The sequence below is a fragment of the Cenococcum geophilum genome (assembly GCF_001692895.1).
Source record: "Cenococcum geophilum 1.58 unplaced genomic scaffold K441scaffold_48, whole genome shotgun sequence".
Taxonomy (NCBI): Eukaryota; Fungi; Ascomycota; class Dothideomycetes; order Gloniales; family Gloniaceae; genus Cenococcum; species Cenococcum geophilum.
In genome coordinates, this window is record NW_027137606.1 from 68231 (window position 1) to 138864 (window position 70634).

The 70634-nt window shown below is 41.3% G+C and overlaps 11 protein-coding genes across 11 annotated transcripts; 6 read left to right on the forward strand and 5 right to left on the reverse strand.

Annotated features, from left to right (window-relative positions):
• Positions 1–8477: 8477 nt before the first annotated feature.
• Positions 8478–11067, reverse strand: K441DRAFT_617994 (P-loop containing nucleoside triphosphate hydrolase protein; the record flags this gene model as incomplete). Its single annotated transcript, XM_067645822.1, has 3 exons — positions 8478–9679; positions 9731–10318; positions 10365–11067. 3 exons carry the CDS (start codon positions 11065–11067, stop codon positions 8877–8879), a joined length of 2094 nt encoding a protein of 697 aa, XP_067499734.1. The 3' UTR covers positions 8478–8876.
• Positions 11068–11280: 213 nt separating this feature from the next.
• Positions 11281–11753, forward strand: K441DRAFT_580025 (uncharacterized protein; the record flags this gene model as incomplete). Its single annotated transcript, XM_067644355.1, has 2 exons — positions 11281–11313; positions 11373–11753. 2 exons carry the CDS (start codon positions 11281–11283, stop codon positions 11751–11753), a joined length of 414 nt encoding a protein of 137 aa, XP_067499735.1.
• Positions 11754–12194: 441 nt separating this feature from the next.
• K441DRAFT_707784 (uncharacterized protein) lies at positions 12195–19753 on the reverse strand (the record flags this gene model as incomplete). Its single annotated transcript, XM_067653741.1, has 14 exons — positions 12195–12323; positions 12420–13464; positions 13513–13785; positions 13838–13971; positions 14022–14119; positions 14171–14357; positions 14408–14508; positions 14558–15581; positions 17622–18171; positions 18224–18291; positions 18390–18954; positions 19095–19215; positions 19333–19512; positions 19594–19753. The coding sequence occupies 14 exons, from the start codon at positions 19751–19753 to the stop codon at positions 12195–12197; spliced, it is 4635 nt and encodes a 1544-aa protein (XP_067499736.1).
• A 556-nt stretch (positions 19754–20309) lies between these two features.
• Positions 20310–20597, forward strand: K441DRAFT_579936 (uncharacterized protein; the record flags this gene model as incomplete). Its single annotated transcript, XM_067644353.1, has 1 exon — positions 20310–20597. The coding sequence occupies one exon, from the start codon at positions 20310–20312 to the stop codon at positions 20595–20597; it is 288 nt and encodes a 95-aa protein (XP_067499737.1).
• Positions 20598–21440: 843 nt separating this feature from the next.
• Positions 21441–27164, reverse strand: K441DRAFT_680416 (putative sister chromatid cohesion protein Mis4; the record flags this gene model as incomplete). The annotated part of the gene is made up of 5 exons (XM_067651370.1): positions 21441–24339; positions 24390–26505; positions 26555–26703; positions 26764–26959; positions 27044–27164. The coding sequence occupies 5 exons, from the start codon at positions 27162–27164 to the stop codon at positions 21441–21443; spliced, it is 5481 nt and encodes a 1826-aa protein (XP_067499738.1).
• A 334-nt stretch (positions 27165–27498) lies between these two features.
• Positions 27499–28329, forward strand: K441DRAFT_243423 (DNA-directed RNA polymerase-like protein I subunit). Its single transcript, XM_067640728.1, has 3 exons — positions 27499–27619; positions 27704–27935; positions 27986–28329. The coding sequence occupies exons 1-3, from the start codon at positions 27505–27507 to the stop codon at positions 28002–28004; spliced, it is 366 nt and encodes a 121-aa protein (XP_067499739.1). The 5' UTR covers positions 27499–27504; the 3' UTR covers positions 28005–28329.
• Positions 27811–29260, reverse strand: K441DRAFT_666272 (deoxyhypusine hydroxylase). The gene is made up of 3 exons (XM_067649637.1): positions 28733–29260; positions 27986–28656; positions 27811–27935 (listed from the first exon to the last, which is right to left on the reverse strand). The coding sequence occupies exons 1-2, from the start codon at positions 29231–29233 to the stop codon at positions 28141–28143; spliced, it is 1017 nt and encodes a 338-aa protein (XP_067499740.1). The 5' UTR covers positions 29234–29260; the 3' UTR covers positions 27811–27935; positions 27986–28140.
• A 408-nt stretch (positions 29261–29668) lies between these two features.
• K441DRAFT_580088 (uncharacterized protein) lies at positions 29669–30950 on the forward strand (the record flags this gene model as incomplete). Its single annotated transcript, XM_067644360.1, has 2 exons — positions 29669–30263; positions 30346–30950. 2 exons carry the CDS (start codon positions 29669–29671, stop codon positions 30948–30950), a joined length of 1200 nt encoding a protein of 399 aa, XP_067499741.1.
• A 664-nt stretch (positions 30951–31614) lies between these two features.
• Positions 31615–32204, forward strand: K441DRAFT_699190 (uncharacterized protein; the record flags this gene model as incomplete). The annotated part of the gene is made up of 4 exons (XM_067653136.1): positions 31615–31819; positions 31872–31913; positions 31970–32050; positions 32101–32204. The coding sequence occupies 4 exons, from the start codon at positions 31615–31617 to the stop codon at positions 32202–32204; spliced, it is 432 nt and encodes a 143-aa protein (XP_067499742.1).
• A 394-nt stretch (positions 32205–32598) lies between these two features.
• On the reverse strand, positions 32599–33451 carry K441DRAFT_243459 (uncharacterized protein). Its single transcript, XM_067640729.1, has 2 exons — positions 33132–33451; positions 32599–33074 (listed from the first exon to the last, which is right to left on the reverse strand). Exons 1-2 carry the CDS (start codon positions 33313–33315, stop codon positions 32734–32736), a joined length of 525 nt encoding a protein of 174 aa, XP_067499743.1. The 5' UTR covers positions 33316–33451; the 3' UTR covers positions 32599–32733.
• A 736-nt stretch (positions 33452–34187) lies between these two features.
• On the forward strand, positions 34188–34962 carry K441DRAFT_666275 (uncharacterized protein). The gene is made up of 2 exons (XM_067649638.1): positions 34188–34713; positions 34770–34962. The coding sequence occupies exon 1, from the start codon at positions 34309–34311 to the stop codon at positions 34651–34653; it is 345 nt and encodes a 114-aa protein (XP_067499744.1). The 5' UTR covers positions 34188–34308; the 3' UTR covers positions 34654–34713; positions 34770–34962.
• Positions 34963–70634: the final 35672 nt, after the last annotated feature.

Here is a 70634-nt window from a genome sequence, read left to right on the forward strand (position 1 = left end):
ATAAAGTCTTGGTATAGTATTTTGCGCAGCAGTTACCTGAAATTACTTAATGCCCGCCTATAAATAAGGCCTTTTGTTTAACCCTTCCGCCTATATAAGGATCTCGCGATATATAACATTACTGGCGTAGTAGAAGCGGTAGAGGAGGCTTTAGTAGAGGCTCTGGTAGAGGCTTAGGTAATAGTAAGGAGGATTAAGTCGTCGTTCCTATACAAATATTAGCACTCTATATACTTTTAGAACACCTCTATATTAACTTACCGGCTTCAGCGGCTTATATTAATAACCTTATTTATATCCCAATGCTTTAAGCTAATTGCAGCGCTAATAACATTAGCTTTAAGCTTTGCTCTATTAGGCCGCACCATATTACCAGTAAGGTTAAATACTCGTTCTGGCTTATTGCTTATTGCTAGCGTACTAAACATATTAATTGCGAAGCGTAAGAGGCGTGGATAGTTAAATTAAAGCTCCTATTAATACTTAATTGGATTATTAACCTTCCTATTCCATTTTGGATACTTCCTTATCTATGCTTTATACTTATCCTCCTCCTTATTATCTTCCGAGTTGTTGCTAAGGCCTTTATCTAGGAAGGCTCTTAGACCCTCTACCTCGCATCGCCGGCGCTTAGATGGTGGTGTACTAACTCTCCTACCTAAATTAAGGCCTTTGTATGTCTCCCATTCTATTTAAACACGCTCTTTTATATCTCTAATCCATCTCTTCTTATTCTTCCACTTATTCTTAATCCACTTTTATTTATATTACGGGTGTAGAGCAATAGAGGCGATGTATGCGGCGGATTTATTAGTAAGCTTATAGTACTTATTAAGTTTCTGCCATTTAAGTTAAAGGCCCGTGTAAAAGTAAGACTCTAGGTTATACTTATATTAAAACGTAAGAAGGTCAATCTGCTTAATAAGGTATTTTAGGGACGAAAGGACCTCCTATAGAGCTCCGTTTCTACCTAATTTATTATAAATTAGTAGATATTTTTAAACCCTAATTAAGGTTAACTTACCGTTATAAGCCTTGCCTTCTAGAGTCTTAGTAACCTCCTTAAGCGGCGCTAATATCTATATATACTCCTTTAGAATCTGCTATTCCTCCTTACCTAAGGCGTCGTTGATAATTAAAGGCTTCTTCTTGCCCTTTTTTAGGTAAGGCTTTATGCCGTTTTTAGTGGCCTAATTATAGTAAGCCTCTCAATCCCGTTGCTCCTTTTCAATAAAGGCGTTAATTACAGCCATAAGGTGTAGCGCGCGCTTAATTATATCAAAAGTAGAGTTTTACCGCGTATTAACATTAAGGATAAGCTTCCAGGTAGTTTAAGTCGTAGAGCCGTCTAAAAACGATGGCATAGTAGTTAAATAGATATATTAAAACTCCTTAAATTGCTACTCGCGTTGGGATGACGTAGATAATATATAAATGATAATATTATAAAGCTTTTTAATTAGGCCCTGCTTCCTCCAAAGCTCTAGGTGCTTAATCTTATCTTTAGCCTCTTTAAGCTTATCCTCTAAAGCCTTCATATCCTTACTATAGAGGATTAAGTAAGCCACTAGGTTAATTATATAGCCAGCGCACTAAAGTTAACGCTCCTTCTAATTAAATCTAAGCTTCTTACCTAGAGCCTCCATATAGGTATTATTATTTAACACATTATCCAGTATAAAATACCCGATTTTATCACCAATATTAAACTCCGTAAGAATCGCGGCTACGCCGTTAGCAATATTAACGCCTATATGTCGCCCAGCGAGTTTTGGTATACTAAGTAGGAAGGTTCTATAGTTACCCTTATTGTTAATAAAGTAAACAACAATTCTGTAGAGGCTTAGGAGGTTTTAAGAGGTCCATATATCCATAGAGACGTATATTCGACTATACACGCGCTTAAAAAGCTCCGTTACTATACCTTTATATTATTTAAAGTCCTTAATAATCCAATCGCGTATTATCATTCGGTGAGGGAGAATCTCTTTAGAGTTCTTATTTAGGTAGATAATTAGCTTACGAAAATACTTACTGTCGACTTAATTAAATGCGATTCCGTCCTAAATAACCCACTATATCAGAAGCTTCTGAAATTGGCGTTCGTTAAAGCTCCTACAACGTTAATTAAGCTCGGCTTACTTAGTAGGTGTTTTGTTTCATATACTGGCGACTAATTAAAATTAATCTAAAAGCTTAATTGGCCCATTCTTACCAATATTATGCTTTTTTAGGAGGTATTCAGCAGCTCTACCAGTTAAGGCGTCAAGCCAGCGGTAATTAGTGGCATATTTTATTTTGTGTTTTATATAGCAAATCTAACATACTATATAGAGATTTCCTGTTTCTGTTTGGTAGATCTTATAGCAATACTTCCAGATATGCAATCGGCGGTCTCGTTTTAATGGAGGAGGAATCTAAAAGCCGGGAAACTTCAGCCAATTAAGGTCTTTGTATTTATCATCGCTAGAAAAAGATAAGTCTCTCGCAGTATTCTAGGCGCGAGAATCAAAATCAGAGGTCTTCTGAAGCTCAATAGGTACCTCAATTATACTAGGAGGCGCAGAAAGTGGTTTAGAATCGGATTTAATATCCATTATAATAATATAGAGTGGTGGTGTTAAAAGGTTAATAAGGTAGCAATTTTAGAAGGACCTTTGTAGGTGCGAATATCTTCATATAGGTTATATGCCTAGCCGATGACTCGGATCTAGCTTAACGATGACGGCAATTGCTAGGTTATATAGGTTTACCTAATAAAGTTTAAAGAATCGGCATTTTATACGCCAACTAAGAGCATCTATTAAACATCAACACCAAAGGTAAAAATATTTCTATATTCTATATATTTATCAATTCAATTCAGCCTTTAATTTGATTTGAATTAGCTTAGCAGAGGACCTCAAACTGATTTAATTTGATTTAATTTATAATTAATTTAAGTCAATTCGGACTTAATGGGAAGATTTACCGGCACCCCTAGGTAAGTATAGGCAGGAAGCTAGGAACAGGCCCCAGATTAAGCCCATTACTTTTACTAAATAGGGGGGGGAGGGTTAGATCCTTAAGACTATCGGCGTCCTTAATATAGGCTTTACATACACCTATATTATTACCCTCTGTAGCTAGGCCTATTTGGAACTACTACTCCTTGCAACAACTACACGTCTCTATATATTTAGCCTATAGTATACTCCTAAACTTCTTAATCCGCTCCTAATTAATAGCTAAAACAGGTAGTAGTGTAGCCGTAGTTAGAGCTTGCCAAGAGGGAGCTTGCCGCTAAGAGGGAGCTTGCCGTAAGGAAGGTGGTATTGGCGGTAGAGTAGGTGTTGGCGGTAGAGTAGGTATTAGCGGTAGTATAGGTATTGGCGGTAGTGTAGGTATTAGCGGTAGAGTAGGCATAGGAGCTAGTTACGGCAAGGACGCATTTAGGTTATTTAGAGTGCCTCTCCCACTATACGGAGCTTTATCTGTAGTATATAGCGGAGGAGTAGGCAAGTGAGCTTTACTCCGCCGATTAAGAATGCGGTGCTCTCGTTATATTACCCTAATTGTCTTCCGCCGTTAAGCTATTTTAGGGGTATCTTAACTGTTCTAGCCGCGAGGTAAGAAGACGTCCTTAGTATCGGTTTTAGGTAAAGCATTTCACTAGCGCTTTGTAGGACGAGTCTTAGTAGAACCAAGCTCTGCTTTCCGCCTATTTAAACTATATTTAGAGCCCTAGGAAAGTAAGTAAAAGTAGAAGTAATATATAGGAAAAACACGCCTTTAACCGACACAATTAACATTGCTTTAAAAGCTTAGTAGATGGGCCGTTTTTAATAAAATTAATATAGGGTTATATTAAATAGCACTTGCTGCACTTAATTAAAGCAGGTTCTACTATAGATAAGACGCATATAGTAGTATTAATAGAGATATTAACAAAGAGGTTAATTGATAATGAAGTTTATTCCGCCCGGAGGCACTAAGCCTAAAGGGCACTAGTACTATATTATATAATTACGCTTCCTTTAGTCTCGCCATATTCTTGTATAAGCCCGTATATATGCCTTATTTAGTATTCCCTAGTGTTACTTATGCCTTATTTTATGAGATCTTATAGGTGGTTAGTAGTAGGTGGTCTTGGGGGGCTATTCCTTTAAGTATTTAGTGTTCTATCTTTAGTAATTAAAGCGAGATCTACTGGTGGCACGAGGGTGTATAGTATAGGTTAGTTAAAGCGTAGAGAAGGGGGGGGAGTTTCTGACTATGGTAGACGGGTTATTAATTTAATTCTGCCTTAAGTTATCTAGTAGCTATTGCGTATTTTACTATTGCTCGGACCGCGTCTACGTTTGGTATCTACTATTTAGAGTTACTTAACGCCTTCCCCCTAAGATAGAAGGATAAGCTGCCTCTTTTTATATCTATTTGCTGCAGCATTTGCTCTTAATATAATATCCATTTTATACACCTAAAGAGAAAGTGTTTAACTATTTCTCTTACTTATCCGTAATTATATTAATCTAATTCTGCCGCTCTAATGCGGTGTAGATACCCATTAAGTTATATTATTTCTATCCGTAACTAGGCTAATATATTTACCTCTTTTCGCTTAAGGGAGTTATATAGCCTACGGGTATATTTACCTAGTAGTACTGTGTCCATTTTTCTTAAATACCTTCCTACTCCTTCCAGTAGTGTTTTCCTACCCTACTGTTTTGTTCTTGCGGTGTTTATTATTATAGCCTTAGCCTAGTATTGTTGTCCTTACAGTAGGCGTCCTTATATAGTAGCTCGCCGTACTACTACTTTTACCTTCTTGCCTAGTTTAAACTCCCCTTAAGGGACCCATATAATAAGAAAACGGTTACTTCTTTGCCTTAATATGCGGGCTATGTTATAGATCTATGCAATACTTATTTAGCCAGATTGTTGCTTAGGTTAGCTAATCGCTAGTAGTGCTGCTTAATTACTAGTGAATATAGTAATCTATCTCTTCTATAGATCTAGCAGTAAGCACCTTATTACCATTAATATTGCCGCTAGTTTAGCTATGTATAGGTTCTGTTCTACTCTTAGTTTTAGTATAATTGAGTATATAATAGCTTCCCTATTTGGCGTATTACTAAGGGTGTTATAGACAATACCTCCCATCCCTACTATGCCTCTCCTCCTAGACGAGCTTGTTGCGATCTATATGCCTTAGGTGGAGTTAGCGGCTTTAGTTGCCCTATCTTTATCTAGGTTAATGCTTATAGGCAGTTAGTCCTCCTATAGTAGTACTATATAGGGCTAAATGACCTCTATCTTATCTATTAGTATATATTAATATATATAGGCTATCTTCTGTAGTAGGGACGTGAACCTCTGGAGCACCTTTATGCGGAGCCTTAAGAGCGGGTTCGTCTTATATAGCGTGTTAAGGTTAACCTATAACTTAGTGGCCCTCTTTAAATGCCGCTCGCGTACTAACCGTATGCTTACTTTGGCCTCCCTAATAACCGTAGCTACTATACGGAAAGTTCCTATAATTGCCTACGCTCCAATTTTTTGTACCCTATTTATTGCGGCTATAGTGGAACCCCTATAGGCGTATATCTAGATGTTTAAGGCGTAGTCCACCACTAGCGCTACCGTTGCCCTAAATAGTTGTCTTGTGGTTAAAGGGGATACTATCTGGAGTCTCTTTAGTGCTATAGCTGTGATAAGGCCCTTGGTGGCTGCTTTTGCGATATATTGCTTATACCAAAGCTCCGCATCTATAACTACCCCTAGGATCTTAGCTGTATGCCCTAGTATAACTGTTTTTCCTTTAATTATAAATGGGGTAGTATTGGTCCGGTCCGCGTTTCTTATAAAGTACACTAGTATAGTCTTTTTACCTTTAAACGTTGCGCCGCTTTGTTTCTCCTAGTTTATTGCTCTATTAATAATAGCCTAAATGCCTTCGCAGTTTGCTGCTACTGATGGTTCTATAATTTATGCATTATAATCGTCCACGAACGCTATTAAGCCTCTATTTATATTAAGCCGGTGCTAGACTAGATCGGCGTTAAAAAAGAGGAATAGTATTAGCGAGAGCGGCAATCCTTGTAGTAGTCCTGCTTGTAGTAACTATTACTAGTTAGAGGTATGGCCGTTAACTAAGATAGTCGCCGTACGATTAGAGTAGAATGTATTAATCCACCGCACTAGCACTGGCGGTATACCTCTTGCTATGAGCCTTTGTAGTAGCCTCTCTTTATATACTCCGTTGTATGCACCCTTTATATTAAAGCTAATAAGGCTGAGTACCTTCTTAGACCTCCACGCGTTATAGATATGTTCTTGCAGTAGTAGCAGCGCCTGTTTAGTGGAGCGCTTCTTCCTTGCCCTAAAGTAATTTGTAGGTAGTAGTCCAAAGGTCTCTGCTGCGTGCGATATTCTCTCGGCGACTATAGACTTTAGCACCTTGCCTAACGTAGACAGCAGAGAGATAGGCCTCCATGCCCTTGCCTTCGTATAGTCTCCTTTATTTGGCTTCTTAAGCGGTATAATCTTGGCATTTCTCCATTGGTTGGGAAGGTTGCCCTCGTCTAGTGAGGTCTGAAAGAGGAGCAGGACCCTGTCTTTTATTACCGGCCATATCTGCCTCCACACCATCGCTGGTAGGCCGTCGTCCCCTGGCGCTTTCCAAGGCTTTGCCGCAAACATCTTCCGTTCCACCTCTTCCATTGAAGAGGTTGATTTTTTGATAGTAAGATCTTAAATATTTTAATGTTCGTCACGTGTATTCTGCAGGTAGATACCGCCCGCGACTTTTTCTCTAACCAACCAGAAGCTAGCTTGGCGGGTTTTTCTAACCAATCAAAAGCTGGCTTGGCAGGAGTTTGAAAATTCGAACACCTACACCTAAAAGTATAGACCACTCGTACCTCGGGTCAATAATATCAAAAGCTTCAATATTTATCAATCAATTCAATTCAATCAGGGCCTCTAGATTGATTAGGTTGCCAAGCCAGCGAACTCTCAGTTGGTTGAATTGATTAAGTCTTGGCAATCAATTCAATTCAATATTGAAACTTCGTTGATTGATATGCAACCCTGTCTTTGAGTGAAAAAATGCAGCTTGTATTATATAATCATCAAGGAGGGGAATTAATAACCCTTTACAAACTATTGCCCTTAATCGTTTCTTCAAAGGCAATCTAAGCTACTCAGTAGACTTGCTACGCAAGTCAGCGCCTTAACATTGAATTAAGTCAGCGGGATTACAACTGCTAAATATCCTACCCCGAGAGCTCGTTCTTAATACATTCGTAACCCACTCACTGCCATAGGCTTTACAGTAATGACGAACCAGACCACAAAACCGTACTATCCAGCGAGTAGCCCGAAGGAATATCGGCGCAAATATCCCAATGCTGGCTTAATACTTGAGCTAAAATAGAACCATCTCAACCTCCTCCCCACTAGCAGATGGAGAAAAGAGCATCCCATCACTTGTCGTCTCATCCAAAACACCGGTGGCACAATTCTTCCCGTCCTAAAAGGGTTCGCTCCGACGCCAAATTGTTGAGAATCGGATGGCTAGGCCCAATATATGGTGGCTGTTACCAGCCACCTAATTATTGATGTATACCTTCCTACTTTTGACTCCCCTTGATCGTCCATTTCAACACAAACGATCTCAAGGAGTACCAGGAATGGGAACACCAAACGCCTCGTCGACGGGCTCCAGAAGAAAGATTTGCAGAATATGCGTGATAGATTAATCAGGTGTGCCCCGAAGTGGTTTTACTAAGTTAATTATGTACACTTAATCAACCCTCATGGAGTGCCTTAAGGTACTCAGCGAAGCATAGATTCATCGGTGTCTATCGCCGAGATGTCCGGCGGGACGTTACTGATGAAGGACGTACCAGAATTAGAAACGGTAATGTAGCCGCCTATAAGGGTGATGCGGTTACCAATGCAAGACTTTATACCATCCACCAACGACGTGACGAGAATGTTCTAATTAATCTTTACGGAGTAACTATCAATGAAATCTCGTGTCTTAGTAAGTGTCTAACTTCCTTATATAGTCGCAAGCTAATACTCTATAGTCCAGGACGGCAACTACTAGTATCTCTGTCCTTAATGCCGGCGCAGCATAGAAGGCAAAAGGATCGGCTAATATCCCGGTGGATATAGCCGCTGTCTTTCAGACATTTATCACAGAGCTTAGAGCGAACCTCAACCAGAGTTTAACCGACGGCACCACAGCTCTTAGCAGGGCCTGTGACGCGTTTTAGACAGCTCACCATAGAGGGCTGCGTCAAAGAGGCAAAGCGTTGCCGTATAATGGTGTAATTGAGGCCCTTACTAAGGTAGCCGGTTGGGTGTTGCATTGCTAGGGTAGAGCATAGGTTATAGCGCACCACAGTTTCTACATTATGTAGATAACTAAGCAGAGTTATAAGCAGAGTCTTTGTCTTACATCTTCCAATAAGTCTTAATACTTAGGTGCAAGAACTGCTAAAAGCGGCAGCAGAACCCTCTAAAACGGAGGTAGAGTTACTACAGTAATATGAACTAGCACACAAATAAGCATAACTGTACTAATCTAGCCTATTACCTAGAGTGCACTACGGATCCAGTAAAACCCGCCAACATTATCCAGGACCACGACCGTTTGTTATAGACTATGTATTGTAGGAGTTCGCTAGTTTAGCACCCAACGAGGCACCCAGCAAACCCCAGCAAACCCCCAATGTGGAGGACATCTGACTGATCCCCTCCATCTGGACCCTATGTGCCTAGATGCTCGTGCGCTGAAGGTTCCCTCAGGGTGTCTTTAGTCTTTCTCGAATCACCTTTAATAAGTGCCATTTTTCTATAACACAACACTCAAATACCCCGCTGTTCTACGGCTTTCCAGTAGGCCAATTCCAAATCTTATTCCAGCGCTCATAGCTCAACTCTACGGGCCCATCCAGACGCCCAAATCTTGGCGGCCCCGCTCCAGGCTCAGGCAAACATATCCATTCTCTTATACAGCCTGGGACTTCCTGGTGACTGTGACTAACGCATAACAACGCCTGGTGATCCTGGAGGCCTGGAACGCTCACTTTGCCTTGACGAGAGAGCTCATTCTCTGTAGGCCTGGGGCCAGTATCATGATAATGCAGCGTCATGCTCTCGCCTCTGCTTAGAAATAATAAGCATTTGTCCCGGACAAGGTCGTCCATGCCGCTAAATGCCTCGTCTAGTATTACGATATCAGGGTTGCGAATGGTGGCGCGGAGGAAGAGCGCGACACGTTGAGCCGAAAACGAGAGCTCTCCAAATATGATGTGTGAGGTCCACCCAAGGGAAGAAGACTCTGTGTTATTTAGTGCTTCAGCGTTATCGAAGAGCGGATTTAATTCTGCCCTAAACCAGCGCAGACACGCCTCAACTCGTTGAGTTGCCTCAGAGTTAAGCGCAGGTTTGGTCAATGGAGTATCTGCCCAAGCAGATTCTAGTGTCCGTCTAACACTGAGATCCTTTGGAAAGAGCGCGTGAACTTCTGGAGATGAGTGGCCCATTCGAGATTGGATGTCAAAGATTGAGATTCCGGGAACACCTGGCGATGGCAATCGTGAGCGTTGAAAGATACGCACTGGAGCAGAATATGTTTGTGGGTGATCAGATGTGATTAGGGATAGGAGCGTGGTCTTTCCGGACCCTATTCAGAGATTAGCATGATTTGCCTGTTCTCGTACCTGTTTGACTCTACCGTTTGCTCCGAATATACCCCACCGCTGCCCTCGGTGAATATTCCACCACAGACCGTCCTTTACGGAGCCCTCTATGTCTTGCTGCCAGTTCCCAAGGACAGAGTTGGTCCCGTACTTGATTCTGATTCCTTCCATCTCAACGAGGGGGTCGCCGATAGGTACTCGAGACTCATCAATTTTCGTATACGCATCCCGGCTGAGCGCAGAACTATGAGAAGTGGTAGACTCATCGACTTGAGATGCCAAATCGAAGTCTCCTCTCTCGGACATGTGACGTCCTACTTTTCTAATTTCCACTAATTTTGGATCCAGTTCGGCGTGTTCACCTGCGCTAACCCCTTCTGTTCTTTTAGAATTCCTTAACGTTGACTCTACTGACTCATACTGTTCTTTAAGGTACTGAAAGACCTCTCCTTTTGGCCCTAGGGCGTCAACTTTGCCGTCCTCGCCTGCATAGACAACATGGGTTATCCATCCTGGTATAACATCTTGAGGCCTTAACGATAACACCACGCGGGGTGCATTAGCTTCAGCTAGCCCATGCAAGACTTGGGAGATATGCTTCGACACAAACGGATCAAGACCGACTAGTACAGTTAGTCAATTACCGAACTAATAATAAGGCGATCTTACTAAATGGTGCATCCAATAGTAGCATCTCGGGCTTGCTCAGCAAAGCCTTCCCAATCCTTGCGCGTCTCGACTGCCCATTACTCAGAGTGCTAACAGGTTTGTGGAAGTATGGCTCCAATCCAAGATCCTTTACAACCTGGAGCATTGCATCCTGGTCCGGCAGGCGCTCTTTCACATACTCCTCTCCAACATTAAGTCCGGTAACCCCAGTCAAGTATTGGGCCAACGAGAAATCCGTCTCTTCTACACGGCTCTCATACCGAGCGCTTAGGTATGCACCCCCAAACGCTTTCCTCTCCACGTCGAAGCCAACATATTCTATAGCTCTCTCGGGAAAGCGCAATTTGGGATTCTTGGCGGCGATCTTGTCAGAGAGGAGGTACGGGTATGATCGAGCCGTGGGCGGAAAGCACAGCAACTGGCCACGGAGAATTTGGAGGAATGCAGTCCTCACGGTCGAAGAAGGGCTTAGGATAGCCCAATGCTGGTTCGGTGACGAGAAAGAAGGGAGAGACAGGGTCAATTGAGGGAACAATGGTAGATTTGGAGGAGCGTCCTGCCCCGGCGGAGGTCGCAATGCGGGATGCTGGCGGTAAAAGGTGCCGTTGGAGATTTGTATTATGGGCGTGCTAAGTAATCTATAAGAAGCATTGAAACTGCAACATTTTGAAGCAGCGAAGAAAAGTGCAGCTGTTCCTTGCATCTCGTTTTGTTAGTTGAGCTTGAGTCATACAAACTTCGAATATATATTTCTGTATACCCCTGCTCCCATTGGCGTCTTTAGAAGGTATGGTCTTCCGTAGCAGCAGCAATTTTAATGACGTCTCGCGGGCAATGGACCTCGGCATGTGGAGGCATGAAGCATTTCGAGCAACCGTCACGAAAGCTTATATGAACATTTCCAACTCGTCCTGGCATGCTTCCAGTGTTGCAGCCGTCGCGACCAAAGGTATATTTCTCGTACCTATATCCCTTCTAATTACAGTTAATGATTAATAGTCGCCGCAGTACCCGCCGCAGCCAGGACCAAGCTACCTCCACCAACAGACTCGCTCTCAACAGCAGCTGTCCGGTAGCTTCAAACCTCCCCAAGAAATACGGCAACCAACCGAAATTCCCGGTGCACGTCAACATAGGAATCAGTTAGAGGCGATGCCTCCATTCGGCCCTATGCCTCAAGCGCCTATGTTGCAGTCTCGGGTCACTGATCTCATGCAACATCGGTATGACAGTGCTATCAGACATCCAGTATTTTTTACAGAACAGCTACGAAAACCACCGTTCCCACTTCCAGAAAATGCGAGCCATGGATTAAATCCCGTCGCTCATGGCTATATTACGGAGAACAGAAGGCCCGATGCTGGGACGGGAGGGCGGATAAAATTATGAATTTTTGGCATGAAGATACCTCAAAATGGAGTGATGCATCAACAGGTCAGGCTATTAGTCAGTCAGAAGAGGATAGGCATGCACTTATAAGAGTGACCGTGCTCTTTAACATGAGGCAGGATATGTTTGAAGTACTGCTTACAATGTTGCTTAAGCACTAGACGGAAGCTGCAGTTAGCTTTGATGGCTATCACCCTGACTTGAGTAAAAACACATGAAGGCTTATCGTGATGTGCGCTACTCGTACATTCTTAGTATAGGAGGAATATATACCTCTAGATTATTGAGTAGTTGCATTATCTCTAGCAAAGAATATCAATACCCAACACTGAGAATCACCTAACCATGCTCTATGCCCACGCTAGCCATACACAACACCGAGTCCAAACTGCTGATAGCCTACAAAACTGGTCGATGAAAAGATAGCATGCAAACTCATATCTATCTCTCTTGCATCTGATACTCCGGATCAACTTTACTTTGCTTGAACAAACTCTTCCCCCTCAACCATTGCCGATACGCCTTATACCTCTTCTTCCCACCATCCCCCTCTTTGACATCTAGCGGGTTCTCTGCGACAGTCAAGAATTCTGCATAGTGCGCTATATCCTCTTCGCTGACATCCCAGCGTCCTCCATCTCCATCTGAACCTCCAATACCGTTCACTCCGCCTTCACCGAGCCCTGATTTATAGGCACCAAAGGTGGAAGGGGCAGTAATGCTGAGATATTCGACGAAGTCGAGATTGGAATCTTCGGGAGTTTCTGTAGACACAACGAGGGGCAGATTGAGCGGGTGGGAAATGTAGTGCTCGTATTCTGAAGCCTCCGCATCCGTGACGGAGGGGTTAAGGGAGTTGGTGTAGAACTGATCGAGTGTCCATTGGGTCATAAGACTCTTGTCCGCGGGTTTAAATGAAGAGTTGGAGTTTGAGAGAGACATGCTCATTGAGCTTGTGGATGGGAGTATTTGGGTTTTAAAGTGAGGGTCACGTAAGATGCTTTGTTTGATGGGTGAGTTACTTTCGTTTGTTGCAGGAGGCGCGAGGCGTGCTTGGTTACGGCGGCCAGCGATGGTAAGGCGTTGGGAGTCTGTCTCGCTGGGATCGACGATTGTGACACCCTTTCGAAGGGGTTTTTTCTCTGGTGATTCGTTCTCATGGGGCTGCTTGCGTGGACAGAAGGGGGAGAGGTCGAAGTCGCGTGACTGGAGGGACCTGTCTGGCAAGTAGCGGGCAGGGGAATTGAGGCGAAAGGAGAAAATCTTTAGAAAGGAGGAGATAGCCAGTGGGCGGTAGTATTCCAGCCAGTAATCATCAAAGAGGCCAACGCCTTTCCTCAATAATTCAACGTTCGGCTCCGTGGACGCTGGCAGAGCACGTGGTTCGAGAAAGGACGGCGTATACCAATTAATATAATCTCGACGGCCCTTGTTAAGCCATGCGCGTGGATCGGCGTGGTGCAGGTAGTAGTCAGTTGTTAGGTCCCACAGCATGGGCTGACCTTGAGCGAATATATAGTTTCCAAGGAAGAGGTTGTAAGCTTCTTGTCGCTGAGAGTCGAGAAAGGAGTTGTGATAGTAACGTTTGAAGCTCTCTACCATGTCTCGTGAGTGGCTTTGCCAATGATTGATCTTCCTATATGTTGACATTGTATTGACAAGGTGTGATCCACCATACTGGATTGCGATGGTATCTCCATGGTCGTGAAACCTATCCCAAATCAGCATCTAAGTAGATTAATTCCAGAATGGAACTTACATGTGGGTGAGGGTATTCACCGCGTCAGTGTCGTATTCAACCGTATTCCCGGCGAGGACCCCAATTGCTTGAAGCTGCCGGCCCAGAGCACGCTTACCAATGACGAACTGAGCAGCATTTGTTCTGTCCAGACAGTCTATGCAATTTGTCCTTGCAACACCGTTTTGAATCTGCGGCGAATTAAAATTGCTATCTCCATTGTGAAAGAATCCTGTCTTTTGGAGAACTTTCTCCGCGATTGACTCAAGAGTCCCTATCACATCTTGACCTCGCCTGCAAAATGTTAGGAATGATACCTAGATTCACAAGGCATGCTTTCTCTCACGTTTTAGAGGCCCTGCTCATATCGAATGCCTCGTACAATATCTTCTTGTCAGTCGGCAAAGATTGATTAAGATATTTTATGGCGTTTTGATACTCGTGTAAAAGCTTTGACTCCCGTGGAGTACGCTCGCGCGACTATAACTCATTAGCAAGGCTATGCGTTATTGCGCCATAGGCCAATTCACCTTGATCAAGTTAAGCACATAAACGGGCGCGCCATATCGCTCAAATAAATTATCGAAGTGAAGTGCTGCGGCACTGTAAAAAGGGTCTACAAGATTTACTGGACAGAGGTTAATGAAGCAATTCATTACTCGTGGAAACTCATACATACGATCGATGTCTGGCTTTGGAGTTACTCCTGTATTATCCTGCGTCCAGTACAAGGGGATACTTCCGCGATGCTGAAGATAAGATGTGTATGTGGGGTTGGCGTATAGTCGAGGTCCGGGGGCATGAAATGAAGTATTGAGTAGTTCGGAAACGATCTGTTCTGTTTCGACATCATTGGCGACGTAGCCCTAAGACTTATTAAATAAATTCGAAGGTGTAGAAAGTGGTAGTTGCTCACTAAGTCGTTTGCACCACGTTTTAAGAAGCGTGCGCCGGCAAAGAATCTTGATCGCCGGGCAATGATTGTAATGTATACTCGTCGACCAAACACATTCAGCGCTAATTCATGATCAGTATTTTTAGGCGCAGGAAAATTACGAACACATACAAGATTGGTGAATGAAACCATGAATAATTGGAAGACACCAATCGTAAGTACTTTTCAGCGCAGCTCGGGCTGGTTCCAAAAGGTAGTTGTTCCAAACAAACATGTCATTGAAGTCGTAGTTTGAATAACGAAATCCTTGGCACAGAGCTTCCCGTTCTCGGATAATGTTCTGCTGAAGGCTACGAGTAATATTATACGAATAACTGAAGTAAAATGACCGGCTCAGATCAAGGTTGTTCAGAATGCTGAGAAATCTTACTTCTTCCGGGTTGCGGTCTCTTTGAAATCGAGATGTAGAACCCGTGGTGAGTGGTACTAACTCTGTACCATCGATTTGATATATGTAATGCCCACCTATCATCGCTACTTGAGCTCTTTTGGTGATGAGAAGCATGTAGTACGCTTCGGTAAATCTGATGAAGCCGAGAAGTCCCCAGGTGCTACACTTTAGCTTCATACCGCCGGTTCCCTTGTTTCCATCATCGATGGCATTTAGAAGCTGGTTCATCTCTCTCTTGTCATACACAATGTCATCCTCGAAGATATTCAAATGTCCAGGAGGCGCTGTGCGGTCAATTTTAAGTACCCGGAAATGCCTATCCATAACGTCTCCGCCGACGAGGTAAAACCGAGTGCTGGTCTCATAGAGGGAGAATTTGTGCATCTTATTTATACCTTCTTCACCAACTTTCTCATATGCAGCTCCCTTGTTTCTTTGCATGACGGCGGGGCTGGTAGACCGTTGGAAACATTGCGGTATAGCTGGCTCTTCCTCATCACCTTCAAATTCCAGGTGTTCTGTGTCTCGGAGTGCTGCAGGTTCTTTCTCCGATTCAACTTCGCGTTTGTAATCATTCACGGGCGGGTCATTGCTGAAGACCTCATGGTCTTCTCGCAAAGTGGAATCCTCCGAGTGGTTGTCAGCATTTTGGCTCTTGTCTGAACGTTTTTCTAGCTGTTCAGCCTTAGATGTGCCTGAAGATGGTCGCTCAAAACTCCCACGCTCACTCATATCGGACTGTCGCTTTGTATGATCCATTTCAACTTCCTTTTCAAGGGATCACAGCCTCCTTGAAATTAGTGGTAATGTTTCTGATCAACTTCTTTTCATTCCATGATGCTCCAGAACAGTCGTGCGACATGCAGGCGTGCGAGAATTGACGTCACTCATCAGCAAACAAGCTTTTTGCAACCTCACCCATGTGCTTTAGTCCTTGGAACATAATAGGTGGATAGGTAGAATCTCAAGAACCCGAAGCCAAAAGGATGAGAATTGCGGTGGCTAGAGGAAGAGAGGTGCATGTGATGGCCGTGGCGCTAGTGCTACGTTTGGAGCTCCCGTCTTGTCCAAGACCCGGTCAAAGCGTCCCAAAGAACACCACTATATTATCTCAGTAAGCGACTCAGCCGGCAACCAAGACAGTAAATCTCGCTAGTACTTAAGTAGCATAGCTTTACCAGACCCTTACTAGTGTGATAGAATTTGGGCTAGTTAGGATTACTTAACAATGCTGTCTCGGTTGCCGTCTGAGGGCCTTTAGTGCGAAAATATATGAGGGTCGATTCAAGACTAAAATCTTTTTTTACCTTTTTTAATGCCCTACCTCTACCCTAAATAACGTATTTTTAAAAATCTAATCGATTATATAACTAAAGCTACTTTTTAAGAATATTTATATAAAAACCCTATAGTATAAAAGTAAGTTGTTAAAATTATAGGTAGAAAAATATCAAATCAACATATTGTGCCGACTCGTCGACTTAAAGCGACGAGTTTTAGATAAAATGCGACCGACTGCCTATATCTAATATTTTATATAATATAGCCACAACGTCGTTATTTAATGCAATAGATAGAGAAGCTAAAGAGCTCTTACCTTATAGTATTTTTATAATAACTAGACGTTATAAAAGGGTCGAGATACGGCAGTAAAAAAGGTGTATTTTAATGATTTTAGATAAAATGCGACCGACTACCCATATCTAATATTTTATATAATATAGCTACAATGTCGTTATTTAATGCAATAGATAGAGCAGCTAAAGAGCTCCTACCTTGTAGTATTTTTATAATAACTAGACGTTATAAAAGGGTTGAGATACGGCAGTGAAAAAGGTGATTTTAATGCTGTCTTGCTAGAGCCTCGCCTAGGCGCGATTTTGTTACAAAATATCGCAAAATCTACCTAAATCTTTACCTAGTTAACAGATTTATTTTTTAATAAAAATCTAATCGATTATAGAGGAGACTGGTCTAATTTAACTTATTAGCTTATTAGGTTAAAAAGGTATTGTTAAGGAGTTAAATATATGGGAGAGAGTGTCTCTTATACAAAATTGCGAAAATTAAAGTCGAGCCTCACTAAAGCTCGCACCATAGGCCCTCAGACGGCAGGGCAAACTTAAGGTCGGTAGATAGCTGATTGGTTAAAAGAAAGTGGCGGTTTTTAGGATGGAGACTAGTGATACTTTAGTATTAGTGAGTGCGCCTTCAGTTTGCCTTTGCCGTCTGAGTCGCTTACTGAGATAACCACTATATACATAAAACTACTACTTTTAAAGAGGCGGAGCATTGTATATTGACTGACTATGTGAGATATACAGCTTCTCTCAGTATGAAGGGTGAAAGGGTATATTCATGATTCCTCGTATTTTTTCTATCTAGGGCTTTTTTGCTGTGAGGTTATCTCATAAATCAGACGTCTGATTTATGAGATAACTGTGAGGATCAGGTTCAGGTGCTTTCACGTGACTTTCGGAAAGGGGAAAATATGAACACGGTAATTAGAACCGGATTGACTGGTGTATGTCGTCGATGGGCGATAAGATAGGCTATTCTACAAGCATGGCGGTAGAAAGAATCCGTTCTCGGCGGAAACGTCATCAAATACCGCTTATCAGGCCGAATTCGGACTCCGGCGGCGCAATGATCTGGTCCACAACAAACGAAATGTTATGAGCCTGGAGTGGAACAATATATATAATAATCATACAGGGAGTTTTCTATTTTGCAGGAAGATATGTGCTATAACATGAAATAGAATGCTTTCTTCTCCCTCTTGACCTTTCCTCCGCTCACGAGAGGCACACCGTCCTCTTGGTTGCTTCCCTCTTTATTTCTGCTATCTCTAGTCCAGCCATTCGCCCTCTTCAATACAATCCTTAGGAGAAACGCCAAACCCGCAACAGCGAGCATGAACAGCGCACAAATCGACATGCCTCGTACGTAGTACGGCTTATCCGTATCCGGATATAGTCTCGTACCAACCAATGGACCACACTGGCCAATAATGTTCAGCATGGCCATGCCAGTTCCCTTTTTCGAGTCCGATTCCTGGTTGTTAATGGTCCAAGTGATGATAATAGTAATGGCAGAGAAGAACCCTGCGGCGGCAGGGTAGATTCCGAGGTATCGCCACACATGATCCCAACGTCGAAAACCTGCAAGAGCAATAAGAGAGTAACCGCTTGCGCCTAGGATAGCATGGAAGATAATGAACGTGCTGCGAGTTTGGAGACGATCGGACAGGTACGCAGTTAGGAGGACGACAGCAAAAGAGAATATATAAGGGGGTGCGGAGAGGGCCTGAGAATAGAGGGCTGTGTGACCCATGCTGAGAAGAGACTTAGTAAACTGTTCATATAACCTGGGGTTTGAGGACGTACTCCCTGATTATGGTTGGGAGGAATACAGGCAGTGAGCTGAATGCTACGTTGCAACTGAAGAACATGAGCTATTTGAAATGTCAGCCCGTAAATTAACGCAATGACGTGCTGAAATCGAAAGGTTGTGGTTGATTTTATGATCCCAACGTTGATGAGGGATACTTACGGCTGTGAGATAACACTTAGGATCCATGAGCGTCTGGAAAACCTCCCGTTTATTAACGCCCATCTTCTTCTCCGCCGAAAACTCATTTTTCTCCATGTTATCCCCGTCATATACCTCATTTTCTTGGCTGAGTCTCATCACGGCAACATCCCTTAGTCTCGGGCTTAGGAAGCATGCCGTGCCAGGACTATCCGGGATGAACTCCCAGGCCCAGGCCGCAACAATCACACTAGGAAAGCCTTCGACAAGTAGTAAAAGCCGCCACGGTGCAAGAGGTCCGTCTTGACCAAGCTTAGTGATGAGCCAAGCAAGACTGCTGGCGAAGGATGTAGCTAGTGGAGCCGCAGAGATGAACAAACCAGTTCTAAATGCGAGCTCGTTGCGGCGGAAGAAGAACGATAAGTAGAACGGAACTCCGGGTCCGAAGGCTGCCTCGCTGACACCAAGAAGGGCTCTTAATATTAATAGGGATCCAAAAGATGTCGTCACTGACTGAAGCGATGCTATCAGTCCCCAAGATAAAACGCATAGGGATATATAGATATGAGGAGGTATAATTCGATACCTTGGGAGCGGTCAGTAGGTAGTTCAGTGCCATATGCAAACAGCCAAATAGAGGGCCATGACCCGAGATCTACACGCAGCTGTAATACAGCAATATTTTCGTACATGACGGGATGATGCAGGGATGTGAAAAGGTCATACATCAATGTCATCCATTCAAAAACGATATAAGTGATGTAGAAAGCGGTCAACAGCCACTCATACTGCCGTGAACTCAAGTTAAGGTCCTTTTCCAGACCAGCGATTCTAGCATTCCCAATGTCTATTGTTTTGTCAGCTCTGTCAAGCCCCTGTCAATCTGCCAACCATCGAGGATTCAATCCCAATCATGGTTGTTATAAAGCAAATCCACGAACGTAAAAGCTAAAAAACCACTTACTCGACCGATCTAGAAAGCTGAGCAGATATAATAAGGCCATGAACAACACCAGTTTCCTATCAAGCTTCTTCAACACTGAACGATCTTCGTCTGGTGTATACAACTCAAAGGTCTGGACCGACGAGCTGTGCGATAGCCGGCGGGATTCCTCCAGAAACTGTGTACTTTCATCTTCGCCTCCTTCATATTCCCCATCGTATTTTTTTGGGCCCTCCGCAGTATTGCCTTTTCTAACTCTTTCTCTGCTGGTCGAGGATAGACTTTTCATGCGAAAGCTTTGCCCGGTGTAGCTGTCTCCAACCATCGTCAATCCATCGTCATCGTCTGACTCCGATGATGGGGTTAAGTGTGTCGAAGCATCGTCTGTACTTTGGGAGGAGGCTTCCTGTGGTCTACGGAGAGGCTCTGGGGATGTCGACATTGTGCATAAAGGAGAATCCAAAGGACGACTCCGTCTGGGTATGCTGGGTTTCGAGTTCAAGGCCGCAGCTGCATTGGCAGGAGGCCTGGAGAGGGGGACTACTGCAATTCGAGGTAGGACATGGTAAATTTAGGGCGACACTATCGTAGCGGAGCTGAGTAGTATGATGACGCTTTTTGGGAGGAATCTGCGGAAATTCAAGTCCGTGCACGCTTCCCCATGTCGTCTGGCACTAAAGTTCATCAAGCCTGGAAGCAGCTTATTCAAAACTCATCCATATTATTTAGGAATGCTAATACAGATCTCGCAACTATAGCACCAAAAATGGTTCTGAAGCCTTGTCAATTTAGTTTGTCTGAACGGCTCCTGCGGACATTTTTTTTAACAATCAAAACATTGCCACTGGGAACAGCAAGGATTCAGTGATCACATTTTCTATGCTAGCGATCTTCAATGCACCGAACCTTAGCTGGCTGATCCTCCAGCAACCACCCGCCGCACTTGCCGGTCTAACGGCTTCCACAGTCTTCAAGGTCTTCTCTTTGAACACTCGAGCATGCATGGGATATCCGTCTTGTACACATACTTCCCAAGAGGCAATGAAGAGGTATCCTGCAGGCTTGAGGCCGTGAATGGAGATGATCCACCACCATACTGGGCCTTGTCATACACTTGGGGAGACCCTACTATAACTGCTTCAATTTCGCTCAATAGGAAACTCTTCAACGTCGCGGGAAATCTCCTCTTAGCTTTACGGGAACTTCGACACCCGGGAATATCAAAGACGTTCTGGATTGATGCCATCCCCATAAACCAGAACGACACTGTCGAGCGAAGCCGCTAGGTGCGGCGAATGAAAAGCGTCGGCCAGGTACCGTAGGGCTGGGGCCAGGTTGAAACAACGGCTGATCGGCCTCGTGGGATGGATCTACATTGGCGTCTGGGCAAAAGCTTAGGCAGTGGAGCACAGCCTTAGAATATCGGAGAATTATCACGGGCTCCATGTGTCTCAGAATCATGGCTTCCCCATTTACTCAAACGATTCCGTGCCGTAAATATCTAGTCTTTAACCTAAGTGTCAGGGTAGTCTCCGTATCCATTTGAGCTTTCTAAACTGGCGCTAATCGCAAATTTTGATGAGTGGACTATTTGAATTGATATATCCCTTAACACGGTGGAATTCGTCCTGTAGTTATCGATAAGGAACTGGCCAATTAGAAAGCTAGATTTGTTTGGTGTTCCTAAGGTTTATGCACGGGCCATATCCTCTTAGGACGCCACCGGGTCAAGGGTAGATGCCTGTAATTTTAGTGGTGATGAATCCTTTCCATCGCTCCCATTCCCTCAGCAAAAAGCAGTTCATTGCCGTCACCAAAACGCCTAGACATCTCTGAATGCGCCTGATTCGGCGATGCTTCCCTGACAGCCTAACGCCTAATTCCATGAGTCGAGCCTCCATGCAAAGGAACCAGGCCATCAACGCTAATAGCCGGACATAGCAACGGAAAGAAGAAAACAAAAGGCCTACCCAGCTTCAGGAAACCCATAACTGCTGCGCAAACCTAGAAAGGTAACCCATGTCAGCAAAGTCCTCTGCTATTACTTATAACTGACCAGTCACATCACCAAACGCCTGCAATTGGAATCTGCGAAACCGAAAGAAAGCGTAACGTTGCGAAGCCAAGTCTCAGTTCCAGCCTCCGTCATCACCCTCAGGCGTCACGCTAGAACCGCTCCGGTTCTTTCTGGGTCGAACACGAGGCTTCCCAGTTCCTGTTTTCCTCGCCTTCTTCGGTGTGCCCGCGGCGCTCATCGATCCTTTCCTCTTTCTCCCTCTGGCTCCTCCACTGAGTGGTACGTTCTCACCTCCGTTTTCATCATCGTTAGGAGTCTCATAACCGGCAGCTGCTCTGGTCAACTCTGCTTCCTCATCGTCTTCGGAAGCAATTTTAAGCTCGTTATCCACAGCAAGCAGCTCTGCGAAAGTCTTGCATTGCGCTGTCATAGTATCCGGACTGCTGAGCGCGGACATTATTTCTGAGATTCTCTCCCAATACTTGTCACCCGTGACACCAGGGGCTTTAGTAGGAGCCCTGTTCAGGTCTTTAATAGTTGTTTTAGAATTTGCCTTACCCTCGCGCTGCTTATGCAAGCCCCACTGACGGCGAAGGAATGTCCGTGTTTCCCAAATCATGGTCAGAATCATAGTTGCGATAGTGAGGTGGCGGAGCTGAGCTTCATCCACCGTATTTCTAATAGAAGGTTCAGGTCGTACGATGTCTGATTCAGTGCTCGGAAGGACAACAGCCTGGTTACCAAGAGTAGATGTTGAAGGCACTTGCTGACTCAAGTGTGGCTCTGGGTCCAGGCGAATTCCAAGTATCTCGGTCTCAATAGCATGCGCGACGACGGTCCCTGTCCCAGTGACGACCTTCTCTAAACATGATACGAGATGCAGAATCTCATCTACGCGAGCATAATCAAAGAATGCGATGTTTTGCACACAGAAGCGAGCATACAGAAGGCTTGATGGTGGGTCATCTTTGCTACTAAGCTTTGGAAGCTCAAAGTTTATGCGTTCACACAAGTTAGAAAGAAACTTCTTCCGGACTTTGCCATTTCCTGTTTTCAACACCTCAAAGAGCAGATGCAGCTTTGATGTGAAAGGCTGAGTAGTCGCACCATGGGTGTCATGCAGAACATCTCGTTGGTAGTCGAATGCTTGAGACACAGCCTTCATGTACTCCTTTTCAAACATAGTTTCATGCTTGTGATGAAGACTTCGATGTTCCTGGAAGGCAATTTTCGAGATCGTGGGGTCTGGAGATGTCTCAAGGGCGATGAGAACTGGGCCGCATTCCTTTGGATGGACCAAACCCTGGCGATTGATGCTTACGATGATCTGAGTTGCTGTCAACGCAAGCTCATCTGGTGTACCCAAAGCAATGCGGACGATGTGTATCAGGAAGCGTTGGGCGATGTATGTTGACACTCCATCATTGTCATTGGCAACCAGAGAAATTCCTAGTCGTTCAGTTCCATGAACTGCGCCTTCACCAACGGCAATTTCAGCACCTGTTTCAGACCGCTTCTCTTCAAGTGCGAAGAACCCGCTGAATTGTGATAGTGCAATGCGTTCCAGCCGTACATCGTTGTTGGCGAACACGAGATCGAAAGCTGTGGTAACATCGGATCTAAGAAATTGCTTAGGCCAGCTTTGACACATCATCCCAAGGCTCTCAAAGGCCTGTTCTCGTAGCATGTGGGGGTGTTTCTGTCGCGTGAAGGGGCAGATGGTGTCGACAATAAGGCCTGCAACAGTTGTGCCTTTCCACCCAGGCATTTTCGCTCTAAATAAGTCTACGTGGCTCTCAAAGTCACAGGACTTCCCAAAATAGCCCAGGATCGTCAAGTACCTAACTATTTTCTTGATTGTCGCGTCATCCATGGGATTCTTGGTTTTTTCCTTGTCGATTCCTGAGATTACCGAGCATGCAAGGCGAACCAAGCGTTCAGCTGTGTCTTTAAGGACCCCGTTGATAATCCAGAGACATTGAGCAATCTCATTAAGCTCCATCTTGCCCATCTTAGCTATGTATTTCATCAAGGCACCCTGAACAGTGCTCAAGAAGCTAGTCTGGTAGGAAGTAAGTGAAGGGAAAACGTGGCGGAAAATGACGAGAACGGAACGATAAACCAGTAGGTTATCGGACTGTTCAATATTTTGCGTATACGGTTGCAATGACTCAAGCTGTTCTCCTGTAAATAACTTCGGGTTCGCTTTCGCGAAAATAGTTAAGGTTTGCAAGATGTGTGCTTGAGCAGGCCTGTCCGGTAGTTCGTCACTGTCGATAACCCCGTCGAACATTACTGCAACCATGTCTTTGCAAACTTTGAAATTCGTCGCTGCGTGCTTTGAGGCGTTCGAAAGAACATTTTGTAATAAGGCCTCAAGAACAGAGAGCACACTTTCGCCACGTTGCACAGTTCGGACGATAAGAGAGACTTGATTTCGAAGGGCCAGCTTTGTTTTGACTGGGTCGGCTTTGGTTGAATCATGGAATGGCGATATCCAGATTTCTTCGAATGTCTGCCGGGCCAACTCTGCAACGCTCTCGTCGAGATCCTTAACTCGTTGTAACAAGGCATCTGCGATTGCGGACTTCACATCCTTTCCCTCGTTACGCAGGTATATTTCTTTGAGAATCTTCATGGCCCGCTTGCGAACGCCAATTGCTGCATCACCAGCCCGAGAAATTATTTTGTCCAAATTTTTACGTTCAACATCAGGTTTCCAGGTAAGACATTTGCCGAGAATCATGAGAGCAGAGTCTCTGACTAATGGAGAAGAATCATATGTTAATCTAATGATTCGTTGAACTACGTCATCATCGAGGATATCAGGATCTTTTTCAAGAAGTTGGACGATGCTCTTCAAGCTACGACTCTTCATCGTGGCATGATTACTTGTCATCGAGCTTAGAAGCATCCTGAAAATACTGGTCAGGTACTTGCAAAATGGCATACGAAGTGTGGTAATGCCCGCGGCGAGACGGCCTTGTACAGTAGAGATAGGTTCAAATTCACTTCCAGAAAAGTTAGCAGATACGTTTCGAAATGGTACACAGTCACTCACTATTCGGCTGCCAGCCACTTAGGATTCAAGACCATGTGCTTGAGCCGTTTCTCCAGGGAATTTAGCATAGAGCGCTCATAATCATCGGTGCCATCGTCCACCTCAAGGAGATTGCAGACATGTTTAGCCCATAGCGTAATATGACATCCTTGCGCACTCTGCAATTGAGAATCGTCGTCTCGCGCCAACAACTGTAGATACTCCAGCACAACCCGGTACGGTCCCTCAAAATCCAGAATATCTGTTTCATTCACCTTATCCTCTAAGACATCTTCCGATAATCGAACCAATCGAGCAGACAGCTCAGATTGACTCGTGTCTAGAGTTCGGGTGGTTTGCCTGACGTGCATTTTTAAATCTGATATTCCGGAGCCCATGAGCCCCATGAGATCCAGTGCCATGTTTTTTGCCGGTACTGCAAACTTGTCACTTTGAACTAGATGCGTCATGACTGATAGAAGAGTCCGAAGAAGTATTTCTGCAGCAGGCCAATCCGGAGAACCAAGCACGCTTAAAAAATCCTCGATAAATATATCCAGTAAGTTGCGGTAAGGCTGGTCTCCTGTTTTAGTCGCCCCAAGTGCTCGCTGAACCATGAAGTTCACGAGGTAGGAGGCGTTCTTCAGCGTATCATCATGGAGGCGCTTCACAATGTCGGATAAGCTTTGTAACGAATCGTCGTGGCCGTTATTGGCATGGCGCGTATGTTTCGATGGAGTGTGTCCGTCCACCTCGGACGTGCTGTCGTCTTCATCCCCCTCAACCAAATCTTGACTAGTCTTTTTCTTATCTTGGATGGACCTCGTGGCGCTTGTTTGTATCAGTCGCATAAGCAATGCTGATACTAACTGGATAGGCTTCCCATTAATCATCTTGAATTGTCTTGCGCTCTGACGAGTAACTGGCAATTTCTCCAACGAAGTTAAGATTTCATCAAAGATGAACGTCCTTTGATCCTCGTAGCGAGCAAATATCTTCGCCAAAACGTCCATAGCGATGCGCCGTACAAGTTCAAATCTCTGAATGCCAAGCGCGGAATCTTTTTCACTATGAGCATTTTCCACAAAGATCAGCATTGTCGATATGTACTCGACAGAAGTTATGGCATGGTCCACAACATCAACTTTAATGATAAGATCACCCAAGAGTCGCAGAACCCTCCCACAGACTTGTAAAAGTGTTGTGAGAGGCTTTTTCTGGGCTGAAGCAATCTTAAAGATATCGGATCCGCCGTCTGTACTCCGCGCTTCCACAATTGGAACGAGGCATGTTTGAAGCACATGTTTTAGGATAGTTATGGCAGCTTGTAGGTGGTCTTCTGAGTAAATCTGCTTCTCCTCACGGCCAGCTGTCATAATCCTTAGCATAATCTTGGCAGCCTGAAGCCCATTTTCAGCTACTGATACGCGAGCTAACCACTCTTCTATGTCGCTATCGCTCCACTCAGCTCCAATGGTAAGAGAAGAATCATTGACTGCTGTTATGGAGCTTTCGCAAAGCCTCTGCATTCGGCTTAAATGGTCCACCGGTATCATAGCTATTCTCCCAGCAGAGATAACCTTCTGAACCGCTGACTCTAAGCGAGTCTGAATGGAATGCACCAGGACTGGACGCTCTGATTCTCCGACAGGATTAGAGGTGAAGAAATTTGCAGCATTTGAAGAGGTGAATCCAGAGGTATCCGGTTGGTATTGATCTTCCGCCTCAAAAATGTCCCGAAGTAGACCCCGTAGGTTATTTACGGCGGCATCCGCTTTCTGTCTCTGATCATAGCTAAGAGCCAAGGGCTCGTTGTCTGCAGCAATATCTTCTCTTTTACGCTTCTTCGGAATGGCATCATGGGCGTCAATGTGAGGAAAAGTTTCGTATTCTTCACGCTGCGACGAGGACGGTAACCCCGGAATTATGACTGCGGGCCTGACTACCGACGATTCAACAGGAGATTGCCGGTATGGCGGTTTGACGTTGGGCGAGAATTGCACTGCTGAACTTTGTTTGAACGATGTATCATTATGAATAATAACCTGAGGTTGCACTTTAGGAGGTGCTTGTTGAGGAGTTCGGCTAGAAGGGTCATTTTTCTGGGGGGGTTTCGTGGGTGAAACAGGCGTAGGGTCTAAGAAAATTCAGTTATTTGACCTGAATATATCGAACAAAAGCCCTACATCTGAAAGAAATATCTGTGTTGTTCAGGATCATCTTGGCGAATTGGCCGAGCTGAGGTTCTTTGGCGGTTTTAGGAGTTCCATTCACAGACACAGGCACATTTCGATAATTCGGGTTGCTGGCCAAGTGAGGGGTGCTCTTAAAGTTGCTACACAATATCAGCCTTCTGTTGCCCCAACCAATATTTCATAAAGCATAAAAACCTTACAACTGAGTAAGCTCCTCTGCGTTCAGAAGTTGTTGCAGATCTTGTAGAGTCTTTTGTAGCCTGGCAGATGTACTATGAGTGTTGCTACTTTCCGTGTTGAAAGAGTCTAAGGCGCGTCTTGCCGCACGCCGCTCTTCTTGGGTGGTAAAGATTGAGGAGGAGCTCGGAGGTCCAGCGGAGGGGAATGGAATGATACCTTGATAAGAATCAGTGTCATGCACTATTAGAAACGATATGTCGCTGCGAGATAGCTAAGTACGAAGCGGAGAAGGTTGCTCACTGGGAGAGAAAGGAACGATCGAGCTGAGAGGCGAATATTGCAGAGCCTCATCAACAGTTGGAGGACGAAAGGGTAAAGGCCTTCCATTGCTCATGTGCCAGCCCCCATTTGCACCGTTCATGGTGGACTTTGCGGTGGGGGTCACCGGCGTTGATGGAGGGTCCCCAAGGCCAGTTGGAGACAGAGGGGGATGGAGAAGAGGGCGCTACTCGGACAGATAATGGTACCCTCATATGATGATCCCACTTTCATGACGGCCGCGACAGAGTTTACAGAGGTTCGTATAATTTTCCAGACATTCTGATAGACAATGCAGGGATGCGTTTGGCTCCTGTTCTAGGAAGGCACGGTGAACCGAACGTCAAGTATTCTGCCCCTTTCTTCCGCCCCACTAGCGGAAATGCTGTCAATCTCCGCTAACGTTCACTTTCCGCCGATTATTCAATAAATCTCCAGAAGCCATGTCCGCAATTGGCTCGCTGGTATTCTGCACTGACTGTGGGAATCTCCTCGATGGCAGCTCCGGTAATGGGAAAGCCATACTGATCTGTGATGTCTGTGGCGCCTCATGTAAAGGTCTCGACATTTTTCACTTCATTTTGTTGCCTCTTCTCGCATCTTGCTTCACCTGCATGTGTTCAGCTGCTGATAACCAATTAGACGCTTCTTCCAAAGTTGTAGTCACGCGTTCAAAGCCAACCGCATTCCCATCATCCTTGCGCGCAAAGAAATCTGAAGTGCAAACGCTCACCGAGGCGGACATGCAGACGGATGCCACAATCAATCAGACTTGCGAGAAGTGCGGAAGGGAAAAGGTTCGCTTTTACACTCAGCAATTACGTAGTGCTGATGAAGGCACCACCGTCTTCTACACCTGCGAGTGTGGCCATAAGTATGTTTTAGTGTTGTATTTGAGTACTTCTATAACTAATATATAAACAGGTGGAATACCAACAACTGAGCGTATGAAAAGCTTTTTGATACCCGTTTACATTAAATGAAGCCACCACCGATGCATATGCCATTATAATGCCCCGCCTGAACGCCTGCCATGCATACTTCAACAGGAATTTTATGGAATAATTCCCAATTTATGCCTAGATTGGTTTCCCTACCTCTGGCACAATCGCATATTCAACCTCCCCATTCTTTTCAAACTCGGCCATATCCAGAGCCACAATCACACTATCCCTAACAACCTGTTCCGGATCATCCAAGAACTTCTTTAATATATCCTCAACACCGTCCTCGTCTCCGAGGCTTCCGAGAGCCTCCGCGGCCTCGTGTCGTACCATACTTGCTTCCTTTGTGTTGCTTAGCGTCTCTACCAAACTTAGTATTGATGCCGGATGAGATAACTGGCCAAAAACGAATGCAATTTCGTGGCGGAACAGAGTAGACGGATCGCTAAGCCCTCGTGCCAGAGCTTGAACTGCTGGAATGGCGGTGGGAAGGTCTGGAGGGGACGAGAGGTCACGGAGGGCGAACATGGCCCTATATCGCTGAAAAAGAGGCAAGGACGTGTCCAATAATGTCTTTTGCAACTCAGTTATTGAGGGTGTTTGCGAAGCTTGCGGTAGAGGGGGTGCAGGGTCTATAGATGCAAAATCACTATGTTATATGAGTTTCTCTTCGCTTCATCGGATCTGTCGTTTCGAAATTGAAATTAATCCTGATGAGTTCATACCTCTTCTTCAATTTCTCATCCGCCCTCTTCACTCCGTGCTCCCACTCGATCCTCTCCACTGCGATCTCACAAGTCTCTCTTACAACATCCACTTCTCTTCCATCATCTCTTAGCTCTCTTAATAACTCTAGACTCCCCTGATCTCCGAGAGCTCCTAACGCCTCTGCGGCTTCATGCCTGCACATCGCATCTTCCGCTTTGTCCTCTAATACACGCCGCAAATACGGCACCGAGGCAGCATTCCGAGACTGGCCTAGGCAGTATGCAAGTTCATGCTTTAACAATGCGGATGGGGAGTTGAAGGCCGCGGCGATAGCATCGATGGCGAGGAGAGTTTGAAATGTTGGAGGGGAAAGGGACGCAAGGTGTTTGAGGGAGAAGAGGGCGCGGAAACGGCGTGCAAGGGGTTCAGTTTCGGATGTGAGAACTTCACGGAGGGATATAACTTGCGGATCCGCAGCTAGCATAGTATTTTCTTCCGGCGTAGTCGCAGATGGAGCCATTTTCGCGCAGCTATATGGATTTTGGCGGGCAAAGTTGCTGCTCGGATTTTTTGGTGGCGGGGTAAATTATAATTTCTTCCCATTACATACTAGCGTGGCCAGCTGTGCACGTGTCCACGTATTCTCCCAGCCTTCCCCCAACCACCTCCGACGAGTCACCGCAACCGTCAAAGAGACCGCAATAATCAGTATGTGAGACAACGCCATTGTCAACAGCAGGAATCCTGGCCTACGTTTTCTCCGTTTTCAAGCTCTCTGAATATGCACTCGTCAGCCTCAACACCTTAACCTATTCGCATCCGTCGCGTTTTCCACTTGCATCCCCGTCTCCGAGCTCAAATTACATTCTCGAAAATCCCTATATTTCACGGAAACCTCCAAATCGAACCAGACCCCAACACGCCATATCCGCAATATTACAACAATCACACAGCAATGGCTTTCCTTCGTGACATTTCCGACCGGTTCTGGGGCTATGTCTCACCTCGCAAAACCCAGCAACGTCGCGACAAGCCATTCAAAGCTCTGCCAACACCGCGCAAACCTATTCCAAAGCTAAACCCCCGTTCTATGAGCCCTGCAGCACGAGTCAACAGCTGGCACCTGACAACTCCCAGCGCGGGCACTGGGACTGGGGAGAGAAACCAACCACTTACACCAACCTCATTGGAAAGACCGTATACCGACTTTGAAGGTGATACATTGATCGACGAGCTGATCGACGGTATATCTGATGATGAGGCTTTCGATGCCAATGAGGAGACAATCGTCGTGGATGAAGACAAATACGAAGCCAAGGATTACGATCCGGAAACAGAACGCAGAAGACGAGACAAACAAGGGAGGGAGTTACAAGCGGCGGGATGGAGTAAGGACGCGATATATCTGTTCCAGAAACTAGGCATGCGAGGCTTTGAGCCTCTAATGCCAGAAACTTGGGCAATGGACTTTGTGATGATGCCATCAACCCTATTCACCAGCAATCTCGAAAAGGCGTTCATTAAGCCCGCATATGGCAACAATTTCCGAGGTATGTCGAGCGCACATTTAGATTCTTCTACAATCAGATAAGCGAATTTTATTGTAGATAAATGCTAACTTTTATCCTATAGCAACCAAAGCTTTGAGAACGCTCCTAGAACTTGGAGCACGTGTTCGCGACTCGATCATTACCAAATCTTCACAACGCACTCCTGAAGAGCTCATTCGTCGGGGAATCTCTGCCTACAATCGGTGGGCGACAACCGACGGCAAAGTGGATGCGCCCTCGAATATCTCAATGCTCGCCATAGAAGCAGCACACAAAGATACGCCTACATCGGTGCTGCAGGAAAACATGCTACGCAAACTTGGCAATATCGCATCTCGGTTTCGCGACGCTTTCCGCATACGTCCGAGCGTAGAACGCGATGAGGAAGGAGATGAGAATGGTTCCCAGTCGGAAGATCCTCCGAGCGAAGAGTTCTCTCACGAGCTTCCAACACTATATGGTGTAATTGTCAGCCATACAGTCATGGGGTTCGTAAGTTATGACGTCAAGGCCGAAACACCCTTTCTACGAACCGTCGCTATCTTTGACTATGGCCAAGGCGACTATGATGTCTGGAACAGCCTAGCGGTCGCCATTTTGGTCATCCACTGCCGGAACAAGATGATGGAACTGAAAGGTGCACTATCAGAATTCTCAAGCGTCGCAGAAAGCGACCCAGACGCTTGAACATGGTTCTTAGTGATGATCCAACATGAATTATGGGATGCGTTCGCTGGTGTTTTGGTGTTTCACATATACCCCTTGGCTCAACGAAATTGGCCAACTTGGTGTTAGTCTAGCTCTTCAGTCTATGCCTCTCCTTTGTTGCGCTGACAGGAATGTAGGATGTTAATGATGGCTAACGGTTGATGGACAAATGAGAATGTAGCTAGTACTTGCGGAATAACACAATTCTGTTCGCCCTAGACTCTTAAGCTATGAATGTTGCAAGTTTGAACTGTTCTATGCTATCACGCTCGGAAAGTTTGTATTCCTGCAAAATACGTCTTCGGTGAGGAACAAGACGGGAGCACCCGAGCCATCTAACTTGGGTCGACTTTGACATCACCACTCCACTCGAGGTGCTTAAGCCGCTAATCATCTAGACTCCATGGCGGACCCATCGGCAATTAGTAGGTAATAGCACTGCGTACTATAGCATCCACTGAGATCATCATGTTGCAACGTAGTCAGTTCCGCAATGACAATTTCTTTCTCTTTTTTGGTGATTGCGGTGATCGACGTCATTTCGTAAGTATGCTTAAACTTCATCTCTTTGACTCTTGATTTTCCCGTGACTCTTTACACCACCTTCCTTTTAAGTTTACAACTAATACCTAACTTGTCTGTCATGTCAGCACTTGCCGGGAAACAGCGCCGGCATGGCTCCGACCAAGAAGATAATAGCTCGAAGGAAGAAGGCAATTCAGATGGTCATCAGATAAATAATGCTGAAAAGGGAAGCAAGGACGAAGGGCCTCCCCAACCGGCGGGCTTTTGGGGCCCTTGCTTTGGCCATGTTCGCAAAAGAACATTCATGAAGCGGACCGCTACAAGTACGTTTGCATCAGTAGCAGGCCTCAATTAGAGCCGACTGAAGCACTTCAGCTGCAGTGCTCACGGCTTTCATCCTAGCTGTGCTACCTATATGTAAGTTGATAATTCATAGTTGGTTAGATTAGGTCAATGCACTGACGATGTCGCAGATTGGGGTGCATTTTTCCACGTTGACAAGAATATATCCTCATTGGTCATCTATACATTATATATTTTGGTGGCATACCTCTGTACGATACTGGCCATCCACCAATTGTAGGGCCTGCTATTGTTCAATTAGGTGAACAGTTTGTCAACTCTAGTCAGCCACACCTAGGACATAAATCCCTTACCCCATCACACTTTAATAATGATCCGCTGCAAGTCCTGTCAAGCTGTCTATAACTGGGATGCATAGGCAGCAATAATCATCAGCCCGAATGCTTCAGCAATGCTATTCAGCTGTCACTACAGGCAACGCTTCCTATGATCCTATGGGGGCCTGTCAACTGGTGTTTCAGGACTCTCAAGATGACGCGAATTGATACGATTTTATGCTTCCAGAAATCAGCGTGTTTACCAGAGAGGCAGTAAGCATGGTAGGCAGAAAGTGAGGTGGGAATGGTATTGCAGAATGCCTCGGATCCAACAACGCTAGCAAACATACAAGCTACACGTAAATGCTCATATTTGCTAAATTAATGAATGCAAATCGTCCATGGAAGATTAGAGTATCGAAGAAAATAAGATAGTGGAAATACCAGTATTAATTTACAATTCCGCCTAGAGCTTACGCCAACTGTGCTCATATCCGGTCTTTTCGACGACTGTAAAGTTGACTTCGAAAGTGACCGTCTTTCGGGCTGAATTTGCAATTTTTGTCTCAGCCGCAGCCACATCCTTGCCCAGTAACACAGCAGCGTGGTACATAGAGCTATTCCATCCAATCATTGCAACAACTCCCGGTCCATTGGTGAGGAATCCAGTTGAATCGTGCAATGGCGGCCGCTTTGCCACCGAATGCCAAACCTGTACATCCTGCTTTTCGCTCAATGGCCTGAAAGAAGTCAGGATATGCTTTTGCAAACTCTGTAGCTTCTGGCTGGTAAAAGAATTTCAGGGTCGTTATCGGAGCGTTAACAAACGCTAGAGATGACGTGCTAGGATGGATATGGTACATATCGCACGGGCCGGTAGCCATATTTAGAAGTGCAGGGCTAAAAGGTGAGTTAATTCGTTCCATAAAATCAACATGACTGTGATAGGTATCCCAGACTATAACGCATGAGTTCTAGACGCAATACGAGTATCAGAATAATAGAAAAGACATACAGACTAGGAATACGAGAGTATCCAGTGCGTCGATTTGCCGGCCCCATGCAGCCCCCCGATAGCCAGGCACTTCGATCAAATTTTTGTGAATTGCTGTCCATGCCTGGCCATCCGCAGTAAATTCATCTTCGATAGTCCGTCCTCCAATAGGGATGAGGGCAATTTCAATACATGGTTGGGACATTTTGAGTGAAAATTTACTAGAAACTGAAGAAATACGCTTGTGGAACTTGATATCTATATTGAAAGAAAAACAAGAGAAAATTTGCTAATCTTAGACGATTCGCAGTCCAATTGAAGCTTTATATTCTCATTCAGATCTTCCCCTCTGCTCTGCACATGATTCTATCACTGCTGAACAACTTCCTCATCTTACTACATCAACCATTCACTTACATTACGTAAGGAAGGATATCTCACTAGGAATCCTGGCCGCGGATAAGCCGGCAGAGCCTCTGCAAATATATTATTGATAAGCTAATGTTTCAGTCTTGTTCGCAACAATGGTCCATGGAAACCAACAAGATTGGATGGCGTCATGGGGAAGAACCTGTTGAGTCACTCTAGTGCGTGTGGAATTAATTTGTGCATTCTTTGGGGGAGCTCTGCAAGATTGCAAATAGGGCTGGGGATGTTTTGTCCAAGGTGTTGATGTAAGCGGCCATTTCAGGATATATAGTATGAGGAATCTCATGCCCAGATTCGGTTAGCGTTGTATAAATTTGCCACATCTCACACTGCCCGCCTCCTGCCTAATCATTTACATTTCTAAATGTGAAAGTAGGCAAGAGATTTTTCTTCGGGAATCCCGTTGGAATCAAAGTTGCCTAATCAGTTTCCCAACTTTAGAGAGCTCCAACGGGGTAACATACGCATGATTTTAGCCAGCATCAGGAGGTGAAGAATAACTTCCGTCACTCATGAACAATTTATAAGATGTTCCCCGCAAAGCTCCCCACGTGTAAAAGGTTTGATAATATTTACCTTGGTCTATCGCTTCAAAGCTAGCCAGCTCCAATATCTCCTTTCTATAAAGATGTCTACTCAGAATGTGTTGAACGGACTCGTGTGTAGATTGATCTATGAAGAAAAAGGGACTATATACATAGTGCAGGTGGTAAGACATACAAGGGTAAGTAGCTGAGTGGTAAGATATACTAGAGTAAGCAGCTGAAAAATGGTGGGCGGGTCCGATTTAGGTCGACAGAATGTTTTCCCAAAAGCATTTCGTGCTCTGCACATACCAGGTCGACCTATCGCTTCCACCAACGTTCATGATGCCGCTACGGCACCTGCCGTACTAGGCTTACCCTCCGTCAAAGCCATTGTCACCGCTAGTTATGCAGTTGCAACCGCAGCAAGATTTAAAGACGATGATATGGCTCTTGAAACCAACTTTGCTGCTATCCGTGCTCTCGCTTCGGTTGCAAAGGAATTCCAAAACCACTCAGCGCCGATTGCCAGGATGGCTGTGGTGATCGTCTTGAAGATGATATCAAAGCAATTGTTGACCAGGGTGTAGTGGGAATCAATCTTGAAGACCGTGACAAAGAAAGCCAAAAGATATATCCAGCCGAAGTTGCTGCGGAACGAATTAGGAGGGCTTTGGCCACAGCAAAAGCAATTGGAGTGCCTGACTTTATGATCAATGCTCATACGGACATCCTTGTTCACGGGGGTGAGCTCTCAGAAGCCATCGAACGCGGGAAGGCCTATCTTGCGGCGGGGACAAATACTGTCTTTGTCTGGGTCGCGCTGCACGTGGTGGAGTCTCGGAAAGTGAAGTTATCAAACTCACTCGAGCTTTCGGTGAAGGCTGAATGTAATCATGAAGTTGGAAGAGGGCAATCTAATCTTGAAGGACCTTCAGAAGATTGGAGTAGCCGGGATCAGTCTCGCACTGGATTCCCCTTTCCTTTTTAGGACTAGCGGCTTTCCCCCATAAGCTTGCTGGGGTTTTAGGCGGTTCTTAGACCGCCTAAAATCTTGTCGCTTAGGCGATACAAGGGGGTAACATAAATGGCTCAGACGCCCCCCCCGTCAAAATCTGTGCGTATTACAGCGGATTTGTCACTAAAATTTGCCACCGAATCTACTCGAATATTTACAAACCTATACTTCGTAGAGCCTTCGAGAAGTTAAAAATATGTTGGTAGGGGGGTACTTGGGCAGAATGGGAAAGGCTACAGGTAGACGACTTTAAAAAGCACATAGATTAGATGCATGAGCGCTGTGAGGCTGTAATTCTTGCGAAAGGAGGCCATATAAAGTGGTGAATTGTATATAGAAATCGTACGGAGCTATATCGGGTGCATATACCACCTATTGCGCACGGTTTTTGACAGGGGGGGCGTCTGAGGCATTGATGTTGCCCCCTTGTAGAGCCCCCATAACTATCACATATCGGGGGGGCTGATTTGGCGCGGTTACGACCCGGGTTAATACGAGGTTAGGGCCACCCCTGCTGATAACGCGCCCGAACCCCGCACGAGGTCGCGCAGCGACCACCCCCGAGTACCCTCGCACGCGATTTTGGGCGAAAAGGTACATAATTTGAGTTTGATCGGTACTTCTGGGCAGTCGCGTAATGTTGCTCTGAATTTTAAACACCTAAACGCGTTCTATTCCTACGTAATAGGCGTCTTAGTTACTATAGTGTAGTCCTATATTGAGGTATCGTCTATATATTATACCACCCTCCCTAGGGTAGTAGCCCCTACTTTTTAAACGCGTTTTTAAGGCCTAGGTTAGTACTAGGTTAGTATAAGGAGGTAACCTAAGCGGGCTGCCGCCCTCCCTGCTAGTACTTTCTGCTAGTGCTTATATTGCCATATCGCCACATTAAAACAATTGCTTATTTAGTATTAATACTTCGTTATTTTCGTTATTCCACCTTTACGTACCCCCTAACTTCCTCCTTCGTTATAGGAAACCTCTATTATCTTCTCCCCTTTAACAGCCTCCAGATATTCTTAATTAGGTTTAAATTAAGGGAATTCACCGGCGAATAAGATTTAGTATTTTAGGATATAAGATACAAGGCTCTCTTACTCCCCCCCTATTGTTTTATATTATCTTTCTATTCTAGTGGCTTCTATATGCATTTATAATACAAGGAACTATATTTTATTTGGCCTAAACCCACGCCAGCGCTAGTAGGGAGGGCGGCAGCCTACTTAAGTTACCCCCTTATATAGAGGGCCTTAGCGCGCCTTTAACCTTACCATCGCCTTAATAATCTATTTTCTAACCCTTTTTTATTCTTATACGGAGGTCAGTAACTAAAGATTTTGCACCTTCCTAATTAGGAAGTTTAGCTCACCGCCTACTGACCGCTGACGGCAAAATACTTCTGCAGCCTCTTTACCGCTCTAAAATTGCTAGTAAGGACTCTCTAAGCTTAAATCTTGCTATACCAACTATGGTTTTCCATCAGCTCGCGACTAGGGCTTAGGCCCTAGCCATAAAAGCTATAGAAGCTACCCTTAAGTATATCTAGAGCGTTACCTTAATTAAACAACACACCCTTTAGTATTTGTTTATAAAAGCTATTAATTATAGCTGGAATCCTACTATAAATCCTCTTATTATTAATAGCTATATTATTAACGGCCTATATCCTAGTAGAAAGTCTAAAGTTACTTATAAGTTTAAACAACAAATCCTTAAGAAAGTCACCTCTAATTAATATAGGTAAAAGAAGTTCTGCGCTTATATTGCTGCCAAATGCGGCTACTCTACCTAAACTATTTAGTAAGTTCTGCGACGTTATAGATACCAAAAAACAAAGCCTATAAAGAAGCCTTATCTTATAAAAGCTATAAAGGAAGCTCGCTATTAGTTTGCCCTATAATATGACGGTTCGTCTACATAGCTACCATCAAGGCGTCGTCGGTCACGGATTAATATTGCCCTAGCGTTGCCCCGACGACTAAATATATATATAGTCGTCTACCACGCCCCTTTCTTTAAGCCCTTACCTTAGTCTATTTATAATATAGCCCCTTATTATTACTTAATCTATCAAATCGCTCCTATAGGAAGCTAGCCGTGATATTAGACTAAGGTCACCCTCAATTAGCCTATAGAGGCGATATAATACTAGGTCCAACGGTTAAACGCGTAGCCAGTTCTACTACCACAACTACAGATTAACCAACCCACTAAGCCCTGCTCAAGGCAGGCAATTACAACAGCAGATTAAGCAGCTAAAAGAAGAGACTACGGCAATTAGATCAAAAGGATCACCCTAACTACAATCTTAGCAGCAAGAGGACTTACCTAAGGAAGTAAAAAGAGACACTATAGTAAGAAAGAGCGTATTAAGGCCTAGTGTACTAGAGATAGCCACTAACCTAGCGCTAGTAGGCCGCGAGGAACCTATAAATGCAACACTTAAGCCGTTAGAGCTCTAACCATACTATAGCGAGATAGAACTTTCGGACAATATAAAGAGCAAATAGGACCGTCTTATGGCGTAATTAGAAGACGCCAAGAACCCTATATACTTTAAGATAGAGATAAAGAGGGAGTATATAGCCGTAACCACCTAAAGCCTAGCCGAGATACCTATAACCGAACTTATAGAGGAGCTAAGGCTCTAGGGAATATAAAGAAAGGCGTTGGAATAGTAGATCGCTATACTATAGCGTCTTACAAATAACCACGCGTATAAGGCTATTAATATAAAAGAGGAGGCTAAAGCAAAGATAGCGGAGCTTAAGGAGCACTTAGATAATAGGACTAATAAGCTCCATAAAGCTAACCGGAAGATATCTAAGATAGGCCGTAAGGTTACCGTATAAGCCCTAGGTTGGCAGAATAATAAAGAGGAAGAAGGTATACTAGCACGGACAACATAAGAAGGGACACCATTCTCTCAGATAAGCAGCACTATGGGCTTAATCTATACGGCAAAGTTCCTAGATCTACCTACGCTTACAAATAAGAAAGAACCTACCTACTAAGCCTAGAGCGGCTATGTATAAAATAAGCTTTAATCTAATGTAGACTGGTTTTACCAGGACGACCTAGGCTAAGAAGAAGATGTAAAAGTAGCGTACATCGAGACGCGTGTAGGAGGCAAAGCTTATAACCACCTCTTACCGTACCTAAAGGTAGAGCGCGACGTGGAACGCAACCCTACTAGTAAAGAGGTACTAGAGTTCCTAGAGAACGTCTTTAAGGACCTAGATTACCGCATTAAGGCCCGGTAGGAACTTAAAGGCCTTAAGATGCCATACCTAGGAGACTTTAATAATTTCTAATCTAACTTTATACGGCTAGCAAATATCTTAAAAATACCGTAAGATTAGTAGAAAGAGGAGCTTTATAATAAGCTTTATAACAGCTTACGCGTCTAAATAGAAGTTAAGGTGGTAGATAAAGACTATAGCTTCCAGGCCTATTATAAGACTGCCTAATAGTACGCCTGAGGTTTAAAGCAGATAGGTAAGGAATAAAGTAACCACAGAGCAGCCCAGGCTAGTAAGAGAGCTTCTACTAGGGGCGCTAAAGAGATTAAAGGTCTTCCCCCTAGGCAGTCTCTAACTCTAGCACTAGCTATAAAAACGCCTGTTACCTACTTTAACTATAGCAAGTAAGGGCACTATTCTAACAACTATACAGCGCCAAAGAAGATGGAAGCTAAAGTAATTAACCAAAGCAAAGAGTACGAGATAGTCACCAATTTGGCAAAGTTGGAAAATAAGCAGCTTTAGGAGAAGTCTCCTACCTAGAGCAGATTGGAGCAGTTAATACAGCGCCTGTGCGGCTAAAAGAGATCCTAGGAGGCGCAGCCCTTACGACGCTATACAGGATCGCGCTAAGCGGCGTAGCTCTTAATATAGTAAGCCTGCTTAACTCTAGTGCGGGCGGAGAGGCCTTTATACACTATAAGCTACTACTAATTATTAAGTAATAACTGTAACTAAAGCTCTACAAGATCAAAGGACAAGAAGTCGCTATATCTGGCCATAACAATCAGCAGACAGACACCATCAGATAGCTCTTTAAGGCGAACCTAGTTATAAACAGTTAACGAGTCCCTATATAGTTCCTATTCTGCGATACAGGCCGCCACAATCTTCTTATCAGCCGTAGGTAGTTTAAGAAGACTAGGGCCCTTATTAATTATAAACACCGGGTTTTAGTATAGCGAACCGAGAAGAACTACTATAGTAGGCAGGATGTAATTATACTAAGAAAGAAGCTCCTACCCCTACTAATTAATAAGGATTACCAGAGAGATACAGATTAAAGAAACGTACTACTAAATTAAGAGTCTAAGTCTACCCCCTAACGCATCCTTAAACGTATAGTCACAATCAATAAACTTTAAAAAAGGAAGTCATCTACTAAAATTAAGCTAGAGGAACAGGCTAGGCTAAAGTAAGCCAAACAGACCTTGTATAACTATAAGTATACTTAAAAGATTAATACCTAAGACGCAATCAGGAAAATAGAAGACTAGCTCCACCCTAGGCCCGCTCCACCAATAAAGCTAAGAGTAAGGAGGCCTTTATCTACTAGGCAGTTTAGGGCAGCAGATATTATATTACTTAAGGTAAGAAACTTCCTATAAGGGGCAAAGTACAAGGATGTAGTAATTGGATATACTAGCCTCTATAAAATAGACCAGCTAATAGAGGATAGGAAGGGACTAGACGCCCTACCTAATAATAAGGAAGAACTCCGCCGGCTTATCTATAAAAAGCTACTACAGCCCTATCAAGAGTACGCTGACGGTTTCTCAAAAGCTACCTCTAATATACTACCACCGCATCGCGAGGGGGTGGACCATAATATTATTCTTAAAGGCAGCAGTAAAGAACTAGCCCCTAGCCCACTATATAACATATTATTAGAACAGCTAAAGTTAGTTAAGGCCTACCTATAAGAGCACCTATAAAAGGGGTTTATTATACCAAGCAATACACCCTTTATAGCTCCGGTCCTATTTACCAAGAAACTAGAAAAGGGGTGGCGATTCTATATTAACTTTCAGAAGCTTAATACAATTACTAAGAAGGACCGCTACCCGCTGCTATTAATTAAGGAGATGTTAACTAGGCTATTAAGGGCTAAGATCTTCACTAAGCTAGACATTCGGCAGGCCTTCTACCATATATAGCTAAAGGAAGAGGTAGAGGAGTTAACTACCTTCCGTATAAGATACGGATTATATAAGTACCGCGTTATACCCTTTAGACTATACAACAGCCCTATATCCTTCCAGAGATTTATTAATAACGTCCTTTTCAACTACCTAGACGATTTCTATATAGCCTATATAGACGACATCCTAATCTACTTGGATAACCCGCTAGAGCACGAAGTCTATATTAAAAAGGTCCTGTAAAGGCTTCAAAAGGCAGGCTTATAAGCGGATATTAAGAAGAGTAAGTTCAATATTACGGAGACGAAGTTCCTAGGTTTCATTATCGGTACTAATAGGATCGCTATAAACACCAACAAGCTATCTACAATTAAGGATTAGGAACCCCCTACCTCTATAAAAGGGGTGTAATCCTTCCTAGGGTTTTATAACTTCTACCAGGCCTTCTTAAAAGACTACGGCCGAGTCACATAACCGCTTAGTAAGCTTATAAAAAAGGAAGCATAGTACCTACTAGGGGAGGAAGAGCTTAAAGCCTTTAAACGGGTTAAGGCCCTTATACTATCTAGCAGTATAATCAAGCACTACTCACCGTTCTAAGACACCTATATAGAGACAGACGCGAGCAATAGAGTAGTAACTAGGGTACTAAACCAGCTGCAAGACGATGGGACCTAAAAGCCAGTAGCCTTCTTCTTAAAGATAATATCCCCCGTAGAGATGCGGTATAAGGTCTATAATAAAGAGATACTAGCAGTAATAAGAGGCCTATAGAAATGGCGAGGTTACCTTATTGGCCTTTAGTATACTCCCTTTATAGCGGTCATAAACTATTAAGCCCTTAAGTACTTTATAACTAAGAGACTCCTAAGTCCACGGCAAGCCCGCTAGGTAGACCTACTAGCTAATTTCCATATACGAATTATATATAGGCCAGGCATGGTAAATATAGTAACTAATACCCTATTACGAAAGCAGGAGGACCTAAAGATATAAAAGGAGAAGAACGTAGCCGCACGTATTATATACTTAATTAACCCCGCCCTTATAATTGCTATACTAGAGGTAACCTCTAAGGACCCCCTCCTAGTTACAGCAAATCGCGAATAGGAACTATATAAGCTAGTTAATCAGATCCTCCAGGCTAACTGAACTAGTTAATCGCTAGTAGGGCTACGCCAGCTAGCTAAGTAAGACAGAAAGGGCTAGAAGCTCTAAGGAGGATTACTAACCCGCTTTAATAAGCTAATAGTCCCTAATATTAACTACCTCCGTACCTACCTTATTACGGAGGTATACTCCTACTAGGTAACTATTTACCCAGGCAAGATAAAGACTAGAAAACTCGTAGCAGACTAATACTATTAGCCAGGACTACCCTCAGACTATGATACCTATATAAGAAACTGCAGGACCTATAAGAGGACCTATATACCCTATGACAAAACCCTAGGCCTACTACACCCCCTACTAATTGGTAAACGCTGCTGGTAGTACATCTCTTTTAATTTTAAGTCCTTCCCAACGGACAAAAAGGGCTTCAACAGCGTCTTTGTAGTCGTTAATCGACTAGGTAAGAGAGCCTTCTTACTATCCTGCTATAAAACTACTACCGCGGCTGATGTAGTAAATCTGTACTACTAGCACATCTGGCGCGTATACGGCCTCCTAGAGACGGTTATATTAGATTGAGGACCTTAATTTATTTTAGCCTTTATAGACGAGCTATATAGGCTAACTGGCGTTAAGCAAAAGCTCTTTATATCCGGTTACCCGCAAACTAATAATAATACGGAGGTACTGAACTAGTATATTAACCAACGCTTAAGACCCTTTATTAACCACTACCAGGACAATTAGTTAGAGCTCCTCCCCTATATAGACTTTATATAGGCAATCCTACCGCATAAATCTACTGGCTTTATACTATATAAGCTAGAGCTAGGATTTAAGCCAAGGCTTTACTTTAACTGGGAGGAATGTATATAAGTAACCTTAACACCTTATAAGAAGCTAACACGATAAGAAGCTTAGGCTTTCATACGTAGGACCTAGGACGCAGTTAAATAGGCAAGAGATAACCTAGTAAAAGCCTAAGAGTAGTAGATAAGGCAAGCTAATAGGCACCGTCGCGAACTAGACTTCAGAGTAGGTAATTAAGTATACATTACTAGAAAGGGCTAGGCTACTAACTAACCAAGTATTAAGCTAGACAGATAGCTTGTAGGGCCCTATAAGATTCTAGGCATAAAAGGACACTCGTATATCATCGACCTACCCCTAAATATAAAGATGTTAAATGTCTTCTATACTAATTGACTACGAAAGGACCTAGATAACCCCCTGCCGAGCTAGAATAGAGAGCTAGAGGAGTTAATCCTAATTAACGGCGAGCCGGAGTACGAGATTAATAAGATCCTTACTAGTAGAACCTACTATAGAAGGCTATAGTATAAGGTTAACTAGGTAGGCCACAACCTAAACAACACCTAGTATAACGCAGACGGCTTTATCGGCGCCCCCCATAAGATTAAGGCGTTCCACGACAAGAGACCTCATAACACTAGACCACCCGTATAGCTATTACAATGGCTAGAGGCGTATTACAAGGACGTAGATCTAGAGCCCTTAGAGAAAGACAATAAAGCAAAGAAGGATGGAAGGGTAAGATGGATAAGGAGAGCCTAACTATAAGGATCGAGGGCGATCCTCCTGGCTTAAAGGGGGGTGATGTAACGGTTCGTCTACATAGCTACTATTGAGGCGTCATCGGTCACGGATTAATGTTGCCCTAGCGTTGCCCCAACAACCGAACACGTACATAGTCGTCTACCGCGCCCCTTTCTTTAAGCCCTTACCTTAGTCTATTTATAATATAGCCCCTTATTATTGCTTAATCTATCGGATCGCTCCTACGGGAAGCTAGCCGTGACATATAATATAAGAATTAAATAATTAAGGATTAGAAGAATGTTATATAGAGTAATAAGACAGGCGTTATTCTACACTATAGAAGAGGCGGCTATAAACTCTAGCGCTTAGCTTAGGAAAAGGTCAATAAGTTAGCTATTTGTCCTTAATTTAAGAGGGCTAATAAATTTATATTTTAGGGCGCCTTTTTATATAATTAGAAGTCGCTATACCTAATCTAAAAGCCTAAGACTATAGAGGAGAAGAAAGCGTTAAAGCTAGAGCTTTAAAAGATTAATAAGGCGATAGAACTAGAGCTTTATTAGGCATAGGAGCTTACTACTAGTTTAAGACGACTGGGCCTTCGTAATAAGCTAGGCAGGAAACCTTAGTTTTAAATAAGTAAGGAAAACGGCGCTATTAAGCGTACAGCTAAGAAACGTGGTATTAATTAGTATTGCTACCTTACTAAGTGCCTTCTTCTAATCCTTATTCCCTTTATAATTAAGTACTAGATTAATCGCCTAAATATAATTATCTAAGAGGATAAAGCTCCTACTTATTTATTAAAGCACTAGCAGATTAATTTTAACGCAGCAGGCCTTTAGTATCTACTTTAGCTAGGTAATTTACCCAATCTAAATATAATTAAGCTATACTAGTTGTAACGGAACCTTGTAGCAAGAACTATAATAGGCTTGTTAATAGGCTAGGTGTGTAGGAAATGTAAATATAGAAGACGTTAACATAATAATAACTGGTGGAGTGGTTACCTAATAGATTAACTTTAATTATATTCTAAGAATCACTATAAGGAAGGAACTATCTAGGTAGGGACTAAGGGTCCTTAAATACACAACCGTACTCCTATAAAATCCTTCTTATACGTAATATACGTCTTATATATAAGGTACGTAAGTTCCTCTTATTCCTCTTATTTAATACATAGCATATTATATAACCTTAGTTACTATTCCTCATTATATAGTTCTATTGGCTCTATCCTAGGCCGTACCTAAATTAACTAACTAGCTTCTTCCGTCTCTTCTCTAAGTAGTTATAATATTATACTTAAAGCGTTTATAACACCATCTCCCTCCTCTCTATCTTTGTCCTTAAAGATTTAAAATATCTCTAAGTCGTTTACTAGAGGTATAATATCCATCTAATTAATTTAGTTAATATTGTTACTTATTATACCTAAAGCTTCTTCTTCTTTATACACCTAACGTTGTGCTCACACCATGGCTGCAATATTATTACTTAGTGAAATTATACCGTCTCCGTGTTCTTGTTGTTTAAAAGAGGGGTTAGTTTATATTGCGTTGGCGAGTCTATCTTTATAATAACCGTCCTCTTACTTAGAGTGCACTAAAGCGAATATTTACTTATTTTATAACGTTTACTCTATATCTAATACTAAATATACGCAACCTATTACTCTTAATAGTCGTCTAGTTCCCTAATTAATTTGTCTTAGGGTCCTATATTTAATCTACTACTACGCGGCTAAATAGTAAACTATCTTAAGCTCTTGCTAAGTTGGAATATTCTTATAATATAGAGTAGAAGGCCCTTAAAGCCTATATCGCGGCGTCCGCCCGGTTACTCCGTCTTAAGAAGGGTTATAAAAAGGTTTATTCTAAGGAGTAAAAACTAGTAGAATAAGGTTTATAGGAACTTGGCAATAAAAAAACGGATTCTCTTCTAATAAAAAAGGAAATAAATCTAAGTAGTTCGGCAACTGCTCTTCTTAGGTCCCCCTTAGGTGACTTATTTTTTAGCGATCCTTTTTTATTAATGCTACCTAACCTAATTTCTTCTAACACTCCTATACCTTTCTTATAATATTCTTTAAATTCTCTAGTAGCTTCTAGGTAGTCTTATTATAGCCTATTTACTTAACCTTATACTATATTTTATCGTTAATATTCTTATAACTAACGATCTTTAAAACTTGCTATTTGTCTTCCTCTTACCCTTTATATATATCTGCCTCGTAAACTAGTGGCTTAATATTCCTATATACTGGCTCTAGCATTACAATGTGCTATATAGGGTAAATCTTTATTTTGGCTAGTAGGTTTAACTTAAACGTAACCAGTGAAATCTTCTACGTAATTTTAAAAGGTCTTAGTCTAACGTAGTCCAATTTCTTGCTTAGTCGTTAACTCTTAAAATTTTTATATAGTAGCTATACCTTATCTCCCTCCTTAAGATCTGGTCCCTTAGGTCTCTTAGTATTACAGTACTTTTTTATTCTCTCTTATACTCTTTTTACTAATTCTATAAGGTTTATATAAAGATTTATTAACATCTTTATTCTTTCTTTAGCTATACTACTTATTTTCCTTACTTACCGTAATAACAATAATATTCTTAGCTTATATCTATAATTTGCCTTAAATAGTAATATGCCTATTCCTTTTTAAGGTGTTATATTGTATATAAACTATATAACTAGTAATAGCGATACCTAATTATTCTATGTATAATTAATATAATGCCTTAGATACTATTCTAGCGTCTAATTTAGTCTTTCTGTTTAACCGTCTATTTATAAATAATATATAGTGGAAGTTACTACTTAAACTTTTTACTCTGCTAAGAACACTTCCTAGAATACTACTATAAATCTTAGATCTCTATCCGATATAATTTTACTTAGTGCTCTATATCTTATAAACACTTCTTTAATATAGATTCTAGCGATATTTTCCGCTAATATTTCTTCTATACATGCTATAAAGTATCCCCACTTTGTAAGCTTATCTACTATTACTAAGATCACGTTATAATCTTATCCGGTAATAGGATCTCTTAACTTTAGTAACTTAATAATAAAGTCCCATAATATAACCTCCTATGGTCTCTTTAATATTTTAATAGGTTATAGCCCTCCGTATAGCTTATACCTCATTAATTTATTCCTTTAGTAATTTAGATATTCTTTTATCACTTTTCTTACAATATTCCAGATTTTATTAATAATGTACTCTTCCTAAAGTCTTAACACTAGGCCCGTGGCTCCATTGTGTCCTTAAGTTATTCCCTTATAGAAATCTTCCACAAAATGCTCTGCTATGCTTCTTAGGATATACTTTACTTCTCGATTTTCGTATATATCCATCTATAGATCTTCTAGCTATGCTTTTAGAATTCTTTACGCCTAAAAGCTTTTTAGTATCTCGTAGACTTTTTCTAATTCTTTATAAGTTGCTATAATTTTTGGATGATTATACCTAATTAATCCGTCTATATCCTTTCGCAACAAAGCCCCTAATGGCTTTTTATTACTTTATAGTTCAGCCTTTTAACTTAGAGCGTCTACTTATGTATTGTCTGTACCCTTAGTATACTAAATCTTAAAATAGTATTTTATAAGCATCTCTACCTATCTAACTTGTTTTTAGTTAAGTTCCTTTATTATTAGGAATCCCGTTAGGTTCTTATAATCCGTCTTAACTATAAATGGTTTCTTTATACCTTACAAAAATGCTCTCTATTTCTTTAGTGCTATAACTATACCTAATAACTCCTTATTATAGATATTATAGTTTAACTCTAGTGGTATTATCTTCCGACTGTAATATGCTACTAGGTGCTATCTATCTTAATATTTTTATATAAAGTATGCCCCTAGTATATAGTCTAATATATCTATCTCTACAACCGTCTCTAATCCTAATTAATAGATTTTAAGAACTAGCTCCTAGGTAAACAATTCTTTAACTTGCTTAAATAGCTCTTTTTATTCCTTTCCCTATACCTATAGTTCTTCTTTCTTTATTAACCGCGTAAATAGCTTAATATCCTTTAACTATTGCGCTATAAACCTTCTATAGTAGTTATAGAACCCTAGGAACAATCTTAACTACGTAACGTTCTCTAGTTTTTACCAATTCACTATAGCCTCAATCTTCTTTAGATCTATACTTAGTTGGCCTAGTTTAATAATAAATCCGACAAAATCGGTCTTCCTAGTAAAGAACTCGTATTTCTTAATTGCTACTAGCATCTGTTCTTCTTATAGTCTTTTTAAAACCTATTTAATATGCTCTCCGTGTTCTTCCTTAGTTATTAAGTAAATAATAATATCGTCGAGATATACTATAACAAATTCATCTAAGTGTTCTTCTAATATTTTATTAATACGTTTCTAGAACGTTACTGGTGCATTTATAAGCCTAGATTGTATAACTAATAGTTTATACAGTCCTTCCTTTGACCTAAAGGCTGCCTTTTATTCGTCGCCTTCCTTAATTCTAATTTAATGGTACGCCTATCTTAGGTCTATCTTTATAAAGATTTGCGCGTTGCCTATCCTATCTTAGATTTCGCTAATTAAGGGTAAAGGATATCTATCCTTCTAAGTAATGCTGTTTAACTATCTATAGTCGATACACAGCCTTAGTTTGCTATTCTTCTTTAGTATAAACAGTACTAGATAACCCGCTGATAACTGCGATGGTCTAATATATCCCTTTTATAAGTTCTCCTAGATAAACTCTTTTAGTGCTCTACCTTCTTCTTTAGTAAGCTTATAGATTGGAAAGAACCTTAGACTTATTCCTAGTTCTAATTCTATTTTATAGTCCTATACTATATAATCTAATAGCTTTTCACTTTCTGGTGACTATAATTTCTTACCGTACTTATAGTATCTCTTTAGTATATAGCTTAGTCCTTTCTCTATTTCCTTATAGGTTACTCCTACTTAGTACTATACTAACTTAGCTTATTGTTATATCTTGCGGCGTTAAGTATCTCTAATATCGACTTGGCCTGTAATCTAATTGATCTTTAGATTATATTCCTGTAACTAAGGCATCCCTAATACTGCCTCATCTCTTCCTAATAGTAGGATGTCAAAAGATATCTCAATTTATCTTCCTTTAATAGTTATCTAAATAGGTCCTGTTTTAAGATTAATAATCCCTCCTCTATAGACTATTAGATCTCCTAAAATCGTAACTAATAGGTAAAATTGCTCCTTCTATCTATAAGGTAATCCTATTCTTTTAACTGCTGCTAGTAAGATATAGTTTCGCGTTGCTCCACTATCTATTAGCGCTTTAAACTGCTAATTTTGCCATTTAACTTATAAATTTAGGTGTCGTCCTTAAATTCCTTTAAGGGTCTAAGGCTCTACCATTGGCTCCCTCTAGTCCTATAGGCCTTTACTTTTCCTAACTATTAGCTGCTTAATCCTTATATACTTAGCTTATTCTTTAGCTAATACCTAGTTCGCTTTTTGTTTTTAATATACTATAGATACGTATTCTCTAGGCATTCCTACTACTATTATCTATTTAAGCATTCTTCCGTAAGGAATCTTCCTAGCTAAAGTATTAAATTCCCTTTCTCTTAGACTTCTGCTAGATGCCATCTGTTACAGGACACCCCTGTAATACCTTACACACATCCACCTGTTTCTACCGACTTAGCAATTAGAGACTAACCGCGAAATGGCAATTTAACGGCAATCTAATGGCAATCTAACGGCAATCTACGGCATTCTGCCATATTCTACCAAGTTCCACCAAATTCTGCTAAGTTCTGCTAGGACCACGACTTAAACCCTATTCTGCCTATGCACGTATTAACTAAGCAACCAAGTTAATAATATATACCCTTTCTTCCCGTTCTCCTACCTTCTTTCCTTACGCAACGTCTTAACCTCCTTATATAGTTTATATATATAGCTTAATAATATCTACCTTGCTATATATTATCGTCGCTTATACTTACTCCGTGACACTATATTATGTCAACTACCTATACTACCGTCGATATGCAGAACGAACCCGAAGCCCCTATAACGGCCGCTGGCATTATATCCGCACTTTAAGAATAATTAGTAGGGATATAGAAGTCTTTTATAGACGCCCTTAAATAGAACCAAGCCACTTTAAATTAATAATAAGCCGAATAAGAAGCACGATACTAGCAATTAATTAAGGACCTCTAAGAAGAAGTCCGCGCCCTTAAAATACCCACGCTAGGACCTTAAGACTAAACGCTATCTCTAGAGATAAATACGCGGAATGCGAGCCCTAAACCTACAGTAGCTATTTACCCTAGGCCGGTTACTACGCTAAAACGACCCAAACAACTACTAGACCCCCTAGTATTCACCAATAAATAATAAGAGCTTTAATTATTTCTAAGCCAGCTTAAAAATAAGTTAACTGGTAACGCCGACCGTTACCTAACTAAAGCTAACCGACTCTGTTACGCCCTAAGTCGACTAGGAGGAGATGCAGCTAACCTTATTAAACCGCTTTAGCTAAACTTAGTGTAAAGCCTAGTTGTACTTCTTAAAGCCACGTATAGTAACCCAAACTGCTAAGCTACTGCTTAAAGAAAGATAAACTATATAACTTAAGGAATGAAAAGTTTCCTAATATACTTCTCTAAATTTAACTATTACGCAAAGGAAATAGGCTAGAACGACTCCGCACTAATTAACAGCCTCATTAAATCACTAAGCCCTAAACTAAAAACCTCCTTAATAGGCGTAGACCTACCGGGAGCCCTTAATGCCTGCGTAAACGTCATTAATAAACAATATAATAATATACTACGCCTAACACCGAAGCCCGCTCCACGATATAATACGGCAACCCCGTAAATATCTACTAAGTTATTGTTTTAGCCTAAGCACTCTAACGCTATGGATATTAACACTAGGACCCTAGGGTACGCCCTACTAGGGTCCTCTAAATAAGAATAACGCATTAAGCTAGGCCTCTGCTTTAAATATAGAAGTAGCTCCTACCTTTCTAACTACTGCTCCGTCCCTATACCTAAACATAAATTACGAACGGCTAATACTAGCAGCCGTTCACCGCATTGATCTTCCGGTTACCGTCCCTAATCTCTACCTAGTTCCAGCCCTATATCTAGTAAGCACTATTTATAAAAACGAAGCTACAGCCAACGTCCTATAAGAACCCCACCCTAATTGCCTTTAAAAGGAAGGTCCTAGAGCTAAGTCGCTCTCCAAGACAGCTCTACTATAGAATCTCGTTAAACGTATTTAATATCACAAACTCCGACTCTTAGGACTATAGCATAACTATTAACTGCCGTCTTTGGCAGAATAGTTAATAGGCTAACGCTTAAATCCTAATTAACACAGGAGCTAGCGGCATAGGATTTATTAACAAGATCTTTGTGTAAAATAATAGTTTTACCCTAATTCCCCTTAATCGGCATATTAACGTATTTGGATTTAATAGTAAACGCACTATCTTAGGCCGTATTACCCACGTAGTATTCCTAAGACCCCAATACCTAAACTACGAAGAATTAATTAAACTTTTTGTTACCACCCTAGGTTACTTAGTAATCCTTAGACAACCCTAAATAAAGCTATATAAGGTAACTATTAATTAGGACAACCTTAAGCTTCTATTTACCGCCTCTTGTTATAAGTAGAAGTACCTTATAACTCGCTGCTTAGACCCAGAACTAAAATCTAAAAAATCCACTACGATCCACTAGTCTAAAATTTCTATAACTATCCACCCTATACCCAAGAAATCCACTAGATTCCATTAACCTAGGAATTCTACTAAATTCCACCAATAATCCGAAAACTCTACTAAATTCCATAAGTTATTACTAAGCACTACACCGCCTTAAGCTAAGTAAAAGCTTAAGCTCTATACACAAAAATACTAGAAGGACTGGTATTCCACTATAAAAAGAATTCTTAAAGAACCCGAACCTAAATCTAATACTAATTCCGTACCTAATACTAAACCTAAACCTAAATAAGAAACTATGGACAATCCAAGCGAGCTCGGCACCCTAGATATCCGCATAATTAGAGCTACCCCACTAGCGCAACTTACTAAAAAACCTAAGCATACAATCTTCGCTGTCACGATAGCCGATATTAAGAAGGCCTTAGTATTAAAGAAGTACACTAACCCTACCACAAAGGTACCAATAGAGTATTATTATCGCCTAGATGCATTCTTATAAAGGGAAGCCGATAAGCTACTAAAACACCAATTATATAACTATAAGATTATACTTAAAGAAGGAAAGCAGCCTAGATTTAGACCCTTATACGGGATGTCCTAAAATAAACTCTAAGTGCTATAAAAGTATTTAGACGAGAACCTAAGCAAAAGATTTATTAGAGCAAGCTTATCGCCTATAGCTATACTAGTAATCTTCATTAAGAAACCTAGTGGCGGCCTGCGCTTCTATATAGACTACCGAGCTCTTAACGCCGTTACCGTTAAGAACTAATATCCAATTCCATTAATATAAGAGACGCTAAACTAACTAAGTAAGGCTTATTACTATACGAAGCTTAATATTATCTCTATATTTAACCGTCTCTATATTATAAAAGGGGACAAATAGCTTATTACATTTCGTACCTAATATGGACTATTTAAGTATTTAGTAACACCCTTTAGCCTCGTAAACACTCTAAGCTCGTTTTAACATTGTATAAATAACACCCTGCGCCCCTACCTAGACATCTTCTATACTGCTTATATTAACGACATCCTAATATATAGTAATAACCTAACCGAATATCGGAAATATATTAACCTTGTCCTATAAGCCCTGCACAGAGCTGGTTTATAATTAGATATAGATAAATACGAGTTCCATAAAACGGAAGTCCTATACCTTAGACTCCTTATTTCTACGAACGGTATATAAATAGACCTAAAGAAAATCGAAGTAATTGTAAACTGGCAAGAACCTAAGAACGTTAAGGATGTAAGAGCCTTTATAGAATTCGCTAATTTCTACCAACGGTTTATTAATAACTTCTCCGCCCTAGCTTTACCCCTTATAGCTCTAACCCAAAAGGATAAAGTCTTTATCTTTAATAAGAAATATAAAAAGGCCTTTACCTATCTAAAGGTTATATTTATTACTGCGCCCATGCTCTAATACTTTAACCCAAACTAAATAAGTATTATAGAAGCCAACTTATCTAACTACGTTACTGGAGGCATCCTATCTTAATATAACGAGGATAGAGTATTACACCCTGTAGTATACTTCTTAAAATAACTAAGCCTAGCCGAATGCAACTATGAGATCTACGATAAGGAATTGTTAGCTATTATTAGATATTTTAAATAATGGCAACCCAAACTAGAAGGCGCTAGATTTCCAATTAAGGTCCTTAGCAACTATAAGAACCTATAATACTTTATAACTACAAAACAGCTAAGTCATTATTAGGCCCGCTAGTTAGAATATCTGTCTCGTTTCCGATTCTTAATTATATACCGCTTAGGCGTCTAAGGTTAGAAGCCTAATGCCCTAACCTAAGGCTCGCAAGACGCGCTAGCCCTAGAAGAAGCGCGCTCTTACCAAAATTAGACCCTACTTCGCCCTAAACTATTTAACCCTCCTACTAAAGATCTTATAGTATACGTCCTTAAAATAACTAATTGATTAATTAAATAGATTATAGTTAACGAATACCCAAATAATAAGTTTATCTAAGAGATGCTTAAGCTAATATAAGATGGCATCAGACGCTCTAAAAAGATTTCTCTAAGTAAATGCGAAGCTTACGGAAACCGCTTGTATTACTAAAACTGTCTAGTTATCCCTAATTACGATAAGCTTAAGCTTAAACTCCTTAAACACGTACATAATCTACCTATTGCTGGCCACCCAGGCTAAAAAAAGACCCTAGAACTACTCTAACGGGAGTATTATTGGCCGAATATATATAATATAACACGAAGGTATGTCTCTAGCTGCCACACCTACTAATAAGCTAAGGCCTCGCATAAGACGTATAACAGCCTTTTAAAGCCACTACCTGTTCCGGACCGAAGATAAAAGGATATCTTAATTAACTTTATTATTAACCTTTCTAAGAGTAGAGGCTGCATAAACATTATAGTAGTTATAAACCGACTATCTAAAATAAGATACTTAATCGCCTACCCTAATATGTTAATGCCTACCGTTACCTAATTATTCCTAGATTACGTATAGAAACTCCACGGACTCCCTAAAATAATTATCTCCGATAAAGGCAGCTAGTTTGTCTTAGCATTCTAGAAAGAACTAACTACTTAACTCTATATTAAAGCACTATTATCTACTGCGTATTACCTAGAAACGGATGGCCAAATAGAACGCGTAAATGCTATAATAGAATAGTATATTTGGATATATACGTCGTATTTATAGGATAACTGGATTAACTAGCTCATATTTGCTGAGTTTACTATAAATAATTCCGTCTTAGAAACCACGAAAGTCTCCCCGTTCCTAGCTAATTACGGCTAGTACCTATAAATAGGTTTTGAACCCTTTAGTAATATTCCTTACCCCGCTTATTACGCCTTATAAGTTATAGAAGTAAATAAATTTATAAAGAAGATAGAGGAACTATAACAGTTCCTTACTAATAAGATAATATAGGCTTAATCTGTCTATAAAGCCGTAGCGAATAAGAAATAAACCCCAGCACCGGCCTACTAAATTAGTAATTTTATTTGGCTAGATATAAGAAATCTAAACACGAAACAACCTACTAAGAAACTTAATTAAAAGAACGCTGGCCCTTATAAGGTTGAAAAGGTTATCTCTCCTTATACCTACCAACTGAAGCTCCCTAATACGGTTAAAATCCACCCCGTATTCCATACGTTAGTCCTCCACCCTACTACCCCTATATTAGACGCCCTGCCTAAACAGATATAAGAACCTCCCCTACTAGTTGAAGTAGATAGTAAGAACAAGTACTTTATTAAAAGAATTAATGATATTAAGTACGATAAACGGAAACGCTAATATATATATCTTATAAAATGGAGAGGCTTTACTAAGTCCTTATAGGAACCCGTTAACTCTATAGGACTTATATAAGCCGCAAAAGACTTTCACGAACTCTACCTAGAACTACTATAGCCCTATCTCGCAAAAGCTTAAGTTTAAAGGGGGGGTACTGTTATAGGACACCCCCGTAACACCTTGCACACGTCCACCTATTTCTACTAACTTAGCAATTAGAAACTAACCGTGAAATAGCAATCTAACGGCAATCTACGGCATTCTGCCATATTCTGCCAAGTTCTACTAAATTCTATTAAGTTCTGCCAGGACTACGACCTAAACCCTATTTTGCCCATATACGTGTTAACTAAGCAACTAAGTTAACGATATATACCCTTTCTTCCCGTTCTCCTACCTTCTTTCCTTATATAACGTCTTGACCTCCTTATATAGTTCATGTACATAGCTTAATAATATCTACCTTGCTATATATTATCGTCGCTTATACTTACTCTATAACACCATCTATATATATATTTAGCATTTCTATACTATTACTTATCTATTATCCAGTATATCCTTATAGGGTATTTCCGATTCTTTTCTTTCGGATTCTTATATATCTCGCATATATTATCTACGTATACGATCTATAATAGCGTATAGTATACTAGGTGCTTTAGGTTAACTCTTAGCTCGTCTTTATTCTTAAGTTTAAACCTCTATTATGCTAATCTAAACGTTATAACTTTATTCGCAGGTATTAAAATGCGTCTCTTACTTCTCTAGTCCTCTAATCATTCCTCTAGATTCTTTAACGTTATAATTAAGGCTCCTTTAATATAAGTTATGGCCTTCTCTATAATTGGGTAGTCTTAAATAACTTTTTTATCTAACCACATATAGAAATCTTCCCACTCGTTATTATGTCGCTGTCTATACCACTTTTAGTATAGCTATTAGAGTATATACGGCTTATCCGTAAGGAAGTATCTTCTTATTACTATATTATAACATCCTTTTATATATCGTTCTTTAAACCTAGTTGGGATCCCTAGATCCTCTTTATCTTCTAATTTAGTAAGTTACTTAGCTCTTAGCGTACCTACCTTAGGCCTATTAGTAATTCTTTATACTAGTACTCTATCCCTTATACGTCCTAATATACTAGATCTCTTATCTAGTTTTTGTTCTTACTATGCGATAATTCTTTGCCTAAATTCTTCTATAGTTTCTTTTGGTTTATATCTTGTAGACTAATTCTTAAAGTTTTCCTACTTCTTAATCTTGGTATCGACTTTTCAATCTTTAGGCCGAATACTGTGTTCCCCTAGTAAGTCCTCTAGGTCTATATATCTGTCTCCTAGTCTAACTATTATTTATACTGCAGATTCCCTAATCTATAAAGAAGCCTCTTGCCTCTTATTTGTGGGTGTCTTTATTCGCACTCCAAATTCTTAACCCCTTAGATTCTTTAATCCTAAGCTTGCTTCCAGCTTAAGCTTAGCTCTAGCCTTAGTCCAACTAGGCTTACTTAGTGTTCTTATCTCGTCTTAAGAGTCTTAAATCTCACTCATCTCGTTTTAAGAATCTTATGCCTATAGGAAACTCTATCCCGAGCTTATTCGTATATCCTTAAACTAAGCTATTACTCTACTCCATTAGTTAGCGTCCGTTATAGGTCCTTAAGCTTACCTTATCTCTTCTTAAGAATCTTAGTTGTCTTGTATCTTATCTTAAGAATCTTAAGCTTGTGGCCTTTTGCCTTTATTAAGTGCTAAAGTAGCTCGCTGTCCTACTTCTCTTGCATCTTATAAAGCGATAGATATTGTATCTAGTGGGGTTTCGATCCCTACTAATGTTCCCTATTCTATAGTGGAATTATCCTCTACCTCTAGTATAATATCTCTAATGGCTGCATATTCCCAGTAAACCGCTCTTATTGCCTTATTATTATAAAATATTTCGCCTACATTAAATTTATCGTCTTTAATGTTTAATCTACGAACTAGTTCGTTAGTTCCTTAATATTTTAATAAACTTAGCTCCTATAGCTAATAGCTTACGCCGTACTTAGCGTTCTTGTAAATTTGGTATGCGTTATTATAATAAAACGTAAAACTTCTAATTAAACATTCTTTTGTTCCTTGTAGTATATTATTGTCCCTCTATACGTATATATCGTCTACTAGTCTTATACCTTTTACTGCGTAGTAACTTTACCCACTTTTATAGTCTCTGCTATAATAACCTTATTTTCCGCAATTTATATAAGCTCCCTCTTTAAACCATTTTTCTTATTATAAAGTCCGCCTAAACGTCTTCTGCTACTAAGATCCCTAGTTTAGCCTCTGCTCCTTAGGCCTTTAATTACTTAATCTTTATCCCCTAGGTTTTTATAGTCTCTTACTCCATCTCTTATAGGCTTCTTTAGTACTACTTAGGTCCATTAGCTCTACGCCATACTACGGTTTCTAACTTAGCTTTAGTCGTTGCGTACTTTACGCCTTATATAACTATAGAATTCTATCCTAGCCTCTCTTAGCCTATTCCCTTTAGTAGATCTAATTATTAATCTTAATCGCTTAATCTATTAGTTCCCTTAGGGTGTCCGTATCTTCTATTAGAATAATTACGTCCTAGACTTTAGCCTTAAGTCCCTATTTATACTATGCTATAAGCGCCCTATTATTCCACTCTACTTATATTGCTAACGTCTGGAACTACATTATATACTTAATCGCTAAGGTTTATTACGTAATGTCTTAGAGTTTTCTTTCTACTATAGTTACTACCTCTAGGTCTCCGAATATTTATATAAGTTATTCCATAAATCCGTTTTAACTTAAAAACATAAACCGTACTTCTTAGTTTGTAGTTATTATTCCATTCGCCTATATTTCCGTAAGGTAAGGCTTAAACTATTTAAGTGCCCTTCCTGTTAAGAACAATCCTGCGTACGCTATTTAATCTATAGGTGTTACTAGCTTTGCTCCCTCTTACGTAACCTTAAAATGCATTTACGTAAGGAATCCTTTAAGCTTTAATTTCTCCCCTGAGAATCTTTTAATTAATAGTAACTTAACCTTTGCTACGCCTATCCCATTAATCCTGTTTTCTAACGTTATATTATTTTCTGTTAGCTGGTTAACTATCTCTTATAGTTGTCCGACCGTTATAGGTTGCTATAAGTTAGTGTCTGCTATACTAGTGTCGTTACCTAACCTTAAAGTAGTTGCCGCCGTCGATGGCGTTATGGTGGCTGCTTTTGGTGGCATATTATCCGACTTTCTGTACTTAATACCGTAACTAGGTAGTGATTATATAACGGAACCTTGTAGTAAGAACTATAATGGGCTCGTTAATAGGCTAGGTATATAGGAAATGTAAGTATAAAAGACGTTAACGTAATAATAACTAGTAGAGTGGTTACCTAATAGATTAACTCCAATTGTATTCTAAGAATTACTATAAGGAAGAAACTATCTAGGTAGGGATTAAGGATCCTTAAATACACAACCATACTCCTATAAAATCCTTCTTATACGTGATGTACGTCTTATACGTAAGGTACGTAAGTTCCTCTTGTTCCTCTCATTTAATACGTAGCATGTTATATAACCTCGGTTATTATTCCTCATCATATAGTTCTATCGGCTCTATCCTAAACCGTGCCTAAATCAACCAACTAGCTTCTTCCGTCTCTTCTCCAAGTAGTTGTAACATCGTACTTAAAGCGTTTGTAACACTAGTACTACCTCAAACAAGTTACTACAAAGAAGGGTGTATTAAAGAATTAAGCAAAAGCTAAGCGAGTTTGGTAGAAGGCATAGGATGAGCTTAAACAGTGGCGGATTTAAGCTTAGATAGAGCGAATTCCACATTATATTTAAGAGGTTATTCGCTACAAAGGAGGCAACGAATATTATAAGGGTGCTGCTAATGATATAAGAGATTGGAAGGCGCTTAAATAGATAAATTAATATTGCCGCCAAGTAATTAATTATATGCGACAGCAGGTGCTTTTAAGCCTTAATTATATTAATCCGAATAAGCCTCTATTTAGGAAGCCTTAGCTACTAGAACTTTCGCAGCATATGCAAATAGGACCTTATCTACTAAACGCCTTAATGGATATCAAGTCTCTATACCAAATTTATACCCTAAAGCTTTACCGCCGCTAATAGGCCATATAGGTACCTAACCAGCCTCGCCCTTAGCCAACGGCTACCTTTAAGCCTCCTCCACTTAAGCCTCCCCCACTATAGCCTTAATTAATTCAGAACCGACTAGATATAAAGGGCAGAAACTTAAAGAAGGTAGCGTTTAAAGTCGGCTTTATAGAGCCTTAAGTTCAGCAGCAGCCAGAGCGGCGGTAAAAGGAAGTTTAATACTATAAGGTAGATACTAGGTGGAATATAATTAATTAGCTAATAAGGAAGTGGGTAAGGAAAAAGGGCTCTACTACTACCTTTAATAAGACCGTAGATAAGAGCAGAAGCTCTACTAGCAGGTTAATTAACGTTAGATTAAGCTCTATTAACGTAGATTTAAGCTTTATAAAGCCTCCTGCAGAGCCTCCGCCAGAGTCTCTACACTAAAGCTCTATATAGAAGATTTCGAAGAAGGCAGAAAGACGGCAGCGAATTAAGCATGCAGGGGACTCTACTTAACTAGTGGGGGACCTTTCTAAGCCTCCATAGAGCCGAAAGCTACGCCTACGCAAAGCTAAACACCTTCTAAATAGTTAGCTTATTAATTAGTCCATTAAATCTATATATATTGCCTTTCGTTCAAAGCTTTAAGTACAATTTTAATGCGGCTAGGGCTAAATTTCATGTTCTGCCGGTAGGCGGTGAGCTATACTTCCTAATTGGGAAGGTGCAAAAACTTTAGTTACTAGCCTCTATACCTGCGCTAGCTTATATAGAGCCCTTTTCTTCTCCTCCTTTAATATTTACGCGTTTAGTAGCTTTATTTACCTATACTACGCTTTATATAACTCTCTCTTACCTCTTATAAATATAAAGTCTTTTAAAAAACTTCTTATTCTATAGTATACTTTATAGTTAAAGGAAGCCCCTCTAGCCTTCTTCTCCTTCTATAGCCTTTAAAGTAAATTTAAGGCCTAAACAGCTTGGATATAGAATATTTATAAGGCTTAGCGCTTAAAGAATATAATAAGGGCGTATAAGCTAAAGTAAAAAGAGTAGAAAAACTAGTATATAAGACTAGAAGGTAATATAAACGGCGCCTAGGTAATAAAAGATAAACTTTACCTATTTTTAAAGCAGTGAGTTATTAACTAAGAATTATAGGTTACTAGCTATTAAAAATGTAAGTTAAAATAAAAAGAGATATAGAAATATAGTAAGAGGGTAAAGAAAGGTAGAAGACGGCTAAGTAGGTAAAAGGGTAGCTAGGGAAAAAAGCAGCTATAGAGGCAGTCGCGGTTATAGAGGAGGAAACTATAAAGGAGGAAGGGAAGATATGGGATAAGGAGGCCTTAGACGTCCTATTTAACGAGATAGTCTAATACTTAGTTATAAATAGCTACGTCTTTACTATTACTAAGCTTTATATATAGTAATTAAAAGGTAAAACCTTATAGCCGCTATAGGGGGTAAAGCTTTTAGTGGTATTAGATAGCGTCTACTATAATAAAGACTAGATTTAATACGTTAACTTTATTAATTAAGGTCTATTTATAATTACTAGCGGCTATAATATTAAAGGGCTTAAAAAGTATTAGGCTATAAAGACGTACTTACTATAACCGGCTTAGCGTAGGCAAGGCGCCTATAAAACGTAGTTGCCCCGCACTAAAGAATAGTAGAATTTAGTTTTATAGTTCTACTTTATTAAGAACCAGATACCTATTGCATTCCGCTACTATTATTACGTTACTATATACCCTTAGGGCCTTAGCGTCCTAACAGTTCTAAATTCTTATTCTTTTTAGGGGTAGCGGCCTAGCAACCTAGTGGTTTGCTAAGGCTGCGACTATATAGCAACAGCCCTCTATTAAAAAGACGACCTATAGTTATTAACAATATTATAGCCTATTAACCTAATGCCGAGACATAGGCGTAATGTTAGCGTAGTGCGTAGTACTAAGTTTAGGGATTAGCCCTATAATAATATAGGCGGACCTAGGTTCCGGACAGAACTAAAAGCTATAGGTAAGGATATTATATAGGAAGAAATATAACGGCTAGAGAATTAGAAGCTATAACTCCTAGAGTAAGGAAAACTATAGTTACTTAGGGAGGAGGTAGAAATGTTAAGACGGCGTTAATATAGCAAGGTAACGTTAACTTCCGTTTTTAACCTAGATCTACTACCTTAAAGCATCCTATTAGAGTACTTAAATAGTAGCTTAATGCATCTAAACCTTAAGTAGAAGGCCACTAATATAATAGGCGCTCTATTAAAGCGGGCCGTTAAAATAGAGAAGATTGCTTTATATTATAGTAAGACTATATAAGAGCACTAAGACTTCCGCAATAGCTTAAAGCTAGTATTCCGCCTAGAGGCTAATGCCTTCGCGAATAAGGATATTAAAGTTATGTTTACTATATAATATATAAAGGGGACTAATAGAACCCTTTAGCTATAATATAAAGATAACTATCTAGATATATAGTTTACCTAAAAAAAGCTAATAGAATTCCTACTTAACTAGATTAAAAGTCCTATTAATTAAGAACTTAATATAGCCCTAATATATATAAAGGCAATACAGCGAACTAATTAACCTATAAATAAGTTTACTACTTACCTAATCTCCTTAAAAGTATAAATTAACCCTTTTTATAAGGTAAAGTATCTAATAATATATTTATTTGTAAAGCTATGGCTAGAGCTACAGCTTACGGTTACTAACTATTAGGAATTTCTATAAACTTAAGATTAGCTAGTTTCCCTAGCTGCCCTATTGAAGGAAAACTAGAAGAGCGCAAGCGCCCTATAAGCTAGAAGTAATAGGCGCGCCATAAGCTTAAATATAAAGACTACCCCGTTAGGTAACTTAGGGAAAGCAGACTTTAAAACTACTACTAGCGATATAACGGCGGGGTAAAATAATACCGCTAGGGGTTTAACCTAACCTAAGGGGAACTATAAAAATTGTGGTAAGCTAGGATATTAGTAGCAATAGTACCTAAAGCAGCGATAGTAATAGTAGCCGCCTCTTAATAATATTGTGGTGGTGTAGATTGGACGTCGCCTACTGTCTTAGCATTTTTCCTATATTTATAGAGCCTTCGGCTTCCTTCCTTCTTCCCTCTATCATATATACATATACATATCACGACCTTACCAGTTACTGGAAATACACTCTTTTCTTTCTTTCTTACTGACTAATTATAACTGACTGACCGACCGACCGACCGACCGACCGACCGACCGACCGACCGACCGACCGACAGACAGACTGACAGCACTGTGACTTTCCCATCTTAGAGAGGTCGTACCCTCCCATATATTTTATGGCATTCCACATAGAGACGACGGCAAGCTCTTTAGATTAGAAGTCTAGTGCTATATATATAGGAGATACACAGGAGATACGCAGAAAAATACTACGACTATAGAAGAACCGCCAGCTAGATAGATGAGATAGTAGAAGAGAACCAGGCAATATCAAATAATAAGGGGAACCAGGCAGTACCGGAAAAAGACAGAACAGCCAAACTCAACGTATAGGCTAAAGAGTAGCAATAAGAAGCAAAAGACTATAGGTCTATTAACCTAAATCAGATTTCTTTACCACCTTGACTTAGTTACTAACTTAGTTATCCACGTAGTCACAGAAAAAGTAGGGTCTCGAATAGTTACATACTAAGACGTTAGGCGAACCAGCGAGCCAATTAAACAGCTTTAACCGGCGGTTAAAATTACCGAGATCTACTACCAAGCATAGCCAGACCTTTATTAAAGATGTAAAGACAATAAGCTAAGGGCCAATTAATTAGATGGAAACGAGATCTAAGGTATCTAGCGGTAAAGAAAGTTAGTACTGCTATTCACAAATAAGGGACATAATACCGAGTAAGGTTGTAAGCACACGAGATCGGATCTGTCCTTAAAAGCTTCCTATTCTGGCTTAGCTTTATCCTCTTTTAAGTCGTCCGGATTATATTAGCAGTAGCTCTAAAGGCGTTCCGCAAAGAGGTAGATATAAGCAGAAGCGTAAGGCTTAGTAGCACCCTACCGCGCGGAGCAACGGCAGGCCAAAACAGACGGGCGTATTAAGACCCAGTGGTAATAGATAATAAAGACTCCGTGCTCTCCCAGGGAGACCCCCCCTTAGGCGCCAAGAAGTAGGTACCCTCCGTTAGGGATATAGCTGTACAAGTAGACCAGCCGCAGCATATACCTATCAAGGTCCCGCCAGGACAGCCATCTAGGACACCCTCTGTCAAGACTACGGCCATGTAAGCAGACCTACCGTAGCGTTTACCCGTAATACCTAGGACCGATAACCCTCAGCAGACAAAGGATATAAACCGTAAGGACCACCTACAAGCTCCCGAGGAAGCTCTAGATGCACGCAGCTAGCAGTCAACAGCTCAAGACAAGACCTACATTATGGTTTAACCTATGCCGGCTCCAGGAACTGTTAGGACTCCTTACTTTATAGGACAGAACGTGTTATAGTTTATTAAGCAGTACGAGCGACTATGCGCCCAATATCACGTCACGAGCAAAGAGAAGCACTAGGGTCTTCTAGAGTACTGCAATTACTAGATAGGGATGTGAATCCAAAGCCTACCTAAATTCACAGCTAGTAACTGGACGGAGCTTATAAAAAAGCTTAGGGCAGAATACTAAGAAAGTGACCATTTTCAATAGATAGAAACGGTAGAATTCTTAAAAGCCTATATACGGCAGTATAGGGACAATCCGCCAAGCAGTATACGTAAGTACTATAGGCAGTTCACACTAATCTCCTAAAGGGTCACGGAGGCAGGTAATCTAGGGAACACTTAGTGAGGGTACTAGTTTATAAAAGGACTCCCGCTTAAATATTAAAGACATACTATAGCTAAGACAAAAGCTGATCCTAATAAATAAGAGTCCTTTAACTTCTATTAGCTATAGAGGGCTATAAAGGACAGGCTTAGTTCATATAAGGGCGCAGATTATTTGCCGAAAATAGACCCCAAGGAGCAGAGCCTTCATCAGCTAGTTGAACAATTCCGTACTTAGTAGCCGGCTAGACTAGGTGTACATAGAGGAGCTCTAATGTAGTAGCAGTCACCTATAGACTAGGCTATAGTTTAAAGCCTAGCATAAGGGTACGAAGACTGGCAGAACAGCACCTAAGCTCCCTTTATCCTATAAGACTATTAACCTCCACAAGGCTCTCAATATCCGCAAGGTTCTTAATATCCGCAAAACTATCAATATCCGTAAGATTTTACTACCTTTAGACGGCCGCAGTAGGACGTATAGGGTCAGCAAGGCACACGAAGACAAGGCTAGCAGACCTATTCTAGATGCGGAGGAAGTCACCGTTTCACCGAGCACGAATGTTAAGGCTTAAAGGATCTTATTCTGTAAGGATTTATACATCTATCTAATTAAGGAAGGCTAGTAGCGGGGACGCGCGATTAACCTAGACCTGTACTTCTATGGCTCGGTAATAAAGGACAGCTAGAGTATATTAAGAACTAGCTCCGTACGTACCAAGGAATAGACCTAGGTAGGCCAAAGGAAAAACAGACGTAGTAACGGGCCCCTATAGTATAAACGGATTTTACTGCTTTCTATAATAAAGTAGTGCTAAAGAATAGTAATAGAATGCGTACGAACTAGGAGGACTACTATTAAGTACGGCCCACGGACTTAGTAACGCCCAGCCAGTAACGTCCACAGACTCGCCTAACCCTTAGAGATAGCCGTATAGCTAGGACAACCGTTAAGCCGTAGGCTTCGCCGCAGGGGAAGAATATACAACTAGGAGATTATATCCAGATTAGGTCACGGCCTGTAGATAAAATAGCTAAAGCTAAGAAGGATGAATCGTCCAATCCTTAGAAACGGTCTTAGAGACAGACGCTTGACCAGGTCAGCCATTAACCGCAGGCTCCGCAGCAGGCTCCGCAGCAGGTATAGGATGTTTAACTAAGGGACAGTCAAGTTCTAAGGTAGGGGAGGGGACGTAGGTGACGGCCGTAAAAAGATTTCTATTTATCTGCTTATTTACTATATTTCCTAAAGCTCCTTTCTTCTTTACTTTCTTAGTTAAACGCGTCAGTCGCGACGACCTACCGCAAAGATGTCAGTTCAGCTCACCGCCTATCACCGAGCCAATAGCGATTTTCCATCCCAGGGATGGAAAATCCTAATTGGTCCATTTAGCAGTAAAGCCGGCAGAACTCTACACCGCCCCTAGAATTCGATAATACGCCAGCTATATAATGAGAACGGCACCAAGAGCCTTAATTGATTGCACGAATACAAAGCTAATTGTATAATGTAGAACCAGATGTAGAGCTGTACGCAGAGCCTTAATCGAATAACTGCACGGAAGCCTTAATCAATCGAATAACTGCATAGAAGCCACGACTAATCGAGGAACGAGTTAAGCCAGAGCCTCGATATCAGCATATCGCCGTCACTGAATCAAATCAGTCGAATGTCATCAAATTAGAGCCTTTAACTAGGTCGACCTTATTCCTTAATCAAACGACAACTAACCGCAGCACGACTGCCACTACTATCCAAATTCAGTACTGCGTCAGCTACACGACGAGAACGGATACCGCGGCAAGGAAGGGACCTGTACAAGGGCAGTAGCATAATATTAGAAAACAAGCACCGCGGAAACGGCAAAGCAGTATACAAAGAGGCACTGCAAGACAAGAGAAGACAAGGATGCTCTATAAGAGATCGTATATAGGGCATAGCTGACCCCCTTAAGCCTAAGCCATCCTTATACGACTAAAGACAGGACCGAGCTGTATCTGGCTAAGCTAGTAAAGGACCTTATTAAGGATTATAAGGGGAATAGGAATATACAAGGGCAAGGGATATACGATAGAAGTAGTTATAATAGCCAAGACGCTGCCACCGGATGACCTCGAAGATATAAATAACGGCTTAGGCAGTTCTAAGGAAGATTAGGGCCTACGGCAGCAGCCGCAAAGGCCTAAGGATGCGCCGAAGAAGCCAAGGACAAAGGCAGCCCAAAGGTGGAAGAAAAGCAGCTATAGAAGACGTCCTACAAAAGCGCCGGGCCTGTAGTAGTGGTTCAGAAAAAGCTACCATTAGTACTCGCGAAGGAGGAAGTCTTAGGACAGGTCTCTAGATTAGACGTCTAGAGGATGCTAAGAGCCTTAATTATACGATACGGAGCCTTAATTAATTGCATAAATACAGAGCTTTAACCAAACGACTATATAGTTAGAGCCTTAATCAATTGTCTGTAGATATAGGGCCTACAGATATAGAGCCCAGGTCGTATGTACAGCAGAAGACGCCTTAAGTTAAGCCAAAGCCTTAGTCAAATCCTAATCAGTCGAACGCCGCCTATATAAGTTAAGTCGTTAAAATAGAGCCTTCGGTCGGGCCGACCTAATACCCTATTTAAACGTTAGTCGATTATACATTGTCATAGTTAAATCAAATCAGTCACCCGTTGCCGTTAGACGTCTTCAATCAGCAGTTAAAGATCCTATAATAGCAGACACGCAGGCATGCAGGCACTAGGCCTAACTAGGAGATCAGTATATAGCCAAAAGAACGTTTTAGAGCCTATACGAGAGTCTCTTCCCTTAGCTGTCCCCCCCTTATCGATCGATTGCCGCCCGTCTCAACGCTTATAGATTGGTTAACCAGAACGATCTTTCCTGCAGGCATAGATACGGAACTTTATATAGAGTCTTATATAGAGTCATATAGGGAGTCTACGGATATAGAGTATATAGGTGCAGAGCCTTAATTGGACAACAGTACGGCAGCTTAACTAGACGCCGATATATACGAAGCCTTAATCAACGACAGATGCGGAGCCTTAACCAACGTACGTCTACACAAAAGCTTTAATCAGCTGTCTACGGATACAAAGCCCTAGTCATACATACAGCAGAAGACACCTTAAGTCAAGCCAGGGCCTCATCAAATCTCAATCAGTTAAACGCCGTCTCCGCATTTAAATCAGGACAGTCAGAGCCTTTAACCAGGCTAACTTTCTACCTTAATCGAACAACCAAACGATCAGTTGCAGCACGTCATCGCCAACCAATTAGACAGTCTTCGGCCAGCAGTCAAGGCAGCCATACACGCATACGCGCAGACACGGACGCAGATACGGACGCAGGATATGCAATACAGAGCTATTAATACACAGCTAGATGCACAGCCAGATATACAGCCAGATGCACAGTTAGCCGCACAGTTAGATGCAGAGCTATACGGACGTAAAGCTTGGCGATACAGGGCCTAATACAAAGCCACGGGCAGAGCCTTAACTAAGAAGCTGCGTACGATGCAGACCGATGCAGAGCTAGATACAGAGTCTTAATATCAAGCGACCAGCTAAACGATCAAATCAAGCCAGAGCCTCTGCTACCTTAATTAACTGCCCTGCCGCCACCGCTGCTGCTATCACTATTCCGTCCAGCTATTCCGACCTTGCTATCTTAACCAACTGCTCTGTCTCTACTGTTCTAGATCTATACCGTTACTAGATCTATTTTACTGCCAAATCTACTAAATCTTTTATGCCGTCCAACTGTTCCGACCGACCTGCTCTAGGCCTAATGCTGTTTTAACTATTCTACTGTTGCTCTCCCGACCGCCATACCCTACCGTTTTAATCGCCCCGCCGCCGCCCGACTAGCTGCCTCCGACTGACTGCTACCGACCGTTCTGTTATTAACTGTTCTGTCACTGCTGCTACTGCTACTACTGTATCAACCGACTGCTGCTAACTGACTGCTATCGACCGTCTGCCGCTACCGAGATTTCTGCTACCAAAAGTTCTGCTGCTAAATATCCTACTGCTTACTAACTGTTAGCGAGTTCTACCGCCGACTATTCTATCTTATTTTGCCGCGCTAATTGTCTACTTTTATTACTGTTTATGCCACTGTTACTATTACTGCCGTTACTGCTGTTACTGCTGCCGTTATTATTTTTGGTTTACTGCTGTTCTAGTTACTACTAATAGGAAGATCGGATTTTAGCTATAGGTAACGGAAGAACACCGTAGAGCAGTTCTATGGAAGGGCTAAGGATATAGTTACCTGCGTTCGTTTAGGGATATGCTTTCCTTTGTCTATTCTGCTTTTGCTATACTCTCGTTTTGCTATTCTTCTATATTATAGAACGTTAGGGGACAACGTTCTTAGTAGGGGAGGTATATAGTGGTGTAGATTAGACGTCGCCTACTGTCTTGGCATTTTTCCTATATTTATAGAGCCTTCGGCTTCCTTCCTTCTTCCCTCTATCATATATATATATACATATTACGACCTTACCAGTTACTGGAAATACACTCTTTTCTTTCTTTCTTACTAACTAATTATAACTGACTGACCGACCGACCGACCGACCGACCGACTGACCGACCGATAGACAGACTGACAGCACTGTGACTTTCCCATCTTAGAGAGGTCGTACCCTCCCACAATATAAGCGCTATCTCTACGCTAGGAAAAGGCAGGCGCCTTTAGAGCCCCTTATACCTATAGGGCGTAAACTACTACTAGATTATAAGGAAGCTATTACTGTCCTAAAAGAAGTTTTATTTAAGTAGACCTAAAATAAGACCTTAGTAATACTTAATCTTAGCGCTAAAGTAAATATAATTAATTAGCAATTTATAATAGAGTATAACTTTAAAACATTAAATATAGAATTACTTACCTACTTCTAGTTAAATAAAACTTAGGTATATTACTATAAAGCTTATAAGGTACCACTAAAAATAAAAAATAGCTAGGGTAGAATTAGGGAAGCAACCTTTATCTACTATAGAATGGCTAATATATCCCCTACTATTACCCTAGGTATATTAGGGTTAAAGAAGGCCTAACTCCTTATTAACTATAAGGCGAAGGCGTGGCAATAAAAGCTAGATGGCTTGTCCCTATTACTATAAACCCTTAAGGGTTTTATAAAGTCTCTCTAGATAAAATCTAGGGGTTTTACCCTAGTAATTACTGGATTAATGCCTAGTAGGTAAGATAACGGTAGCTTGCTAATTCTTTCCCTATAGTTAAAAAAAGTTAGCAATATCTTCTTATATAAGGAAGTAGGGAAGCTACCCTAATACTACTAGGGCGACTATACTATTAACTTAGAAAAGGGATAGGAGGTCCTATATAGACCACTTTATAACCTCTTAGTTAAGGAGCTAAAGGTACTAAAGGAGAACTTAGACGACGCCTTAGCTAAAGACTAAATTTAACTAAATACTAGTCCCGTAGGGGCACCTATTCTATTTATATCTAAAAAGGATAGGAAGTTGTAGCTCTATATAGACTATAGAGGCCTTAATAAGGTAATAATTAAGAATCGTCTTATACTACTATTAATTAGTAAGACCTTAGACCGCTTAGTAGGGTTTAAAATCTTTACTAAGTTGGACCTAATAAATGCATACTACCACCTTTATATCTATTAGGGTAATAAATAAAAGACGGTATTCCGCACGCGTTACGGTTACTTTAAGTATTTAGTTTTACCTTTTAGACTAACTAATAGACTACTAACCTTTTAGGGCTATATTAATTGTAACGGGACTAGCCTAGTTATAGTAAGAATGTCTTAGTAAAACACTTAACAGATAAGTTCTACCAAGTTCTACTAACTTGATTAAATTCTGCCGAATTCTGCTAGCTTAATTAACTTCTGCTAAGCTCTGCTAAGTTCTGCTAGATTCTACTAAAGTCCGTTAAGGACTATATACCTATATACGTACGTGCGTACGCACTAATCACTAAGACCCCTAACTATTTAATTATAAGATTCTTGCGTTATTCCTTTCTCTTCTTTACGCAACGTTTTATTCTCTACGAGAGCTATACCTATAGATTTAGATAGAATTTATATTATTCCTTTAAATCTGCCCCAAAGCCTCTTCGCGCCCTTATATTATATTACGTTAATACTAATACCCTTAAAATGGTAAATAAACTTAAATCCGCTACGTTAACTATTATAGCCCTAGTTAGAGAATAAATAACTATAATAATAATAATTTATTGCTTAACGTCCAATTTGGATCCCTATTAGGCCCACGTGGACTACTCCTTATGTATATATAGGGAGAAAACTCTATTTAAGAAAACCCCGTAATCCATCTCCCCGCCTTTTAGAACTCGCCTATAGGGCGCCTGCAAGTTACCTGTGGTGCTCCTACTACCTTACTTTTTAACCTCCTTGGGAACTACTGCTGCCGTAATAAGCCTACGGACGCGCTAGTATCGTACACTTTACTTTACTACTGTAGAGTTATTAAGGGGCGCCCGTTGCTCGCCCCCCCGCCCTTTATTACTATTTCCCTTATAACCCGGAACTAGTTTAGTATATTTTAGCTAATAAGCTACTAGGTAACCACCTTAAGGCCTTTTTATATTGAGAGTAGTTTATTATAGTTCTCTATGCTAGCTACTAAGAGTATTACTTCTTAGTTGGTGCGTAAGGGGCATAACAGTATTACGTGTTTTGGTGTCTGTCTTAGCTAGCTATATTCGTATCTTAGGCTACCTATTAGGACACCCACCTAGTAGAGCCAGTCTTTTAGTCCTATTATTCCTATTTTTAAGAGTGTTACTATTGTATTTTCTGCCTTCGTTAGGCCTTCTTAGAGCCTTAAAGTGTTTACCCCCTATAGCGTTAACCATGCTACGGCTTGGGTTCCTCTTACCTTAGTTAGCCTCTGTACCTTCAACTCCTATACACCTCTTTAGTATTAGTCTAACTAGTATTATATTATAGTAGATGGTTTCCTAGCATTCTTTTATACTTTACTTTAGCTCCTTTCTTTTTCTTACTATTATTTTTACTGGCCTCTTACGCGTTTTCCTTTCTCCTTTATATAGGCCTAGGCCCTAAAGCAGCACTATTCTTCTTCTACTTTCTTTACTTATTTCTCTAATATATCTTCCCTACTTTGGGGTTATTAGTTTGTTCTCCTATAGGGCGCCTTAGGGTCCCTCTATAGTTTATTTAGGCGTGTCTTAATATACTTTATAATATTAGAGTTGCGTTTATTTTACGCCCTTTATATTGCAGTGGCTTTAATATATAGTTATAGGGGGGAAATATTAGCTTCCTTCTTAAGCAGTACTGTGGCCGTTTGCTTATATACGCCTATTATACTCTAGAGGTAGGCTATTTAGACCTTTTAAAGTGGTTTAAGGAGCGACTTAGGGGGGTCTTTCTTAGATTCTTTAATGGCCTAAATACTGGACCTATACGTTATGGTTGGCCGGATAACTGCTATATATAGTAGGCGTAACCTCTAAAAGCATAGACCCTATATAGAATTAATGATCCTGGATAATATAATATACTATACTTAGCCTTTATGGGCCGCTTATACCGTATATACGCTCTACCGGAGCTTACTGTCTACCTATACTCCTAATACCCTTAGGCCCTAAATTAGTTAACCCCTAAAGCCTTAGATACGAATTATATGCTAGAGATTTATAGATTAATTGCGTTTTCTT

Coding starts and splice junctions, on each gene's coding strand:
- K441DRAFT_243459 (XM_067640729.1), bottom strand. CDS start 33,315: ATGTCCCAACCATGTATTGAAATTGCCCTCATCCCTATTGGAGGACGG. Junction 33,075..33,131: donor TACTCTCGTATTCCTAGTCT/GTATGTCTTTTC, acceptor CATGCGTTATAG/TCTGGGATACCTATCACAGT.
- K441DRAFT_666272 (XM_067649637.1), bottom strand. CDS start 29,233: ATGGCTCCATCTGCGACTACGCCGGAAGAAAATACTATGCTAGCTGCG. Junction 28,657..28,732: donor CGGATGAGAAATTGAAGAAG/AGGTATGAACTC, acceptor CTCATATAACAT/AGTGATTTTGCATCTATAGA.
- K441DRAFT_243423 (XM_067640728.1), top strand. CDS start 27,505: ATGTCCGCAATTGGCTCGCTGGTATTCTGCACTGACTGTGGGAATCTC. Junction 27,620..27,703: donor CTGTGGCGCCTCATGTAAAG/GTCTCGACATTT, acceptor ATAACCAATTAG/ACGCTTCTTCCAAAGTTGTA.
- K441DRAFT_666275 (XM_067649638.1), top strand. CDS start 34,309: ATGGTGGGCGGGTCCGATTTAGGTCGACAGAATGTTTTCCCAAAAGCA.